Source organism: Falco rusticolus, chromosome 7, assembly GCF_015220075.1.
Source record: "Falco rusticolus isolate bFalRus1 chromosome 7, bFalRus1.pri, whole genome shotgun sequence".
NCBI classification, from domain to species: domain Eukaryota; kingdom Metazoa; phylum Chordata; class Aves; order Falconiformes; family Falconidae; genus Falco; species Falco rusticolus.
The window spans coordinates 58,594,391-58,666,479 of record NC_051193.1 but is presented as its reverse complement, the minus strand read 5'-3'; positions in this window follow the sequence as shown (position 1 = coordinate 58,666,479).

Sequence of the window (72,089 nt, the reverse complement as noted above, 5' to 3'; positions counted from 1 at the left end):
CTGAGTAATGGTAGGTGATTATTTCTGCTTCTGCTGTACTTTTGGACAGTTTGTAGTTTATGCTTGCTTGAGTCACTAATTTTCTGAATTTTTTCAGTATTTAAGATTTATCTCAGATGTTTTTGCTAGCAATGGTGATAAGAAAGTCATCAGCTGTGCTTACGAAGCCTATTCAAGTCTATTTTGGAGTAAGTTTAGTAAGATTTCAGACATACTACTGGAAAAATTCCACTTGTAATGGAAATCTTTCAGTGGGAAATCAATATGAATTTACTTTGCAAAGAACATGACAGATATAGTCTATAATTCTCTCTTGTACATACAGTCAGCATTCTGAGTTCCTTGTTATCAGCTGCTCCCATGTGTCCTCTTTTCCTTTTTAGTATTTCAGTTAAAACCAAAAAAACCCAGAAAACCACCAAACACATAATAATTCTTAGATGTCAGAAGGTGAATTGGTGACATTTAATGTCTTTGGAGTCTCTGTCACTAGTGAGTAAAAATAATAAAAAAAAGATTCTTGATGCAGAGAAGGTACAAAACACACAATACTTCAGGAAAAAGTACGCTTTTTGAAAAGATCTCATGAGCCATCTCTAGCCTTTTTATTGAAAGTTTTGAAACAGTTCTACAGTAAAAAAAATGGAGATACTACAGTAAAAAAATAGAGATAGGATGTTTCTATTCACAGTATGCTTAAGGATTAAAGCTGCTCTGTGATGCTAGTCCTCTGTCTGGTGTTTTTTCATGAAAGCTGGAGACAATTGTTTATGAATTTGTCTCCAAACTCCAAAGTACTTGCTTTCCAGATTCACACTGTAATATGTGCACCTTTTCTCAGACTCCCACTGAGGTCACGGGTCTTGTGATTTAGTTTAAACTATTCAGTTGGCAGCTAGTTGCTGTAAGCAAGTGGTTTATACTGATAACCCTTCCACAAAGTTTTGGAATGTATAATTCCTTGTACTTACAAGGATAAACAGGAAAGTTTATAGTAATTGAAAAGCCACATATTTTTTAAGAGCAATACATTTTTATCTAGCTCGCATTTTTTAGAAGATCATGAGTATTCACTCATTTTGAAGACAATAGACAAGGTGTTGCTTTGTCTTCACTCACCTCGGCCTTATATCTACTCTATGCCATCTTCTACAAAAGGAAGCTCAACCATATCCTTTCATAAACTGTTTTGGTGTCTATTCAAACTTTTCCTGGGGAAACCCTGTTGTAACTTCTTTCAGACTCTCCTCAGACCTCTTTTCAGCCTCTTTCTGACACTGTAATATTGCTGTCAACTTTCCCCTATTTAAATTCCAAACAGCTTTCTAAAAAGAAACTTGCTTAAGCTAGTTTGCCAAGATCTGATTTAACTGTTTATCTCCTTAGTTCTATGTTAGGCTTCCATAGTAGACTATTATCCTTAGATGAACAGATATATATTAAAAATCTGAAAGCCAATTGAATGCAAGAAACACTCTTGATGTCTGACAAATCAACCAGAAACTATAAGCTGTGAAAGGTACCTCAAATCACCATTCTCCAGTTCAACAGGGATTTTCCAGCAGATTGTAATAATCACTTTTTTGACCTGAAGTTTCAGCTGCTTGCATCTATTATATTTACTGGCAAGGTGATGAAAGCTTCCTCCAAGCTTAATTGTAACTCTTATAAAGAAAAAAAAATCTCATTAAATAATGTAGGATTATTTTAGTTTTTCCTTTTTTCTCTCTTTTTTACCTCTTTCTTCAGCAAAAAGACATAAATTAGTTCCTTTGTTAGTTAACTTTATTATCTTAGCAGATGACACTGTTATACTTGTGAATCGGGAGGGCATTCTAAAACCCAGGAACAATGAATAGTGTATCAGAAAAGAAGCTTACTTTGACCCTTAGATGCAACTTTAATCAAATGATAGCCGGAGATCAAATCTAAACCACAAAATATTCGTGCCTGACATGTAGTGTGTAGAAGTGGGGAGCTTTTCTGAGCTGTCTACAAAATAAAGCTCTTGCAGCCGCAACTCTCCACTGGGCATTTTTTACAACTGTAATTGAAGATGCCCAAGGTGATTGCTTAATCGGCCTGTTCTTGAGCACATTAAAATTCACCATGACTTGCACAGCTACCTGACTCACTGGGGGAAATCTGATGTAGGCCTGTCTCACAGAAATACTGCCTGGGTTTAGTACAATCTAGTGTCTCACTTGATCATACCTGTCAAAATACTCCTCATCCTTGGAGAGCATGTTAGCATAGTATAAGAGCAGATATTACTTCTTCTCTTTGCCTCTAGGGCTGTTTCTGTTAAGACAAGTGAGTGTGTGATTCACAGCTTTTAACCTCTGCCCTCCTCAGAGGCTCTGAGACAACATGGAGGCAGTTTCCAGCGTAGCTAATCTGACTTTTCCACCAGCTTCTTTTCCTGCTAAGTGGCTTTAATTGATTTTACCTACTCAGTCTTTGGTCCTGGCTAAGGCAGGATTCTGATAAACATAGATTGTTCCTGGGATATTTATGCTATCATACATCCCTTTGCCTTTAGAAGTGTGATTGCATGATGATGCATGCTATCATAACATTTGAAGCTACCATAGGAAGTAACTCATGCGGGGATCACAGTCTTCTAGAATTTCCCTGAAGATATATATATATATATAATCAGCAGAAAGTGCTAGCAGAAAAAGCCTCTTTCTGTGCAATGTTAGTACTCCGGTGATGTCCCCAAATTAGTGCATTTGTAAAGGAACTGTTGCTGTAACAAAAGTTAATTTCATGTGCAGAAGGACTACATACTGTGATAGCTGGGTTTTCAAAGTTAAATAATAGATGCAAGTCATCTGTTTTACATCCTGCACTACAAATTCTCATTCTCTTTTTCAATACTTCTTTTTGGTAGTATGAAAAACTGCTTTCAAGTCCCTAGTGGCTTCCTAGCTGTTGGTGTCAATTTATTGCACACCTGTCAGTAGCTCTTCATATCCGTCATTCAGTCGTGGTGGCCACACCATATTATTTGATCCTAATTTGTCTTTGATGTTTTGCTTGGGTAACTCCTCTCCTAGCGGCCTTTCCTTAGCTTTGTTTGTCACTATCAGCTGGCATGGGACCTGCACAGGAGGCAGCTCATCTTGCCCATGTGACTCTGGCAGCTTGTTTGCACCACAGACAGGTAGAGTTTCATTTATCTATTTATTTAAGCTACTTTACTAGGCTCAGATTCTTAAAGTATTTCATTTGGAGGAATGGAATAACCTTGAGGTTATAAATGAACTTTCAAGGCTAATACCTTTAAGATAACTGATTTCTGCTTTTACATCTGTAGCTAAGATTACTGTGTTATATCAGGTTATGCAGCATGTTATTCTCCTTCCCATCATGATCATAAGATTTCCCTGTTAAACCATTTGCAGAAGAACACATTTTGTGAAATTCACTCATAGTCTGTCACTAGTCAGAGGTCTGTTCTTGCATGACCAGAGTAGTAATTTACAAATAATATCCTTGGTAAACAAAAACGTGTGAGTTGCCATTCCTGTCACTAATTCAGGTACCAAACTGTGTAGGACAGTAGGTCCGGTATCACTTGCATTTCTTCTGAGACAGTGGAAAGTGTTTTTGCTATCCTGAAACCTTGTCACTTACTGTCGTTTCTATTTATAATAGTCAAATCCTGGACTGCAGCTGTCACCTTTAAGTACAACACAAACTGACAAACTGCTCTTCCTTTCCCTCTTGTAGGACACACACATGCACATATAACCTTTCCAGAGACAAACATGGTATCAAAGTGAGACTATAATTTAAAGACATATTGGTTTTTTGCTAGCATTTACAGTGTAGTTAAAATAAATGACAGTGATTCTTAAAGTATGTTTTGAGGCATTGACAATTTTGGACAAGTTTTACAGATAAACATAAGAAACTAAACCACTAGAATGCAGAAAAAAATATTATTGAACACATATTTTTGAAGGAAACTTTATATTTTGGTGATTAAAAAAATATTGTCAAAGCTGGCAAATTTGATAGTATAATAGCAAAAAATACACTAATTCCATACTGCTTCCATGAGTGTCTCTTTTTCTCTGTTGTTCTATGTTGCATGATGATCAAAGATTTCTACAACAACCAAGATGACCTTTGTGGTGTGCAATAAGTGCCAGGTCCACAGGGAACCTTAAATATTTCTCTGGCTACGAGTTTCTGAAATGCTGTAGTTTTTAATCTCAATAACTGACATATGTGTCACTTGGAGACTTTACTCGTACAGACTTCCTAAGAAAAAAATGAAATCTTTCTAATAGTGCATGAAAACCATCCATCAATCATGGGGATATATTGTTATTTAAATTTTTCAAATATATGTTTATTTATTTTCAAAAAATTAAAATACAAATGAATTACACAAAAAAATTTTCTGTTTTTATTCTGTCTTAAGTGCAAATGAGAGCACTCGATAAAAAATACTGCAACAGATTTGAAGACCTGCAAAGAAATCTATTATCAGCATTATATTCCTTTAAGTTCTTAAAAATGTAAATTCTAATTAGATATACTATTCAGATTAAAATACATATTCACATGATTAATTATCAAACTGTTGATTTTTCTAGTAGTGTCAAGGTTAAAGCTATTCCATGGTATAATGCAAATTCTTCCAAAGTCTGATTCAGTGGATACTCTTGTTGCCTATATAGAATTGTACGCAGTAGACCAATAAAAGCAATCTGATTGATCTATCTCGTTATGGTTTTGATGGCTTCTAAAGCACTAGCTATAAAATAAGCTAACTGGAAAATCAAAGCTTTAGTGACCTCTGAGGACTCTTCATCAAGTAGGTTGATCTAAATCATGTTATTTTAAATTTAAACAGTACATTCACAACACATTTTATGTAACAAACATTGACTATTTGTGAATAACCTCCCTCTTCTGTTGAACATGGAGCCTATTAAGGAAAAGTCTCCAAGTAGCTGGGAGTAAGCCTTTAACAATTTAGATGAGTGGTGAGTGTTGGAGTACTAAAACCTTCAGAGAAGCTACACACCTGCAAACCCTAGTTTGTCAATATTCCAAGTTTTCCACAACTACATGCTTCCCCTAGCCTCTTATTTTGATAATTTCTGTTACTGGTTTGTATAATGACAGTCTGCACCTGCAGAGCTGAAAAGACCACCTCATATAGTCGACTGACTCATCTGTAAGGGTTGCTCTGGGAAGAAAAGAACAATTTTGTTATTTCTGGTCAGAGGAAAGTTAATCCATACTTTGTATTACTTCAAACATCTTTTGTTTATTTAGAAATAACACATGAATCAGAGCCATAAACTTATCAAAATCATTGATATCACTTAAAGTTTTAAGATTCTTGATGAAAGCTAAATGTGTAAAGTTGTTTATTCCATTTCTGAATGTAACTTTAAAATATCTTGACTAGAGGAGCAATTCACAATGTTATTGGCTGCTTTTGAGAAGTCTGGCTTGATTTGTAATTGAGTTTTTATGTTTTCTGCAGAGTTCTACTTACAGAAGTAACAAGATTTCTTTAGAAGTATTACAGCTGATTTAGGATGTCTTAAGTGAAACTGTATCTCACTAGTTTTAATTTGAAGAAACAAATCACATTGATTAGTTAAACTTCAAGTCCATTGATTCATTAAAGTTAATCCCATGGTGTTAGATTTTTACAGTGGTAATAGCACTCTTCATCCTTTCTGATCTATAAATGTACCCCTCTGGTGAAATGAAGTCCATCAAACAACTGTCAGGAAGGAGTGGGTGAGTAATTTCACTTAAATACTGTCAAAGGATATAGTCAAATTGCCCTTTCATAATAGATAACTGAGTGTAGAGGTCACTGGCCTTACACCATTTGAACTTCCTGCATTTTTCTTCTGAAAATGTTATAAACAAACAGTGAATGTCCACATGTTGGGACTTGTCTTAATTTCAAAACCAAGAAAAAGACTGGAGCCTTGATGATCTCTCTGCAATGGCTCAGCTCTGGGTCCTGGCAAGCAGCAAGCCTCTGAGACAGCAGGTTGTAGTGGCACGTGGCTTCTCTGCATCAGCAGGCCTTGGACCACTATCACCCAATCACTCTTTGTTGCCCTGATCTGATCTGTGGATCTGGCGCAGGCAGCCCAAATGCTTCTCCTGTCACAACTAGTTGCTCTACACCTGTCTTTCAGTTGAATATATGTAGGAAAAGAAAGAGCCACCTCCTCCTAGAAGTCACAAGCCTCCAGGCTCCACCATTGCAAGAGTCCCTACACCTGCTTAAACATACATGCTTGTTCCTGTTCCTGTGCCTTATGTGTCTTGGGCTTCTCACTTCAGAGTTGCCATAAAAAGTCTGTTATCTCCTGTTTATCTCCTCCACCTGCTGGCACAGTCTTGCCTCCCTGCAAGCCATGCTTCCCTCTGCCCCGGCCTCAGGAAGAGCATGGGGTGAGGGAGGGCCTGAGGGCTGAATGGCCATGTCCTGCCATCAGGTGTGGGTTGAGGCCTCTGACCTTGGAGTCCCAGGGCAGGAGACCTGTGGTGCCACCTTGGTTGTGCCAGCTCTAGCAGTAAGATGCAGCCCTGAGCAAAGCTTCTGGGACACCAAGTGCCCCCCCCTCTGTGTCAAGTGCAGCCTTAACTGTTTGCTTTCTGCCTGTACAACCTGCTGGTAGTGCTCCCGGTCGCTAGCACTTCCCTGCTGTTAGCTGAATAGGAAACTGGATGCAATTGCTGTTGCCTCAGTGAAACTTCCTAATTGACAGGCAACTTCTTGCTTCTGGCTCCAGTTGCAGTTCACACCTTGTGAACATGCACCCACTCCTGCTTGGTTTGAGCTCCAAACAGGATGCCATACCTGGTCCTAAGAAGTTCAGTTGCTAATAGCCAGTTTTAACATGTGCTATTTTGTTTAAATAAAACTGTTCTGAATAAGTAGCTCTTTTTCTTTTTCACTTGTCTTTAACTTAGGCACACATAGCAAATAATCTACAAAATTAAAACCATGTAATATTAAAGTGTTCCCAGAATATCCAACAAATGTGGTAAAAGATGTGAACTGTCAGATTTACAGCGGTTTGTTTGGTAGGATGTAGGTAGGGCTCAGGGAAAGCCCTATTCCCTGCTGTATGTCTCTCTTGAAACTCTTTATTTGAAAACCTAGTATTTTAAAAAAATTGTAACTGTTTCCTTGCTTAAAGAATTCTCTTTTTAGATAGTCTCTTCCACTTTTTTTAATTTCTTCTTGCCTTGTGGTTTTTTTTTTTTCTTCTAAAGTGACTCCCATCTGAAAGGTTTTGAGTCAAACCATTAGCAAGGAGCCATCTCTTTCAAAATGTAGTCAGCTTTCCCATTTTCTCAAGTATAAAAGGGACAAGATATTAACTTTTTTCGTATTTTCAACAGATGAAGACAATTGAGAGGAAATGACAATGATTACATTAGAGAAAGTTAATCTGCGTTTTAGTCCTATGGAGTGTAATGGAAGGAAAAAATCAGTGTGAAGAAAGGAACATCAAACAGAAGACTGTATATTTCAACCTCACTAAAATAAGGGAATATGGAATTCACATGTAACAGACCATTCGATGTGGAATTGCCTGAGGAAAGAGCTACTCTTCAGACTTATTTAAAAGAAAATTTTTATTGTAACATTGAAAGCACATGTTCTGGTACAAATTTTTTTTTCCAACTGTTTGTTCAATCAAGTCTTTCTCCTACATCCTCTTCAAAAGAAGCTTGACATTTCAACTACATTTAAATAATTAAATCTAAGTTAAGAAAACAGTAACAGCTAGCCTGGACCTCACCAAAGTGTTCATCTTACTCCAGCTTTGCATCTCTATTGAAAAGTTACTATGGAGTTCATGGATATAGGATGAGAGCAGACTTGTCCCTGCAGCTTCTGGCAATCCAGGACTTTTTATGCCAGATATAATATCTGCATAGGTCTTGATAGACCTATTCAGTAGGTGGTCTTTGGTGGATAACTGATGGAAATTTATTCCATGAATTTGTTTACATCCTTTACGAGGACTTTTACTACTTAGGGCAGCTAAAAAGTCCTGTGGCAATGAGTTCCATAATACAGCTGCAGCTTATATAAAAATGTATCTCTTCCTGTTTTAATTCTGCTGCCTTTGAACTAGTCTCCTATCTTTTGTGTTCTAAGAAACTATGAATTCCTGGTCATCTTCTCCTACATTTGATACATTTATTTGAGACAATTATATATCAAAGTGTATATGTATCTATATAATTTTTACCCAGAACAACTTCAATAGTGTTGTCTGGTTCAAAAATAATAAAAAAGCCCTACTGAATTTCTGCAAGGAGGCTAATCTTATCATTACTGTGATGTTATATTAGCTACCAATTTACTTGTAAAGCCTAATCAAATTCAATTTTATCTATGAAAAATAAATGCTGTAATTTGGAAATGGTTGCTGTTTTTCTCACACACATCTGTGTGAGGTTGGATCTATTGAGTCTGTGCTTTAACTACAAAACTGATAGTTAACTGTAAGGGATATGTCCATAATTCTACTTGATTGATAAAAGTCATAAATTTATAATGTCTCTACTTTAGCTAAATAATGTAAAATTCAATATATTTATGAGAAATATGGAATTAAAATTATTCAATCAATGTATCTGCCCTACACCTCACTTTCCCTGTGCATATGTGAGACGGAGATAAAATACAGCTCTACTAGATTCATTAGATTATATTGCTTTTCTCCTCTCCTTGGAAAAGGAGGTTCTACTAGGTGGTGTTCTTTTAAACACTTCCCAGGCTAGCTATAGAAGAAATACTCTGGCACAGGGAGGTATCTTTAGGACATCTCATCTGTGGTCAGTCTGCCACTGCTGAGTACTGCTCCACATTTGGCCCTTCATTTCAGACCAATCTTCTTCCAGCTCCTGTATACTCTGGAAATTGCCTGTGAAAGGAAAGCTGACTTTCCCAGCCAGCTGCAGCTACATCAAGAGGTGATGAATGGAGGCAGCCGAGATGCAGCAGAGGTTTACCTGTTTTTACCTGAAGCAGAGCAGGTCACATGCAAAGAGTGCTTGCAACAATAGCTTTGGGAGGACTAACTTTCCCCTGCTTAGTTCAGTTAGGGTAGTAACTGTAAAGTCTTATGATTATTCAAATGAAAAACTAGCCATTTTTCTGCTAATCAGAGCATTCAAAGAGAAAAGGAATAATGATAGCTGATGATTTGCATTCAGAATATGTACAGAAGAAAGAATTCAATTGCTTGATGGAGATCTGAAAAATTTATTGTGCTGTTTGGTGTCTGAGGTTGTTTGTGAGGTCTTGCAAAGGAACTACTGTGTTTTTGCCTGTAAACCACTGCATAATTTCTGCAGTAAAGAAATGTTCTGTTGGGAGGAATGACATAACTTTCCTGAGGTTAAGTTTTAGTTCCGTAAAACTGAAGTTTGAGAACCATGAGCTACCACTTTCCCTATTTTCCCTCTGGTCTTCTCCTTTACTCCATAATCAAGTAAATGAAGCCTGAGATGTGCTGTATTTTAAAAGTGCATTCTAGTGACAAGTAGTCTGAGCATGACTCATCAAAAGGGACTGTAGATGGGAGACAATGAGGGAGATGAAACTACAGGCTGTATTATTTATTTGAAGGAACTGTATGACAGATGCAGAGTCCATTTAACTCTACAATCCAGAATTCTTGTTTTAGGTGAGATCCCCACCCCCGCTCCAATTAATTAGGTGAGAGTGAGCTATTTAGCAACACTGAACTTGGGAGTTTATTTTTTAAAACGTTTCACTCCCTGCAAGAAATAGTAACTGCCCAAGTCCCTTTGTAAACAAATGGTATTCACCTTAATTTTAACTGAAAATAGAAATTTAAAGATCTATCACAACATTTTAACTCTGTAACATGCACAGATGTAGTTGTTTGCGCTAGGATTTCACCTTGTATAAAGGAGCCTCATGTTTTACATAAAAAGAATATACTACAGCCAGATAAACAGGCTAAAACTACATAGAACAAAACAGAAGAAACCACTGAAAGTCAAAACAGTAAACATACAGCACCAAGAATAATTATTGCTGTATTTTCAAAATTCACATATACAAAATATATCTTACACTTCTTATCTTGATTAAGGTGAATATTAAAATGGCTAAGTTCATACCCAAAGTCCCTAATTTCCATAGTATTTTTGAAATTACATACTTTCTTAGGAAATCAAATGAGTTCAAGAGGTATAATCCACTATGGTGAAATAAGAGGGTTTCTAAATATAATCATCCTGAAAGTAATCGACACTGGGAACTCAATAATGTTTTCTCTTCATGGGTCAATGACAAATTTTCATGAAAAGTAGTAAAAAAACCCCACTAAACTAATTAAAATACAGAATGGAGAAAAATATTTGCTTGATACATCTATAATTACTTTTAGGGTGCATAGGTTTTCTATGCTGGAATAGCATATTCAGAGAACAATAAAAAAGTTCATTTTGAATCTTATAATAAACATGTCATTTTAAATATTAAGCACAAAATCATTTCTGAAACAGGCCTTTGTCCTTTCTTCCTTTCAACAGACTTTTAATGAGAAGGGAATTGCACTTCTTTTCTTATTTGAAATAAGAATTGGTTTCTTTTTTTGGTTTGTGAGAAGAAATTTCTGACCTTTGGTTTTATTGATTTGTAACTGCCAATAAATAAGAGCTGACACAGTTACAGTGCTATTAGATGACATGTATTTATATATTTCTGTGTAAATCCCCAAAGGCAGAGATGAAGGGCTGCGTATATATGTGGCTGTGTGTGTCATTTCCAAATCTCTCCTTAGAGTCTGGTTTAAAATTTGTAAACACAGTAATCTTGTTGTGAGAGTGAAAGTAAAGATTATATGGGGACATATGTTCTCTGCTGGACCATTCCACACTGCTGGAGTTTATCTGTTCAATTAATTTAATTCACCTTTTAAAACACCTCCAATAGAAATAGGTACGTTATTGGAACAGTTACATTACAGAGGATGCTGCTAGTTGAGATTTATTTGTGGAAATTTATAATTTATTTTAAACTGAAGTTTCATTCTCTTTTCCTTAGGCTTTCACTGCAAATACTCTGTGAACTCATATAGGAGATGCCAGATGTTCAGAAATATTAATATTGCAAGGGCATGCAACTCTCCTGCTGTGGCACAAAGGCACACAGAGAAAGACCAATGAACAGTGCAGCTAAAACCTTTAGGTTCGTTTAAGTTTAATAAGCTCAGAATTTGTAGATGTTATAAAAGAAGCAACAGACAGAGGCGCTTTATTGGTTATTTTTTCATGTCTATAGCTATTTTGGACTTCTAAGCTTTAATGAATTGGGTTGGGCTAGTCATATGAGTCTTACTAAAGCCAGTGGAACCGTTTATGATAAGAAAGAAATATTCATGTCAATGGATATAGGTTAACATGTAGGTCTGTATCTATATGCATATTGCAGGAATCAGAAATTCGAGTTCCTAGTGCCATATTGGTAGCCAAAGTGGATAGTCCTTGAGATACCATTCATCAATGCTACAAGATCTTCCATCTTCAGAAGAGAATCAGTGATCAGAAGGACTAAAATATTTTAAATTGAAAGTCTAGACTGTGACATATTCAAAAGAGAATCCTGATGCTGTTACATGCAGAAGTAGTCCATTTTGTATAGAACTATTCTAACTTTCACTAATAGCTCTTGGATTAGCCCCAGATGTAGACAATACTGACTTCCCCCTTGCCAGTTTGTATCTATTGAGAAGTATGGTTACAATAATTTACCCTTTCTGAGATTTTATTTTTGGAAATGAATAATGAAGCAAAAAATCTTTTTCATGCCTATTTTTTTATGTGTGTCAACTTTTCCAGGTTTTCCTGAAGTGAATTTTCTCTTCTAGTCTTCCATTTTCTGAACATGCTGAGGTTGGTAATTTTAGAATTGCTAATGGAGTTGGTCTGAACTTGGCAGTACTGATTTTCAAAAACACTGATAAGTCAAGTTCTGGATTCATTCTACACCAAAACCAAATGACAAAAACATCTCACAAGCAACACAGGCTAAGAAACATTGTTTAGCTATCATTGAAACAAGAATTTTTGCACTGAAATGATGTTTCCTGGGGCTGGGGTTTCCTGAAACTGCTATTTTTGTTTTTCTAAAGAAGCCAGAGCACTTTAAACCTTCCAGGTTACTCTGTTGGAACTGCTGGACATTCTGGTTCAGGATGCAGAGCACAGGGTTTAGGCTCCTGCCTTTATGGCAGGGAGCTTGGAGCACCCAATATCTGTTGTGTAATAGGGCTCTGATGTTGCTAAAACCAGTTATTTAACACAGGAGACAGTTCAATTTTGACTGGTCTGCATTCTAATAGAAAATTTAAATCTTGTAGTTAGCAAGAATTTTACTGTAAGGGTACAACTTTAAACCCCCAAATCCTCTTATAACAAGTATCATGGGTTTAATATACTGTTTTTTGTAGGAAATGATCAGAAGCCACCCACCTTTTCCACAGAGAAACTCTTTACAGGTATTTACTGAAGATGCCACTATTTCTGTCCATTAGTTAATTAGTGTACCCCAGGCTTCTAAAAAACATCATGTTTGGACACACAAAGGAATAATAATATCAATGGTATAAAAAAATTGTCAGTAACAACTGTTCAAAGAAGTGGAATACATGCAATTTCAATCCTCATGCTTTGCTGAAGTTGAAATAGAGTAACAAGGAATCTGAGTAGAGCTAATTACCCTAAAGATGTATTGTCAGGTACTCTTGAAGCAGACGAAACATGAAAAACAGGAAGGAATGATTAATTTCTCTAGCAATAGGGATGGATCTAATAGTGAGAATGTTAATAAAGGATCAATCTATAACTAAATAAGCTTTTTAATGCTTACTTTTAACATTTATTATGTGGATTAAAAGTGGCTAACTGAAATAATCTTTCCAAAGCTGATGTGCATAGTGACAGATGCCATTGCTATACAATAGAAATTACTCAGATCAGTGTCGCGCTGATGTCATTGTACTCAAACATCAAAACCATTAACAGGGAAAAACGTTTCCATATGGATTGTATACTAGACAAATGGCTAAGTGTTTCTTCCACTAATAACAGTTCTTGTTAGAATCAATATCAGGCAAATGAAAAGTCTTTTTTTTCTCCCTCTTAAAATACGTGATCCTTTAAAGAAAAGTATGAAACAATACACAGTCTCTTCATCTTATCAGGCATAATAACTACCTGTCCTTGACAGCCTCCTGGAGTTTTTAAAATAATTTTTGAACTTATATATGCTTTTGATTTCCTTGATATCCTGTAGCTTTAAGTTTCATAGACTAAACACGAACTTTTTTGTTTAATTTTATATGTGTTGCCTAAGCATTTAATGGGGCACCCCTTAGCTCTCATTTCATGCCAAACAATGCACCATTCTGTCTTCCTCACAGGCTTGCTTTTTTTCTTGAGCAGTGGAGAACCTAACAAAATCAGTGACGATAAAACTAGAGTGGTAGAGTGAGACCACTAGCTAAGACCAAGTACTCAGGACAGTGAGCTCTGGAGAAGCTGCTAACTACTTAGGCACCTGAAGAGCTTTGTATCTGTTCTCTTGAAACTGGGATATGCTAAAATGAAAGGCCATGTTAGATAATGTGAGGCTTCATATTTTCCATCAAACAGCAAAACCTTAACACAAGGAGAACACATTTATTGTCAGGTATTGAATTAGCCTCCAAAAGAGCCAAAATTGGTTGAATGCAACCAATTTTCAATAAGGATAAGAGTGTTGAAATTAAACTTGTGTGTTCTTCATTTTTAGCAAGGTCAAAGGCATGCAAAACCTCATTGACATCTCTCTTAAATCTTTAGTTTGTTTTATCAGCAAAACACCTCCAAATACTAAAGAAGTAAAAGTGAAAAATGTCTTTGTGCTTGGTAATAAATAATATTCAGTAATAAAGCACTCAGTTGGACCAGTTGTTTATGTGTACATGTAATCATAATGCAGATATGTGCAAAAATAATTAAAATTCTGACACTTGTGGCCAGCACATATACCCCTCTAAACACCCATGGTACTGATGCTGAAATCTCCAAAGAGCTTGTGCTGTTTCCCCAGAAAAGATGCAGGGAAATCATAAGCTTTTACACATCAGTTATCATTATACTATAGAGTGCTAGGAAACATCCCTCTTCTGTTCTCCTCACATTAGCAAGCTCTTCTAAGGAAATAATTTTCCAATAAAGAACTTTGCAGCAGAAAATATTTTAAAAAAATAAGATATATTTGGTAGACATATTTTCCTTCCAACTTTTGCCCTTTGCTCCAAAATATAGTGCCCCCTTTCTGTATAGATGTTTTTCCCTACAAGGGAGCTTTATATGGTATTCCAGAGAGAAATTGTTGTTCCTCTTTTTCTGCTTTGGAAAATAAGGATATAAAGGTTATTTTAGGATCATGAAAGGACTCCCATTCATTTATGCAGACAAATTACTGTATCCAGATATACTATTAGAATACTAAAATCAAAATATTATTCTTGCTATAAATCATCGTTTAGCATATTATCATGATGACGTGTTCTGATGAACTCCCAACTATATTTTTCCCTTCCAAAAGAAAGCTTAAATAAAAGGAAAAACCAAGAAGCTTTGGAGGTTTTATTTGCTGTTCTTCCTAGACGCCATTTCTAGAAGATCCTACAGCAAATCCTAAATGTGCTAAACGGTTGTGTTTAGAATATGTTGTTTCTTGAAAGCTGGTGCCTTGTAAAATAAAATAATTTGATTTTTTGGAAGGTTTTGTTCCCCTAATGTTTTGCTAGTATTTTTAATTTACCTATAGATTTTACAAGAAGAATATGTCGGTATGCAAAATTTACTATTCAAGGATAGTAGAAAACTGATGGAAAATAAAAAGAAGAAAAGTAAATCAAGTGCTTAGTGTCATTCAAGACAGCAGTTACATAGTTCATATAGTCACCATTTTTCCCAGGTGTGTCTTTTTTTAAGTTATAAACAATGTAAACCTATGGTAACTTAAATATTGAATATTTAAGAAGATAAAGAAAAGAAAAATAGAAATGTTACTTTTGTTTCATGTATTGTTTTGTGAAAAAGGGCATTATTTTTTTCTAAAAGTGTAAGCCATTTTAAGAAGCTAAAACCAGTCTGTACCTTGCAAGGAAAGAACCATGCCCCACATACAATGAAGAAAAATAATGCAGAAAAACATCTCTGTAGAACCACCATAAACTAAATGAGATGGTGTATCCTACTTCATTGATTGTAAACAACTTTACAAGACTGTAGTTGAGCTATTAACAACTTGTTTGAAATGTTACCCTTTTTTCTCTGCAAAAGTACCTGGAAATGTATATAAATTAAGTCTTAGATCAGTTTAAAATGCTGATTTTAGTCATGGGTTCAAAAGTTTTTGTATCCCAGTCATAAACTCAGTTTATGGATTTCAAGTGATGATTTCTCAGGGCAAGGTTTTCCCTATCTTAATTTCCACTTCCAGGTATAAAGTCTCCCATTTATACTGTCTTTTATTTTTTATTTTGCTTTTTGTGCTTGGAGAAAAACTTTAAACCATTTTCAATTTTCCCTAAAACCAAAATAATAGACAAAAAGTGTTTTAGCTAAATAGATATTCAAGAAACAGATCAGCAAAATATCATAATAGCTCACGGTTCTTTACTCCTTTGCACAATCAGGAAAAAAAAGAAGCCCACAGCTCTCTAGCATCAACAGAAATGAAAAGACTTTCGCCAGCCTATGGGAGATCTTGTTTTAAATCCTTCTTAATGTTATGAAGATCCTTGACAGTCGAGTGCTAAAGCTGTGTATCTGTAAACCATGAACACACCGCTAGATGGTGCTCCAGAACACATATAGTCCCTTGGATTTGTAAACCCCGTGGAATAAATGGCATAGAGGATTGCATTCATCACGACGCTACCTGATTTATAACTTCTAGGGGTTTAGTGTCCGTGGTAAAAACCTAGAAATTATTATGAAGCTACTGGAATCCCGGTACGGGATGAGAATTAGGTGTTACAGAACAAAATATCCAAAATATCGAGTGAGTTTCCCAGTGCTAGCCATGCATGTAAGGGTAGACTTGATGACAGTGAGTGCCTTAAAATTCATCCCATTCCGGGGGCAAATGCCTTCTCCAGGAAAGGCTTCTTCTATGTTCTTGGTCAAAAAAGGTCCTTTCCACTCTTCCTCACAAGGACTTGGAGCTGTTAATTGTTCAGGCAGGTATGTATGTTCTTGAAACAATGGGCAAGATACGTGGGATTCTCTAGTATAACGATTATGAGAAGTCTGATTTATGGTCATTGTTTCAAAAACTTTTCAGTCTCTTAATCTGAGCCAACAGCCACTAACCAGTTCCTGTAAAGCAACAGACTCCCTGTCAGGTGGGAGAGATATTTGCCTACCTTTAGGCAACGGAAAATGGGAGGGGATTTAGTTTCATTACAGGGTGTCATCTAATCACTGAGTTGTTATACATGCCAATCATCAAGTTTAGAAAGAAAGCTGTGTGGGAGTCTACTGATTAGGTTTTTTCTGAGGCTAAGCCACACAGGAACATAAAAAGAGGAAACTCCAGACTACCCAGGCTTAGGTAAGGATTTGTGCTGGCTAAAACTGACTCGTGTTTGCTTATGTACTGTTAGGAATACAGAGAGTGGCAAGACCAAATCTGAGGTACCAGTGGAGCATCAGTCAGAATATAAGCTTGTGTTTTTAGGTACCTGCTTCTACTTTAGTCCATCCTAGACACTGAGGTGCTGGTTTTGACATTCACCAGGTAAAGGTTACTGTGAAATGTCTATATTGAACAGTTCTGTCTACATATTTAGTGAGATTTTCTGGCTATATGTGATAAATCATCATAATCAAAATAACTAAGGGAAAACATTTCCATTATTTTTAATTTTCTTTGTGAAGAGTAGCGGAGGTATTACTCTTCTTTTTAGTAGAAAGCAATTATTGACTGCCTTTCACTGAGGAAGCAGAATTCAGTTCAGCTTCCTTGGAGCAAAACCATGTCGATTTCACACAGAAAAAACAAAAGAACTTTAGAGTGGACAATGAACAGCCTATGAAAGAAAGAAATCAAAACAAAAGAGATGGAACCTCTTTTTGTTTTCCTTGTGGAGAATGTCTCTGGCTTAAGAAAAGGGAAAAGAATGAAAAGCTTCTTTGATTGATTTTGCCACCAATAGAATAGCACAAAAGCATGTTAATTGCTTTAAAATGGAGATGGAGAACTTAATTCAAAATTGGCATAAACATATTCAGCTTCCATTGAAGTTCGCAGTAAGTGAAAACTATGACTCTTCAGGCTGTCTTCCAATAAAAGTGTATGCATGGAAAAGCACAAACTATGAGTTGCATGGTACTCACATTTCTGCATTACAAACAAGAGTTACATTGCACTGTATATATCTTTATTACTCTATGCTATAGATTTCTCAGTATGGTGGTACTATACACTGCACTAAACCTAAATTAGATTTTAGTAGATCCAGAGTACTTCATGACTATAAGGCCAGGGAAGATAATTGAGTGAAACGGCTGCTTGAATGAGATTTGGTCTTATCAAGTTTCCATGTGCCTTATGTATTTTCATGCTAAGTTCTTAAAAAATGGTGGTAATGTTTTCCTTACTCAGTAAAGTTTTGTGAAACCTTCCCATAATTTGGAAATGCAAAATGTATCAAAATGATTTTGACATAAAGATGTCAAATTTGCTGTAAAGTTGCAGTGCCATAACCCCAGCAGAAGTGAAGTCTCTTCTTTTGTTGTCACAAATTCTAAGTATTTTCTGAGCGAAAGGCAACCTTTTTCATAATTGTGGTACACAAATCAATATTATTTCCTATACAATATGCCAAAATGAATAGTAGTAACACCAGCTTCCTATCACTTGTGCAATTTCTTCAAGGCTATTTTCAAGCTTCATTGCTTTTCAGTATAGGAAAGTGAATAAGATGTCAATGGGATAGATTTAGTACATTTGGGGTCTGTGTCGTTTGTAATATTTGCCAATTCTTGATTAAGCAGATCGACATGCCCATGCTCTCAAGGTCAGTAAAATTAGATAAGGATGTGAACAAAGGTGAAGAAGCTGTTCTTGAAGATCATGTGTAAGCAGTTCAAAAGTATTTCATCTGATATTTAAAAGTACAAATCTCTGGACTAGTGTAGAAAAGGCTGGACACAACACAGGGCATTTACTGAATCTAAGCAAGATGGATTAGTTCAAACCAAATGGAATGATACGGAAAAAAATTGACTTGGCTATTGAGTAGTAAAGTCAGCAAGCTATAGCTGCAGTGCCATACACTGTAGTCTTCAGCTTTTATAAGCTAGGAAGGCCATGGCTGGGTCAGTACTTCACTCTGAGTTTAGAAATCTGAGTAACAGCTAGTTGCAGCTGGAAGTAGATTTGATATCATGGTAAGTAGCAGCTTCCCCTGAGTCAGTTCAAAATCATACGATAAAAAAGGTATATAATTTGTGGTCTGGTACAGCCTCATCTCTCTCTGTCAGTGGAAGGTGTTAAATTCAGTTCTGGATAAATTTCATCTCTGGCTCATTATTTTGCTCCTTTATGCTGCATTTTGCCTACATAAATTCCTGCTGAGTGCTATAAAATAGTTACTGTATTTTATCCTGAAAGGATAACTTCTTCTGTAGCTGTGACTTGAGAATTCTTCATTTGGATTCTCATTTCCTTCATCAGGGAATACTGGAATGATAATGCTTAAGTTTAAGCTTCCAGAGTTAAAAAATTGCAACCAAACAGCTATTGTGAGGGCAGTCATGGTAACAGATAACACAGCACAGGGTACTGAGTGGTTTTTTCCACATGGTAATGTAGCTTCTATAAATTACAGTCTATGTGGTTCTACCCTTTATCATTGTGATTGGGCATTCTATAATCATTGAAACATACATTAACAGTACAGCATATAAAAAGAAAGATGATTAGCCATGAAATACTGTGTTCATTTCATGTAAAAGGACGTTCACACTGACTAAAATGCCAGTATGCATGAGATCAGTTTATGAATACCAATGGCTGTGGAAAGAGAAATATAACAAATCAGGAAGCAGCAAGAGACATGCTGGCATAAGCTGGAATCATATGGGGCCATAATACATGCTTTACGCTTTATTACAATTTTCCAATTAGCTGACTGCTGGAAAACACCCTGGTTTAGTGTGTTAGCGGCACAGTTTGCTGCTGCTGCTGGGTGTTAGAATGCAAAGACAATCATGCCATATTGAGACTGTTATGGACAAACAGAGCAGAACCACCCATGTAACCTTTTAATAATTAAAATTTTCTGCTTTTCTAAAATGCTTTCCAAGTGTTTCAGCAGGTTCAGGACCCTGTTCGTGTCTTGTGTGCTGAAAAGTGTTAATGGTTTACATGCCATTTGTAGAAAATCTTAATTAAAAAAAATATTGTGAAAATGACATTGGTATCTTCCCTTCTCAGTCCCCATATAAGCCTGTAAGGCATCTCTGTCTGAATGGCTTTAGGATGATAAATATATTGTGTAAATTAAAGGAAAACAAATCCTTTATAGTCACTGATTATATCTCCACAATTTACAAAGACTGAATCAATGCACTGATAGAAGTTCTTAGTGAGTCATCTCAGCCGCCAAATCCTTTTCGCTCTTTCCCTCTTGCACTAAGATTTTTGTTTCTCTGCTGTTTTCTGTTCTTCATTTCTCGCATAATTCTGAGAGATAGCCCAAGGAAGGTAAAAACCTCAGGGTATGTAGATCACCATGTTTCTGCAAAGCCATGTACCGATTTACACCAGATAAACATCTGGATCTAGAATTACTAACAACTGCTGCTGTATTGGAGACAGGAATCAAAACACAGCCAAGGGTTTTGTTTACAAAACAAAATACTATAGGAGAGGAAACATCAATCATACTCTTTCAGATTTCTTCTTTAGGTGATGACAAGAATAGCAGGTTTTGACTCAGCTGAGTTAAATCCACTAGATGTCTAAAGTGCTATGAAAAGGTAGTTTAGGCACTTGGCACACTTCTGTCTGGATATCATCATCCTTGAGTATTACCTAACATATGAAGTCTGTATCTACGTTTTGCTAGAAATATCCATAAGCTTTCAGGGAATGCCTTAGGCACTGAAAAGGGAGAGTGCAGGATTATGTGCCCTCCTCAACCCAAGGAGATTCAAACATACATCTCACTCCTCCCGGGAGCCGTGATGGACAAGCAGATCAACAGACCAAAGGTAATGGCACAGTCCTTCAACTCACTGGATTTCTGCTCTTTTACAGAAATTGATGTAGAACTCAGGGAGAGAGGGAGGGGGAGAGGGGGGGAGGGAGAGAGGGGGAGGGAGAGAGGGGGAGGGAGAGAGAGGGAGGGAGGGAGAGAGAGAGGGAGGGAGAGAGAGAGGGAGGGAGAGAGAGAGGGAGGGAGGGAGGGAGAGAGAGAGGGAGGGAGGGAGCACATAAAGACCCCAGCTCTTCAGTTCCATGTCCTGGTCAATAGGCTCTAGAGTCACATCTCGTTTGCTTCTGGCACTGGGATGTAGCTTCCCATGTCGGCTAAACCAGTTTCCTAGCATGTACTCCTGCAGTTGGGACCAGCCCCCCAACCTCAATGAAATGCCATCTTTTCAGTCTAGAAAGACAATTTTATTCCAGAAAATGGAAATGAAGCAAGTGGAGCTTTACATAGGCTTTATTTGTATAACAAACAAAATGAAAACAATCATAACAAAGTAAAACTAGTATCTTAGAGATAAAAAGGAAAAAACCAAACCCAACAACCCCACCACAAAATAAAGACAATAAGTGAGAAAGAATTAAGCTTGCTGGAAAACCTTTTCCACTACACCACCTTCCTTGAAAATTTAATTCAAAGTTTTTAGCCTGAAAAAAAGCATTTTTTTTCCTGAAAGAAAATTATGGCTTCCAAACAATAACAACAACAATGAACAAAGGAGAAGACAGGAAGTTGTAAGGGCACAAAAGATACTCTGTTAATATTCTCTGGTTCTGTTAATGTAATTTTGTTATCTGGTTATTTAGTATTCTCAGATCCTTCTCCAACTTTTCATAATCAAGTTTCGCTTTTACTAACTTTTGCATATGCATATTTTGAGCTGTAGATGTTTTAGAACTGATTTCTGTGGAACTCATTCATGTCAAAATTAACTGCTTACTTCTGTCTTTGTATTCTTCTTTAAAATCAATTATGAACCCATAAAATCACCTTCCCTCTGAATTTCATTATTTTCATGACAGGTTAGTGTCTATAAGAAGTCCTGTTAAGTCTTTTCATTGTATAAATAAACAACAGGAATCTAGTCATTTTATATACATTCTTGTTTAGCACTTCAGCTAAAATCTTTTTCTACAAAAGTTATGGGATTCATCTTTGCTGCATCAATATCTATCCACATATTTGCTAACTGTAGTCTGTATTACAATTTCTCCTAATTTGACTAGTAATAATATGTGTCATGTTTATTGGTCTGTTGATGCATGGATATCATTAAGAGCTCTGTTTTAAAAAAATTGTTACATTTCTTACCTTGGGCCTGAGAACAATTTAACCAAGAGGTGATATAGCAAATTAAGTGTTTGTAAATGTCACTAATTTCTTAAGCACTCTCAGGTGAATAGCAACTGAACTTAGCTAGAGTTTAAACTTTGTTTTCTTCACCTGGTTGCAAAAGGAGTTCTTATTTCTAACATGCTTCTTTATGCAGTTGTTAAACTGCTCATGTGATTTTTTTTCCTGAGATAATAGACATTGTTGACACAAGTATAAGAGAGATTTGAAATAAATTTTGGGTCCTGCATTTCTACTGATTGTTAATGCTTTTAACAGTTCCTTTTAACTCCCTTTTAACAGACTTCCTAACTTTGTATGCAGTTTGCCTTTTTGAAGTAAAGCTATGGTAGATTTTTTAAGGCTTTCATATATAGAAAGTAATGTTAAAGTTTAAATGTATCCTGGTCATGATTTCAGAATGCACCAAACCTGAAAATGCTAAAACAATCTTTGCAAGGATAAAATTAAAGAATTTTAATTACTTGCGAGGATAAAATTAAAGAATTTTTCCTTCCATTATTGATTCTCTGACCTGTTTTCTTCCTAAGGTTGAGCCAAACACAATCAACAGGTCTTCCTGTCAGATACTGCATCATAATTTATTTTAATGATAATAATACAAAACTTATCTAACTGGCCGCAGCTCAGAATGATCTATTCTGCGCATTTCATTGCCAAGGAAAGGGGGAATCTGCACAACTCAGTGGAGTTTGCCAAAGTCTGATAAATCCTGTTACTTTCTTAATGTACAGGTGGATCCACCTGTGTTTTTACTTTTGGACAATGCTGATGACTTTCCCCTAGTTAAGTTATGCAATTCTTAACAAAGTTAATTTGTTTTTCCATAGAAGCTTCCTATTTTCTTTGATAATTCATCCATTCTGTTGACAGTCCATCCATTAGTGTATTTTTTATTAGATAGCATGTTGTTCTTGTTAGACATACATTTTCAGATAACCATATCATCTGTGGAACATCTATCAGGATATGCTAGCTTTATACACACACACAAAAAAAGGTGCAAATAAAGCAGATTTTAAAACATGTTATCTTGTGTTTTTCCAAGTGTGGGTTAAGATAGAATTAATACATTCTTGATCATGTATGTATTTTTAGAGCGATCAGATTTCTCAAGATCTCTGGAAATTCAGGTTACATAGTGTGGTGGGTTGATTCTTGGCTGAATGCCACAAGCCCACTGAGCTGCTTTTATCAGTCCCCTCCTTAACTGGACAGGGGGAGAGAAAAAACTGTGATTAAAGGCTAATGGGTTGAGATAGGGACAGGGAGGTCACTCGCTAGTTACCTTTGTGGGCAAAACAGACTCAGCTTAGGGAAATTAATTTAATTTATTACTAAGTGAAATCAGAGTAAGATAATGAGAAATAAAACCAAATATTAAACCACCTTCTGCCCCATCCTTCCCTTCTTCCTGGGCTCAACTTCACTCTCAATTTCTCTACCTCCTCCCCCTGAGCAGTGTAAGGGGATGGGGAATGGAGGTTGTGGTTAGTTCATCCCACATCTCTGCTGCTGCTGCTTCCTCATTCTCTTCCTCTGCCCCAGCGTGGGGTCCCTCGCACAGGAGACAGTTCTCCATGAGCTTCTCCAACATGGGTCCTTCCCATGGCTGCAGCTCCTCACACCCTGCCCCAGCGTGGGTCCCCCCGCGGGGCGCAGCCCCTCAGGCCCAGGCTGCTCCCCGGGGGTCCCCGCGGGGTCCCCAGCCCTGCCCGCAGCCCGGCCCCAGCCCGGGCTCCTCTCCCCGCGGGGCCACGGGCCCTGCCAGGAGCTGCCCCAGCGTGGGCTGCCCACGGGTCACAGCCTCCCTCGGGCACCCCCTGCCCCGGCGTGGGGCCCTCCGCGGGCTGCGGGGGGGTGTCTGCTCCCCCGGGGGCTCCGTGGGCTGGGGGCACAGCCTGCCGCACCGGGGGCTGCACCTCGGGCTGCCGGGGGGTCTCTGCTCCGGCGCCTGGAGCCCCCCGGCCTCCTCCTGCCCTGGGTGCTGCCAGGGCTGCTGCTCTCACACAGTCTCACCCCTCTCTCCAGCTGCAATTTATTGCGCAGGTTTTTCCCCCCTTCTGAAATACGTTACCCCCAGGCGCTGCCACCGTCACCATGGGGGAAGCTGCCAGCAGCTCCTCACACAAGCCACCCCTGTAGCCCCCCGCTACCAAAGCTTTGCCAGGTAAACTCAATACGCATAGCAATAGTAAAAGCAAAAAAAGTGTACACACATATATGTGTACATATCCACATGTATAATAAACTTTACATCTATCCAGTTGCAGCAATGTTAGTAGTGGCTATGAAACTTGTTTACCTAAATATATTTGATTTTTTTCTAGCCTACAGCATTTGAGTTAATAATAAAATGTTAGCACTACTTCCTAACTAGTTCTGTGTTGCAGCATTCTCCAAACTATCAAGCTACAACAAGGTCTTTTACCATCTCATACCAGCATACTCTTCATACAGTCCCTCTGCTGCCTTCTCCTCACCTCACCCAGGGCACACTTTCCCTTCTTTTGCTTTTTCCTCTCTCTCTTCCTCAGCTGTTCTCTCTTCACTGACTCTCAACCACTTACTTAACCAGCCACACCTGCACCTTATCTAAATCGGCCAACCCACCGCCCCTGAAGCCAGCCCACAGTTGTATATTAGTAATGATAATTAACCCAGCTTCGTTCCTCTACAGGTCTGGTATGTCATGTGTAGGAATTCTGTGTTGTGTTGATAGTGTTACTTACTTACCCTACAAAATACTGAAGTTTCTACCGTTCCTATATTTTTTGAAAGGTTTTCCACCTCTGTTTTTGTCATGCATGTATTTTTTTGCATGGTGTTTTTAGTTTTCTAGGAATTTTTCTACTTTAACCAAGTTTCTGATTATTTAATATAACCTCAGGTTTTAACAAATCATAGAATCATTTGTGTTAGAAAAGACCCTTAAGATCATTGAGTCTGACCGTAAATGAGAGGTAATACTGTTTTTCAATTAGATTCAAAGAAGTAGTCAGCCTGGGACAGAGTTCATATGAAAGTTGGTCCTTTGCCAGTAGGATTGCTGTAAGTCCTGCTAGATTAATGTTCTATTTGGTGTACAAACTGTGTTTTCTGTTTGGAGCCCAGATTGTGATCAGATCTGTTTCACAATTTTCTGCTTCTTTCACACACTGCCCCCACCCCCTTTTATTAGGAATACGGCAGTTTGTTGAAACCAATGTTTTCTATGTAAATATTATTTTCAATAAGAATAAATTTTTCTACAAAATCTGAGACATCTGTCTCTCTGCCCATTACAAGTAACTCAGTAGCTGAACTAATAGGTACTAAACTGAGATGACCTTAAGCTGTCTCATAGCCCCAGGCCAGAGATTTGAACCTAGCTGATGACCTAAATCTATTAAACCAATCATTATTCTGGTGTACATCTCTCATAAGAACTCCCATTGGAAATATTTAACTTTGCATATTGTAACATTCAGCAGAATAAATTGAACATTGTTTTTACTTTGGAGGACTCCAGCCAATGTATTTATTACTGAAAGGGATTAGGACACTTAAATTGTTTTCCTGAAAAGGGGGGTGAGGAAAGGAAGGAAGGAAAGAAGGCAGGCAGGCAGGCAGGCAAAACATAAATGCATATTGTGTTTTGGAATCTGCAAAACAAGCCACCGCCTGACTGAACTTGTTGTGTGATAGTTAAAATAAGCAATTACCCAAAGGAGGAATTATTTTAGCTTTAATAGGAAAGTTTATAAAGACTCATATGAGGGCTAACATCATGACCTAAGCTACTAGTGAGCATAGACTGTTAATAGAAATGGATATACATTTCTTTGGCTATAATAAATTATGACTCAATTGAATATGGAAATCACAGGTGTTTAAGTACATACATCCTTTCTCATTCCAGTAACACAATCAACATCCCTGTTATTTGTGATAGAATTATGAAGTTAGGTTTCTGGGCTCATCTGTCTCAAACTTTCTTTATGATCATGTGGAGTTTTTTACTACTATTGATCCATCATTATCTTCCTATATGGTATTGATAATAGTACCATTTCTATCAGCAATTAAAGTTCTTTTTTACACTTAATTAATTAATTTATAAGTTTTTCTATACAAACTTTCTCTGTAGAAACCTTTGCTTAAATTTAGACCTTCTATTAATTTTGAAAAATATTTTTTGGGGTAATATATAATGTTAACTTCAATATAGCATTGATAGAAAGAACGGCAACATGAGCAAACCTTTGAATAGACTGTTTTCTGTATAACAGTTTTTTCTTCTACAGAAATGTTGGCTTGAAAAAAAATCTTCTATTGGGGTGAGTCAAACTAACATAAATGTTGCTGTCCACCTGAGGACCTCACTTGTGACTGTCCCAAAGGTTAAAAAAAGCAGATTTCTTCAAAGATGTTTGGTGACAGAAATGACTGTTGGGCTCCACAGTGCACTTTGAGAATAAAAGTCTGTGTGACAGCAGAACATGTATACCCTATTATAAAAGTTTGCCCTGGTTGCTCTGAGTATTTAAATGAATGGTATTCATACCTTTATACTGATAATGCTAATAATGCAGAGTCAAATATGTATTATACATGCAAAGATGCTTGCTCATTAAAATGTATGTATTATTACCATGACACAAGCCATCACAATCTTGGAAGCTATGATTTCATTTTACTAGATAGCATAATTTTATTTTAAATACTACTATGAAAAATTGCATATCTAGTTAGACGAAAATGTCAAAATTGGTAAGAAAGACATAGCCATAAATAGAATAAGCAATTATGATGAATGTTTAGGGTATTTTATATTCCTTCATTATTTTATTCAGTTATGAAAGCCATCATGTGGTCATTTGCAGCATTCCTTTTGAGTGTTTTTAGGATGAGGTTTTATCAAATGTGAATTTAGGAGTAATTGTAAAATTGAAACCACAGTGTAATGTAACATACCAACATCACCACAGTGTGATTCTAACTCAGTAAAAATAATGTAGGAAGTGTTCTTTGCATCTACTTAACTTTGTCCTTATTTGTAAAAACATATACCTGGTAAGCTTCTAAAATTACCTTGCTTGAAACTTCATTCTGTTAAAAAGCCTTGATGTATTAGAAGTATGTAAATCCATCAATGCAAGTATAAGTTTAATGTGCTTGATCTATCTAGAAACACAATCTGTAACTCTACATTTCTATTTTTAAAGTAGATGTACGTGTTAAGAATTCCAGAAATTATTTTAAACAAATCTGAAATAAAATTCATTGCAAAGAAAAAAAAAATTAACCCCAAAGGCAAATATATTCATATATATATATAAAATACATATTTATGTATTCACATCTTCATTAAAATATGCTAGAATTAGCAATCTAGAAATATAATATATATAATATTTTAAAATGCTTTGAAGTCATGTTCAATAAGCACAATTGTAAAGTTGGCCTAACTAATATATACTGGATTGAACACTTCCAGCAGGACAGCAAAAGGAAGTTTTCTTCCCCTACTCTGTTCTGCATTGCTGGTAGATTCCATCAGTCAGGACAGCGTCAGTGGAGAAGAACATGAGGACACCCTTTACTGGCTGTCTTCTTTCTCACAGAGGAATCGCTTATTTCTTCCTAAAGAAGTTTAAAATGTTTTGGGATGTTTTCCCTAGGACAACATGTATGAGCATATCTTCTCCATAACAGGAGCTAGGTTTACATTTCTAGATTTTCAATGATGTGGTAACTTTCTGGACTCTCCAAATCACAATATGGAAACACTACCATTTCAATAAAGGGTTTATTTAGCTATAGCAGAAATACATGGTCTTCTCCCTATAAATACCCAGGAAATTTCAGATTTAATTGAAATTCTGTTTCAATATATCACAGAGCTATAAAACTTTTTTCTTTTTTTTCTTTTTTTCAGAAGTCTTTCTCTTTCCAATTCAGCATGCATAAAGCTTGTAAGTTGTATTCAGTGAAAATGAAAAGCTTTATGTCTCTGAGACTCATTACTATGTAAATGAACTAACAAGCGTGTGCACAGCAAAGCAGAGGCTATAAAAAGTAAAATGGAGTTTAGTTTACCAATATTTTGCAAGTGTTTTAACAGCTTGCACAATTAAGTTTGGAACTATGGTGAATTGGATTTTTGTGTATATTTTTATCTGTTTGATTGACAAAATTTTTCCGTTGTTTAGCTCTAATTACTTTTTCTGGGTTACTTTCAAGTTGGAGATTTGCATTTACTAGGCATCATGTATTGTTGCCATCCTATATCACATGAGGATATATCCATATGTCCAGTCGCTTGGCTGTCAAGAACTGGGGAACAGAGAGGAAGTACATGAGCTTATCAAAATCCAAAATATTGTCCAAGAAATCGAAGTCTGGAGGAAATCATATTTCACAGCTAACACATTTTGAGGGAAAAATCTTAGATATGGAGACATATGCCCTCTATCAGGCTGAGAATGGGATTGAAACAGTTTTGACTGCTTCCGTTGGTGTAATCCTCTAGATTATGAGCTATTATCAAACATAGATATGAGAACATGACCTTGTTTAAATAAACATTTTCATCACCCTGTTTTAAACATACTTAGAATATGGGTATTGCATCAGAGCTCTCAGGGATTTTTAGGCAGTGTAGCAGCTAGAGAGTGATTCCTCATAACTAAATGTAGATGCCTATGTATGACTGAATCAATCCAATCACTATTGAATAGAAAAAAAAGAACATCTCATCCTAGAGCTGACTCCTGAAGTAGCTTAGATAAACTGTTTTCTAAATGTTTCCTATTTTACTCTTGAAGGGAAGATGAATGGCTTGGATAAAACCATCTATACAGCAGACATCTGAAATCCACACTTATTTCTAGATCTCATGGAGGTTTAGCTATAAGAAATGCTCACCTGCTTATACTGACATAGTACTAGGCATGTGCCAAAGTGGAGCTATACAGGGTCAAGAGCTGTAAAATCAAGTAATACTATGCATCTCTCTGTTCACACAGGTTGCCATATAAGCAAGCAGGTACTTTTCATTGCAGTCCTTTTAATTCATGCTATGCTTTGCTGTAGACACCTAAAAGACCTCTTCTAGATATAATTCTAAATCTTTTGGGAAGCTTTTGTTTATGTTTTGCATATCATCTCATAATTCTTATGAAGAAAGAGCATTTTTCTTATGGAAAGTAGCACTATTACAGTATCACCAAAACAAACAGGTTAAATAGATTAAGAATTAGCTGATAGATCTCAAAATGTGTTATCTGGCATCTTTCCAGATGCAACCTAAAGATGTGCTTGTATATACAACTCATAGAGATAACAACTCTGACTGACTTAAGGATTGACACAATGGCAAGTATGGAAATGAAAAAAAAAGTCATATATAATAAAATTAAAAATTTGATGAACTGAAATAACTAGAAAAATGTTTTAAAAAAACAAATCTAAAGTTATATACCTAACCATAAGAAATATAAACCACATCTACTGCATTCTAAAAACAGTGGCTCAGAAAGTGTTCCGATCCATAAATAATTCAGCAATAGCTCCCAAAATGGAGCTGTAATGAATAGTATCATGTTGGAGGTGTAAATAGAGACTAGTAAGTAGGAATAGCAATATTTATCCTTGCAGATGGGTAGGATAATAGTAAAATGTTTTATATAGTACTGATGTTTGCATTTTAAAGTGGACACCAGCAGCAATACAGAGAATTAAAGAAAATGTTTGACAGCAAGAGATATGATGAGATCAGTCTGTGTAGTTTATTGAAAAGAATTTTGGGAGTTAACTTGGTTACACTGTGTAAGTGTGGGGCAGAAAGTTGAATACAAAGGACCCTCTAGTCCAACAGGAGAAGACAACAATTCTTAATAGATCATGCCAGACAAATTAAAACTAAAATTGAAGAGAGTTCATTAACTCCTGGAACAAACTACCAAAATGATTGCCGATTTCAGTGTCTCTTGAGGATTTCAGTTCAAGACTACCATCAGTCTTTGTAGAAGATACGTGTTAGTGAAGTGCAAGTTAAAGTGGAAAAATTTAAAGATCTCTGCTCTGTATATTAAGTCAGATTAGCTGATCAAAAAGGTTCCTTCTGGCTTTAAACTCAGGGAATCTATGAATATAATTAAACCTGATGCAAGGGATAGGAATGCCCATTTTAAAGTAACAATTTCCCATCCTGACAAATATTTGTGTGACCTCCTCAAGTTATCAGAGTTCTGTACTGGTGCAATTTCAGTGATGATTTACCCTTAATTGATAACCTACATTCTCTGGCATTTCCATTAGGTATGTGTAACTGCAGAGAATTTTAGCGATTCCTCCGGTGTTTAGAAAAGCCCAGCAGTGGTTGCATTTTTACATTAATTTGTTGTGAATCTATTTTAAATTCCTCTAGGTACACTTCTACAATCAAACAAAACATTGTTTTATCTAGTTTTGTTCTTATAAGTTGGTTTATTACCATCTCAACCTCACTTTTATTCCAGTATAAAATATTTAGCTGAGTATTAGGGATCACTATCACTATATGTAACACTATGAAGTGTTAGTTACTCCTACTCCTGTCTAAAAAAAAACAAACCAAAAACAAAAACGAAAAAGCAATGTTCTTCTTCTGAGAGTCACACATCTAGATCTATACCCTAGTGACAAGACTCCCTTCACATGCTTTGCCTCACAAATGACCTAACCTGTCACAAAAGCTGAGACAACAAAGAGCTGTTAAGAGTTGTGTAAGGGACTGGAGACCCTTGCAAATGGAGAATTACATCTTTTAAAATTCACAGGCCTTTTAAAGGGAGGTTTGTGGTTTGCAACTGTGGCATTTTGTCATGAGGGGAAAATATCTCTTGCCAAAAAAGCTGCTCCTGATACCAAATTCTACAATCCCATGTTTTGGAGACTAAGCAGGAGAGTGTGTAAGGGAAGATTCCACTATTAAGAATGCCTATCACCCAAAACCTTCCTGGTCAAGTTGTACAACTGCCAGCTAGATCCCTTTTATCTGTTTTCAGGTCATGGTATCAAATGGGAGGGAAACAGTTCAGAGGTAGCTAGTTGTCAGTAGAGCAAATTGAACACACTGTACCCAAAGCAAATAGGAAATCTGGGAGAGCACAGTGAGCAAGGAGACGGTGTTTTGCAGAAGGCTTATACATTTGCAGAGCTTGAAATGTCTCCAGTTTTGAAACAAAATGCTTGACAAGGACACTTGCCATGATGAAATTTGGTAAACATGGTTCAAAAGGTGGCGTGAAACTACTGGGTTTGGTGTGATATATTTGGTGATTTGTGTGACTGTTCCTTTCCAGCCACAGGCTCAAAGTCCAGTACAAGTGCTAGAGGCGCTGCATTGTTTTTGGGAAGGATCTGACTCTTTAGGTATCCGTGTCCCCCTTAGAGTAATAAGGAAACGTCCCTGTTTGTCGACATAGGGCTTAGCTCAGATGACATCACAGGAAGGAACTGAGAATAACATTTTTCTAGATTTATCCACTGTGCTTGCTGTGTGGCTTTTTAATTTGCCCTAAAATAAGGCTGCAGTCCTTGCTATTATATACATATTTCATATTTATATCTATATCTATCTATATCTCTATCCTATATATATATATATATATATATATGATTTGATGACCATTGTGTTTATACATTGCAGATAATATAGTATCTTGAACTGAAAGAGTGATTTCAAGTCCAAGGAAAACGGCTTTGTGGAACTGTTAGAATTGTTTAGTTATTTATGTCCAAATGTGTGTGTGTGTGTGTGTATATATATATATATAAAATAAATGTATATAAATATGCATATAGAATATTGTTGTACATGTTATTTTCATCATTCTTCAATAGAAATTAACTTTATTTTAATTATAGTATATATGAATAATAGTGTATTAAAAATGTGTAAATAACATCTGCTGGGTACAAGAGTACTGTTAGCAGAAAACATCTAAGTCCATTTATATATGACTCTGTTCTTTATTTGAAAAAGTGGTTGGCATATTTTTATTGAAGCTGTCACTAAATGATGTTTAAAAATTTAGCATGCATAAATATTTTACTAGAGCTCCTGAGGTCTCCTTATCTTGGTCCTGAAGAAATGTTAGTTACTAAATTGATGAAAAATGTTCCATAAAAGGATTTATTAAATAAATCCAAAAGTACATATTGTTTCAGGGAAGGCAAATGCCAATACTAATTGCTTTTTACAGTATTTCTCAAACATAGATTCAAGGCAAACAAATTAAACAATTTTCATGTTGATAAGGCTTCAAAGCAATTTACAGTTCATCTTAAAACAGGAAATGCACAGCTTTTTGGATTACTCCTTTGTGCTTCCATTTTAGAATCATACCTGACTTGAAACTGCATCGGGTCCTTACCTGAAATTTAACCTACATATCATCACAGATGTGAATTTTTTTGAAATTTACATTTACTTTAAGAGATGCAAGGAAATACTTTGAAAATATATTTTCTCTCTCAGTTAAACTTCTTAACTCTGGAAAACAGGAAAACTGGATTTCAAGGTATAATACTGAAAAAAAATACTGAAACCCAAAGAACAGCCATAGAAGCACTACTTGATCCCCAGAACAAAGCTAAAAAGTGCATTCAGGGAAAAAATAGATTAATAGATCATATTCTAAAGTAAATATAGTCCTAAAATCTGATAAAATACTTATCTTTAAGATAAGCAGGCTATTTCACATGGTTTTGAAACAGATTTTTTGCTGCACTTTGAAAATAATTTTACAATAGGATTTTGATATCAAACTGCAGTAGCATAGGGATGTGGCAATGCGGAAGATCACGTGTTGTGACGGAAATGTAGGAACTAAGTAGAAAACTGCCCATGAAGGGGCTGGCTCTGCTACTAGTATACAAGTGCCTGTGTCTTTCAATAAATTGCCATTTTCCCTTCCTCTCCATGAGAGTCTGAGAGCTGATGGTCCCTCAGGTGCTGCACTGAGGTTTGGACACGTCATGAGCTACAACAAGTGGTGACCCCGACGTGATCCTGGGAGGCAGCGTGCTGGATGACGCTGGACCTCTGGAGGGGCAATGAAGCCAGAAAAAGATGTTGATGTTGATTTTGTGGTACAGTTATTGAAAAAATGGGTGAAGGAGGTGGGGGGAAAATGCCCGTGGAAAGATATAACAGAAATAATCCTATGGATGAAGGGCAGAGGGTTGATTGTTAACCCACAAGATATTATGTGTTGTGAACTGTGGGAAAAATTTGAACATGAAATTTGGGAATCTGAGAAAGTGGCCACGATGGTGTGGGGTTCAACCTGGGGTAAGATATGTTGTGCTATGAACAAATAACGTGAAGAAGCTCAAATATGGGCTGCGGTGGGAGCATCTATATTGGGTACGGAGCGTCCTTGGCTCCTGGGAATAAATCAAGAAGCGCAGGTGGGCACTTCATTAGCGGGGGACTCTAAACCTCCTAGTCCTTTTCCTAATCCACTGGGTAATTTACCGGACAGCCCACCGTCAGAAAGAAAGGCGGAATGCTATCCGGTAGAAGATAAGAATGCAAAGCGGGATCAAAAGAACTTATACCCGACAGATGACCTGGCAAATTTACTGCGGAGATTAAAAGTTGAGGAACAAGAACCGCAGGAAAGGGATAAGGCAAAAGAAAGTAGTGTGCGGGAGGCTATCAGGCAAGGTAAAGACAGATTGCGCAGAACAGACAAAGCAGGGGACAACACCCAAACATGGCGCTGGCGAGAACAGTCGCTGAGTTATTCAGACGTGGCAATCCCCCCTTCATCTAGTTCAGATGAAGAGGAGGATTCAAAAAACTGTGATAACGCAGCCAGCAATGAACACCTGACGCAGACTGGTTGCCTAAATACATCAGCCCAAGGGCGGGAGGAAATTGCAAAATTGTATGGAACAGAGACACTGGGTTGTTTTGACATTGATGTGCAGTATTGGCCTTGCTTTGACGATGTGCAGCTGAGATCCTGCAGCAAAGAGTTAAATAACTTTGAGGGAGTATGAGAAGAAACTAGGATGAGACAGAAACAAAGGAGGAATGTGATCTCACCTCTAGAAGATAAGGAAACATGAACAGTAGAGAGTAGCCTATAGTGAACAGCGCTAAGGAAAGCATATGGATTTGACTGATCACTCAAACTCTATTCATAAGCAGCTTGCTGAGTTGAGAAAAAATGTACAGGCCATAAAGATTGAGAACGGGTTAACGGACTGGCTACAGAGTTTTGGAATTACTGGATGGTTAGAAGATTTGTTTCTGCACAGGATAACAGTATTAATTGCCACTGTAATCTTTTTAATGATATTGATCTGTGTGTGGAATTGCTTTATGAGAATTATGAACAGAATAATAAAAGGGGTCTGGATCGCTCAAAAGCAAAAAGGGGGATTTGTGGAATGACTGGAAGACAATGGACATATTATGAGCAATCCAGACCAAGTAACTTTGTTGTAATAGCAGGCCAAGCAGGCCAAAGGTGTAACAAGCTGCAGCTCTTATGAAGGACATATGCAAAGGCCAAGGGAGACAAAGGAACTGTGTATTCGCAGAGAGATAAGAGCCTTGGACAGAAAGAAAAGAAAAAACAGGATGCCTGCACAAGGGGGGAGCAGTGTGTGGGCACCACACCGGGACCAATTATAGGGGAGATGGAAGCCTGTGAACGAGTAGTTTTAACCTATCACTGTTTACATAACAAAGCCTGTGTAGCGTGTGTATTTTTAGCTGGGGTTATAAATTGGTGTGAGTCTATTAATAAAGTGGCACTAACTCAAAATAAAAAAAAAAAAAAAAAAAAGGGGAATTAAGGGAATGACCCCAGAGGCACGATTAGAGAAAGCATGTTATGTTTTGAACTTTCTGAAAATCTCTGCCGACCATGCGGTGCCTCCCATTGTGCGACATTTTGTGTCAATTGATGACAAGCAGCAAAAGTATGAAGGTGTCTTAGTATGCATGAGAGACCCTTGTACCGGGCATTGGTCGGGACCGCATGATTTGTTAACTTGGAGGAGAGGTTATGCTTGTGTTTCTACAGATGAAGGTCCGCGATGGATACCTGTTCACTGTGTACGGCCTGAGCTTAGTGTGCCGGATCGTGGGAGCACTGCTGTCACCAGTCAACCCAACAACTAATGTGTGGCCTCCTTACTGAGCCAGTCCTTGTCTGGTGTGCCCTTCCTTGGGACTGACCTGTAGACATTGTTGCAAAAAAGTGAATGTATGTGGGGAATGAAGAATCTTACTGAAGGTCTTGGTATTTGGCATAATTGATTACCTCTGTATAATGTTAACCCAAAAGAAGTTGATATTGTTTGCACTTTGAATGTTGATAGTTGTCTTCATGTAGACACTAATGTAGTGGAAAGCTATGATGGGACCATGACACCCACATAAGTCAATACATGAACATGCTGATAAGCATAACGCATTTAAATGCAATGTAGCTTTGGATGAAGCATGTAATGATGTAGTTGATTTATGGAACTGATGGGAACGTATTGCAGCGCTTCTTCTCTTATCCGGAGTAACAGCAGGGAAAGCATTACAGAATTAAATCACCTTGTTTGTTAGGCAGTTAAGAGTGTGAGTCAAATTTGCCACCATTATATACAAAACAGAGGAACTATTGGTTTTTGTTGTTGGCTCAAGAACATGGCTGTGAGGATTTTGATGGTATGTGCTGCATGGATTTTAGGTGCCCCATTGCGGCAACACGTTACCCAAATCTGAGAAAATGTCAGCCTTTTTGGCATCAATTCACTCAATTGGCAGTATTGTTTGTTTGCTATTGCCTTGGTTGCTGTCATGTTTGCAAGGGCCCTGCAGAACATGACAAACCTGGTACTAGCTGTTCAAAAAACAAAAAGGGGGAATTGTTGGGGTATGTAAACAGGATGTGAAGAGTTGGAACTTAGAACCGCAGCATACGGGCACCTACAGCAACAGCAAATAGCAAGCAAGAAGAAGGATACCTTTACCTCGTTTATTGCGAGCAGTTGCACTTCAGGAAAAAGCAGGTCCATCAGGAACACCAGCCCTGCTGGTGCAAGTCGTAACCGCACAGACGTGTCATCACTGTGGACAACCTGGTCACATTAAACGGAAAAGGAGGGATCCGAAGTTTTTAGCACTGCTACTGGTTTTGGTGTCCTTGATCAATGCTGATCGCCTGTACAATGGGACACTGATACAACTTCAAGAATTGCAAATACTACAATCTATAGTGACTCTGGGTGCTCCCTCCTTCAATGTCAAGGTCTGTCAGCTGATGGGCCCAAATCTACTGCATGGTTGGCGAGCCCCGAATTGTGCTAGTAACAGTAGCAGATGGGACATTGGGGGTAGGAATACATATTGGTGCCCAAGTTCAAATCCCGGTAGGAGTTATTGTAATTCCCCTGGTTATTTTTATTGTGCCTACTGGGGCTGCGAAACTATTGCCATGGTGTGGACCCCGAGTCAACCTGATAGATTTCTTACAGTAACGTGGGGGCCCTTTGGCTGTAAGACCCCTTCTAAAACTGATGGTGGGAAGGTATGGCACCGTGGGACTTGTAAGTACCTCTGGGTAAACGTCACTAACCCATCCGATCCAGCTTGGTTTATTGGCAAAACTTGGGGAGTAATGCTTTGGACATCAGGTACTGATAGGGACACCCTTATTAAAATCGTAAAAGAAACCCCACGGTACATCCCTCAACTTAAACCCCTAGGCCCCAAAGTAGTAATCTCAGGGCTTCTACCTCCACAGACCCCCACCCCTGACACAACTCCCGAAGCAACTAAAGGTACAATTCGTGTCCCTCAAAGACTCATACCGAAAGCCCTGACCCTTATCCCCTTTGGTCCATGATGCAGACGATGTATTTGACCTTGAATGAATCTAATCCAAACACTAACCCCTGTTGGTTATGCTGTGTCATCAAACCCCCGTTTTATGAAGGTGTTGCTTGGAATGGCACCTATAATTTCTCTATGGCGGATAACCCCGGTTCATGTAAGTGGGAGAAGTCTAATATCGGCCTCACAATGTTAGCGATCAGCGATGGGGCGGGGGGGGGGGGGGGGAGGGGGGAGAACCTGTCTGGGCCGGGTGAAAAGGAGCTGGGCCTCGTTGTGTGCTTATAACATCTCAACAGTCCTTTAGTGGAAACGTCAAATGGGTTATTCCTGGAGAAGGAGGGTGGTGGATTTGTTCCAGGAAGGGCCTCGTACCGTGTGCATCACTTGAACCCTTTAATAACATCACTGATTTTTGTATCCAACTCTTAGTTATGCCAAGGATTCTGTATCATCCCTCGGAGGACATATATGCACACTGGGAAAAACAACCACCACCTGTCCGGGTCAAGAGGGAGCTGATAACGGCCATAACGGTCGCAACCCTCATGGCACTTGGAATCACCGAAACAGTGACTGGTGTCACCTCCCTAGTTCAATAACGGAATGGCTGGACCTCCTTGCGTGCAGCAGTTGATGAGGATTTAGAAGGACTTGAACGATCTATCTCGGCCCTAGAGAAATCCCTATCCTTGTTATCGGAGGTGGTCCTACAGAATAGGCAGGGCCTAGACCTTCTTTTCTTACAACAAGGAGGCCTCTGTGCAGCCCTGCAGGAAGAGTGCTGTTTTATGCAGACCACACGGGCATAGTTAGAGATTCACTAGTGAAATTGTGTGAGGGTTTGTTACAGCGTAAACGAGAACGTGAGGCACAGCAAGAATGGTATGAATCCTGTTTTAACCAGTTTAACCAATCACCCTGGCTAACCACTTTATTATCTAGTCTTGCTGGTCCTCTTCTTATTCTGATGTTGCTTTTAACTTTTGGACCTTGCATTTTTAATAGATTAGTAGTATTTATTAAGTCTTGCTTAGACACAGTAGATGGATAGTATGTTTTGTTGGCTCACATGACTGACCATAATCACCAATGCACTTAATGTTGTATCTTTGTTAGCATGGAAGGGGGGGAATTGTAGTAGCATAGGGATGTGGCAATGCGGAAGATCACGTGTTGTGATGGAAATGTAGGAACTAAGTAGAAAACCGCCCACGAAGGGGCTGGCTCTGCTACTAGTATACAAGTGCCTGTGTCTTTCAATAAATTGCCATTTTCCCTTCCTCTCCATGAGAGTCTGAGTGCTGATGGTCCCTCAGGTGCTGCGCTGAGGTTTGGACACGTCATGAGCTACAACACCAAACAGTTCCATGAAGACAGTCCCAGTAAATTTTGCTGTTGCTCGGTAAAATGCATGATGCATCAATGGATTTTAGTCTGAGTCCTAAGAAACATTGTTTAGAAAAGGCATTTAAAATTTGCACAAGTGCTTTAAACTTGACAGTAATATTGTCAGTAGTCATCTGAATAGTTAACAGAACAGCTGTGAAAGTATACCAAAATTTCTATGCCTAAGCTACAGTATCTTTAAATACAGTCAAAGTGTATTTGTGTGTTTACACAAATGCTGAACTTACCAGTGGTCATTCCACTGCTAGTCATATGAAGGACATGTACAGTCTAGTTTGTCAGTTATGATTCTTAAGGCAAAACCTGCCCAATTTAAATATTGATTGCATTATGGTGACATTGTGGTAATTCACCATTAAAACATAATACGCTTCCTTTCCTTTGATACTATTCATCTATTTTTGGCAGTTAATTTTGAGCCAGATCAGCTTCCTAAAGGATCTCACCTCCTAGCCTCAAAAATGTGAATATTGGCAGGGGCAATAGGGAGAAACCAAAGAGGCTGAGAGTAGTGAAGGAGAGTGGTATCACAGTGTGTTGGATATAGAAGACATTAAGCTGAGATGGAATTGCACATTTTATTTCCTGTAATTGATAGAACTCATCTCTGATTCCAGGTCACCACTGAGCATATGAAGGCAGCCTGCCATTTGCAAAGTGTAGATTATACATGACTTTTATATTAGTTATTCTGCTATACAGTTCTTTTTCCTCACATTAGGAAGATAAATATTTACGACAGTAGAAGCAGTTTTCAGCCCAGTACATCTGTTAGCTGAGAAAAAGGAAGGTATTTGTTTATTTTCCTTTACCTCTCATGAGAGTGCACATTTTTGAGTAGCAAAGACTTAGCTTCAGTGAAATGCTGAAAGTCCTGTTGAGCTGAATATTTCACATCTCATAAATTACTTCTCTGATGCAAAATAATTATATAATGATTTCTTCAAAAAGAGTGACTTCAATAGTTTGTTGGTTATGAGGCCAAGTATAGAAGATAATAATTGTAAGATCTTAATATAGCTTGATAAAGAATAATTAACAAAGTTCCTCTGTACTCTTTGCTTCTTCATGATTAAAGAAATGACCTGTGTATTGAGAGAACATAATTGTAATTATTTTCATTTTGGATAGTTAAAGTAGGTAATATAATTTTCAAATTTCTTCTTTCTATCTGAGTGAATGACTAGTACATTATCAGTACAAAATTGATTTTTTTTGTAATTCTAATAATATGAAAAATTAGTTCAGTAGAATAAAGTGTGTAAGCCCTTGTTTTGCTGTTTCATAGTATCATACAGCACCCAAATATAATGTATAATTAGATCAGAGCTTTTCAAGCAGCAAAAAGGGATAGAACTGCCCACTTCAGGATAAATGGATCTTCCCAAGGAGTAACAGTCTTGTCTTATTTTATAATTCAAAATCTAGAACTATATTTTTTGTAAACATCTCAAGAGACACAATAGTACTGGCATAATTTAGCTTTCAGGGAAGGAATGCATAAAAATTCTTTTGTTTATTTTGCTTGACCTTACAACAGATGACCATCTGGATAACTGCTGTGCATGATGCCAAAAAAGCCGTTAACCACTAAAATAAATAAATAAATGTAATTAAAATGAAAAGCTGCCAAGAGTGTGTAATCACAGGTCTCAGAGTCAAATCTACACATACAGGTCAAATATTGATTGTCAAGAAGCTTATCTTGCATAAATGTTTTTTACTAGGAGGGAGGACACCCCCACCACTTGATGCTCCTCACTCACATAAGCACTTTACACCCAGTTTTATGTAAGTTTTGCCTGATTGGGGGGGTGGGATGTGCCAGTTCATTTTCTGTCGATGTTACTATTATAGACAGATGATTTAAACAGTAATTCAACTTCTGTTCTCACTTTGCTCATCAAGACAGTTTAATTCTCATGATTTCAGTTGAAATTACAAATGCCTGCAACGATTGAAAATCAGGCCATAATCCAGGCCATAATCCCTCTGAGCCTTGTCTGCTTATCTGAAGGAACATTGTAAGGTAAAATAAATGGGGTAGGTTCAGGGACAAGCTGTAGCATAAGAAAGCTCCAGGACACGCTGGGTGAAGTGCTGAAAAACTAAAATGTACTGAAGTACATTCTGCTTGCTAGCTTTAGTAATTTTATTTGTAGTATCCAGGTCTTCCTGATCATTCTTTGCTGGGAATGGAAATAACATTTTCTTTCCTCTTTGAACACATTTTTTCTTGCAGTTTTTGGCATTGAGTTATTCTCTGATTTTTAACAGAGAACTCTTTAAAAAATATAGTTCATGTATGAAACAAATTGATCTTTATTTTACTTTCACTGTCTGATAATCACAGAATCATGAAATCATAGAAAACCGAGTTGGAAGAGACCTCAAGGATCATCTAATTCAGCCTTTCTTGGCAAAAGCATGGTTTATATAAGATGACCCAGCAACCTGCCCAGCCAAACCTTGTGTCCAGTGCTGAGGAGTCCACTACTTCTCTGGTGAGACCATTCCAATAGCTGAATGTTCTTATAGTGAAAAATTTTCCTCTTGTGTTTCATTGAAATAACATGTACCCAGAAGTAACATGTACCCATTACCCCTAATCTTTTCTATGGGATTCCTTGGGAAAAATGAGTTTCCATCTTTGTAGCCACCATTTAAATACTGGAGCATGGTGATAAGCTGTTCCCTAAGCCTTCTTTGCTCAGGGCTGAACAAACTCACTTCTCTCAGCCCTTCCTCATATGGCAGGCTTCCCAGTCCTTTGATTATCTTTGTGACCCTTCCCTGGACCCTCTCCAGCCTCCTTATTTGTATAGCAGGTGCCAAAACTGAACACAATATTCCAGGTGAGGCCTGAAAAGCACGGAGTAGAGTGGGATAATGACTTTGGATTATCAAGAGCTGGTAATGCCCTTGTTGATGCAGCTTGGCATCCTGTTGGCTTTCTTTGCCGCAGCAGACCACTGTTCACTCATATTGAGCTTGTTGTACATCAGGACCCCTAGGTCCCTTTCCACAGAGCTGCTCCCCAGCTGGGTAGATTGCAGCCTGTGCTGCACTCCTGGATGATGTTTTCCCAGATGCAAGAGCTTACACTTGTCCCTGTTGAACATTATAAGGTTCTTGTTAGCCCACTCTTCCAGCCTATCCAGGTCTTCCTGCAGGGTGGCTCTCCCTTCCAAAATGTCCACTTCCCCACTCGGTTTGGTATCACTGTCAAACTTCATCAGGGTACACTTGAATCTATCATCATCCAGATCACTTATGAAGATATTAAACAGCCTTGGGCCCAACATCAATCCCTGGGCTGGGCAGCCCCATTTGTGCAGGTTGCCAGTTTGGAAAGGAGCTGTTTTACCACCCCCTCTGGGTGCAGCCTGTCAGCCAGTTCCCCACCCACCACACAGAACACTTGTCTAGACTATAATGCATAAATTTCTCTAGGAGGAGGCTGTGGGAAACCATACTGAAAGCCTTGGAGAAATCCAGGTAGACAATGTCCACCTCTTGCCCCACATAAACCCAGCAGGTTACTTTTTCATAGAAGGCAATCAAGTATATCGAGCACAATTTTCACTTGATGAATCTATGCTGGGTTTTCCCAATCACATGCTTCATTTGATTTCTGATAGCCCCCAGCATGATTCATTCCATAACTTTCTGAGGGACTGAAGTAAGACTGATAGATCTGAAATTTCCTTGATCCTCCTTTAAGCCCTTCTTGTAGATAGGGGTGACATTAGCCGCCTTCTAGTCGTCTGGGATGCCCCCTGATCACCTTGACTTCTCAAAGATTATGGAGACCGGCCTTGCAGCAACATCAGCCAGCTCTTTTAACACCCTTGAGTCGGTATTGTCAGGGCTCATTGATTTGTAGGGGTCAGACTCCTGCAATATGTCACAAACCAGATCTGCCTTGACTAATGGTGGGTCTGTGTTTTTGTGTCTGGATTTTTGTTCCCAAGACCTGGGCCCCAACAGTGCTGGTAAAGACAGAGGTGGAGAAAGCGTTAAGAACCTCTGCTTTTCAGTGTTGGTAACTAATTCACCTCTTCTGTTTAACAATGGGCTAATATTTTCCTTCTGCTTCTGCTTATTGATCATGTACCTGAAGAATTCTTTCTCATAGGTTTTGACACCTCTGGCCAATTTCAATTCGAGCTGAACTTTTGCTTTTCTAACAACATCTCTGCCTGGCAATGCCCTTGTAATTCTCAACTGGTATTTGTCAGATTTTCCACCTCTGGCGTCTCTCTTTTCCATCAGTCTCAGAAGCTTGCAGTTAAGCCAAGGGAGTCTCTTGCTCTGTCTACTTCCCTTACCTGTAAAGTGGGTGAACTATTTTTGTGGTTCCAGTAGTGAAAAACTCCCAGCACTCGCTAGCTCCTTTATCCTCCGTCGAAGCTTCTCACAGAATCCCTCCCAGCTGAGCTCTCAGTGAGCTAAAGTTTGTTCTTCTAAAATCTAAAACCTTTGCCTTGGTACTAACCTTCAGAGTGCTCAGCAGGATCCCAAATTCCACAATATTGTGGTCACTGCAGCCAAGGCTATCAGTGAACTGAGATATTACAAAACAGGTTTTTTTTTTTTTTTTTTTTTTTTTGTTTTTTTTTTTTTTTTTTTTTTTTTGTGAGTAGCAAGTCCAACAATGCCTTGTTCCTGCTTGGCACATCTAACATTTGTATGAGGTAGTTGTTACACATTCCAGAGGCTTGAAGGATGACATGTGTGCTGCTGTACTGTTATTCCAAAAACTGTCTGGGTAGTTAAAGTCACTCATAAGAACCAAGTTCTGTTGACCTGAAGCTTGCTTAAGTGACCCAAATATTGCTTCATTGGAGGTCAGTAGCAGATGCCTAATGCAAGATTGCCCTTGGAAATGACCCCTCTGATCTTGACTCAGAGGCATTCCATAGGGCTTTCACAATCTCTGTAGTTGACCTATACATTCAAGGTTCTCCTTAACACAGAGTGTGACTCCTCCTCTTCTTCACTGCCTGTCTTCAAGAAACAGCCTATAGCCATTCATCACAATCCTCCAGTCATATGAGTTGTCCCACCATGTTTCAGTTAACCCCATGATATCATAACTTTCTGACTGGGCATGGAGCTCCAGTTCCTCCTGTTTGTTCCTCAAGCTGCATGCATGTAGACATACACTTGAGGTGGTTGGTCTTCCGGTTGTCATCTTGGGAGGCAGCTAAGGAACATCTGTTGCTGCTCTGGTTGGCCTGGTTTATTCCCCAGTTGGTTGCAACAGCATGAGCATTGCCACTTTGGACCCCACCCCACCAAGTCCTTCAGTTTAAAGCCCACCTCACCAAGTTGGCCAGCTCGCTGCCAAAGATTCCCTTGCCTTTTCTAGACAGGTGGATCCCATACCTTCCTAACAGGGAGTGATCAAAGAATATCCTGCTGTCATAAAAGCCAAAACCCTCATGACAGAAACAGCTACAAACCCAGAAGCTGATTTGTATTATGCATCTGTTTCTGGCTGTCCTCTAACTGGTAACTTGAGCACTAACACGTTTCATGTGCATCCCCAGGCTTTGCAGTCTTCCTTGATTCTGCCCAGGTTCTGTCTTGTGGTGTCATTTGTCCTCATATGAAAGAGTAGCAATGGACAGTAGTCTGTGATCCTGAGAAATTTTGGCACCTTCGCAGCAATATCTTGGACCTTAGCTCCTGGGAGGCAGCATGCCTCTTATGACTCCCTGCAGCCTGGCAGATGGGTGCCTCAGTGCCCCTTAACAGAGGCTCACCCACTACGAGCACTCATCATTCTTTTTTGCAATGTCCAGTGTGTGACACTGGTACAATTTCTCCTTACAGACCTTGCTTGTGGATGTCTACAGCTGTTAAAGCTTCATATCTGTTTTTGATTGTAGTGCTGGAGGGTAGAGGCTGAAGCAGGGTCCTGCTTTTGTGTGTCACATTTCTCTTTGCCCCTTCTAATCTAATAGAAAAAAAACACAAAATTAAAAAAATATTTCTATGACTGCATTCGATAATGCTCATCTGTTGTTGTAAACATTGCTGTCCCTATTTTTAAAATGGCAGGCAGTCCAGAGATCAAACTTTGCTTTGTGACAATACAGTGAGGTTTTTGAAGAGTATCTGTTTTCACTGAGTAGGACCTCTGAATTTTCTTAAACCCAAGTTCCTTTTTAAAGTCTGAAGTTGTTCCAAATTGATGCCAAGTGAGTTAGTCAGTATATCTAGTCATCTTAAGACTATGGGAATAGCTGAAGATTAGAACATTCAAGCTTTAGCTACACATTTGAGCCTAGTGGTTTTATTGCTTGTATCACTGATAAAAGAATAAAGGCTTTAGACTGCATTAAATTAGCTTTTAATCTCCCTTACTCAGCTGTTACATGTTCACTATTGATTAATGTAATTTTAATTTTGTATTCCAATCTTTCTTCATGTGCAGTCTATTTTGAAAATGAACAGTGAAACCTGACCTATTAGAAAGAAACATGCATTTTCCAGCAAATCCATGAGTAGAGGAGGACTTTGTGAAAATCTTTCTCCCTGAAAAGCAAATTCTTTTGGCTCACATGCTTGCAATTATTGCTGATGTTTCTCCTGACAATACCTCAGATTGTTACTACTGACTCTATACATTTGATTATTTGGATAGCTGTCATGCATAACTGGAGGGTGGTTGTAAAAAAACCCAACCAACAACACAGGATTAATCAAAGTAGGATTATAATTTTCTGCAACACCTGTTCCAACCAGCTGCCTCTGACTGTTGAGTCTGATTCTCTGAGTCCTCCCAAATTACACAATAAAGTCATTTTGAAATCAATGGCCAGTCCATTGTAGTTTTGCCAGAATAGATGCTGAATAACAAAACTGTGAAGTCTTTGAAATATACACTCAGGCTACTGCAAAAAAAATGAGAGGAAAATCTCGATGGTGAAAAATAAAACACCCATTTTAGAGGTCTGAAAATCTTATTTTCTTTGAGATACTACAAATGCTATTCTGACTACCCAGGACTCTGGAGAGAGAAGATTATAACTGAGTACTGCTACTACCTGATTTTTTCCAGTCATATTTAATTCACTCTCCCTGAAAAAAATATAAAATGCTTTTAGTATGTAGAGTTATACTTCATATATGTTCAGCAGAAATTGTGTCTGAAGACTGTTCCTGCAACATCTGTGAATATTCTTCAGGCTGACTGTTTTTCTTCGTAGAGGGATGAGTTCCATTATTTTTGTGTACTTTTCTTTTGGCACTGCAGAATCCCGGTAAATAGAGTCTCTGTATCTGGAGAGTGGCAACAGGGTATCTGGGCAAGAGTAAAGGTGAAAAACAGCAGACAATGGAGAGGACAGGATGTATAATATATAATAGATTCCTCTGAAATCCTTGATTTGTGGGAGAAAATAATCTCATTCTTTTCATGTGTCCCCTGCGTAGTCCCAGATAGAATACTCCGCGATACTTATTTTTTCCTCTCATAAATCCCTGTGTTTCAGTTTTCCTTTGAGAAATAAAATAAAATGCCATAGTAAACATGTAGATTTGCCACAGCATTCCAAAGAAATGGTAAAGTGCTGTAGAAAAATAGCTAGACAGACTTGTTTGCTTTAGATTCTGGAAAGTTCAGGCACTTTAATCGAGTAATTTGAAGTCCCAACAAAAGCTCTGGTGCTGTTTCTTGATGCAGAAAGGATCTAGGAGAACCTTCTTGGTCCCTTTTTGAGAAAAATAAACCAGAGTTGCCTGAATCTCCTCTGTACAAGCCTGAAAGAAACAGGAAATTTTAGAGGCACAGTGTGATCATTTTCTGAATGTCACAACACATGTTTTTTTCATCAGAGAGGTTCTGAACTGCATCCTGGAAAATAATTCGTCTTTAGCAGAGTGCGAATTTGCTAAATATATGATTTGTTTAACATCTAAAGCTCTGTTGTCTTGATCGATGTCTGTTGTTTGCTTACAGCCCAAATTATTTGCAATGACAATCAGCCTTCTTCAAACAAGTCTGATGGAGCCCTGTGATACAAGTTGCATGAGTATTTTACTATAAGTCAAATTTTACTGCTTCAAATTTTGTTTATTCAAACCATAGCAAAATTAATACATAAAGATGTGCAATAAATGATAGAAACTATAGCAAGTCTGTATGTTGTACGTGCTAAATCCAAGCAAGCCATCTTCTTTTCTGAACTTTTGCAACCTTCTCATTCTAATTGCTTGAGATGTACTAATAACACAACCCGGGAAGCTCTTCCATTAGTGTAACAAACAAAGAATGAAACCAGCTCTAAAGGATTCCACTCCACTAACAAAAAGAAAAAATCTTCCTTAGCTCAAATCTTGAAGAATATTTAGAAAAGAGGACTTTAAGCTTTGAAGGTCATGAAAAACTTTTGCAGTGAAAGTACGTATTTCAAACTTTATAATGAGTTATAGATTTATAGTTTCTGCTGTTCTAATTTACTGTGATACTCTTTATTTTGAAACATTTGGAATGAGTGTCTTTAAAAAATATAATAAACATTTGTCAAAGTAATAGCATTCTGGAACCAATGCAAAGTGAAAGAAGACTTTTCGGGTAACCACGATGAAGATTAGTGGTATTTTGGAAATCTCAGGGCACATCTTCTAGCCTCTGGTACCCACTATGCAGAAAGAAAGCTGTGTGAGACTAAAAGCAGAGATTGTGAAAGTGGAGGCTAGACCTAATCTTAGGTAACTCTGATAGAGGTAGCACAGGGCTCTATGTCATACAACTGCAGTAAATTGCTCTCATGGACATCTTTCAACAGATCCTGATGAAAAATGTTGTCATATGCTAATAAATACACCTGAAATTTGCCTGGTAGTACCTTTGCCAAATGTAAAGATATTTGAAATTAGTGAAATATTAATATCATCCTCTGAGACTTGTAATGGAAGAAAGATCTCAGGCACCATATTAAAATTCTGAGCAGTAGCGAGGCACTTCTCGTACAGGAGTCGCTTAGCTGTAAAGAGAAATTGCAGCATGGAGGAATGAAAGCAAGGTAAACAGATAGCTAGTACCTGAAGCTCTGAACAAATACAGTGCATAACCAGGAGCTTGGCTCTCTGCAGTGGTACAGCTGAGGAGGTAGGGAAAGCATCACTGAGCTTTCTGTAGGATGCAGGAGCACAGCGCTTTGTTACTCTTGTCACGATCTACTCAGGTGAAGTGAGCTGAGAGGAGCAGGTGCAGCAGGGTGATGGGCCAAGCAAGGAGGCTGTGCCTTGAATACATCATGAGGCATTGAGCAGCTGCCTTTGAGAAACAGCCCTTTCAACAGAAACTTTGAAAGCATTTCTTTCAGAGGCTGCTCTGCACAGCTGCCCTTACTGCCATTTTCCTCAGCATAATCAAGAACACCTCTTACTCTGTTGACAGTAGAAATGGCTAACCCCCCATAAAATGGTTCCTGTACATGCACGGTCACTTTAAGCCTTTTAAGTGTATGTACTCTAGATTGTATCTACCCTTCTACCATAAAGATTTTTTTTTTTCTCCTCAGTCTTGTACATTTAGCAGAACTATAGAGGTTTATTTGCATGATTAAGTGTCCTAGTTTCTCACAGTTTATGGAAGCTTACCCTACAAAATTAGTAAGCAATAAAGAGCAGATTGTGAATCTCCTTTTGCTAAGGATCAATTTTTATTATGGGTCTCAGTTCAGGGAAATCCCACTGGGTGTACTTAAGCCCCACTGACTTCAAATTCAGCACATACTCAAATGTTTTCTCAAACAGGAGCCAACATTGGCTCTAACATGACATCTAATTGCTTACTAGTATGAATAAATGGTTCACAATCTGTCCTAAGTGTTCAGTGGTGCTTGTTTGACTTTTTGCATTTCTTACAGCAAGGCTTAGAAAGCTGCAAGATCAAGCCCCTATAGCTGTAATATTCTCCTCAGGTCTCTGTTCCTCACAGAGATCAAGGAAGCCTGCTTTAAAGAGGTTTTGAAAGGTAGAGCTTCTATGCTGTATCTCCCGATATGAAGATATGTTTTCCTACTTAATCTCTTATTACTGTAAAAATTGAAAATAGAACACACATTTTGTCCCTAGCCTAAGAAGGTATCATTTTATTGGTTTAACCCCTCATTACTGGAAGTGAAATGTTTCATATGAAGGTAATAATTTAGGTGATTTGATAGTTTTGACTTAATGGTTTATAATGGTTTTTGGTTTATAACTCTATCTTTCATAAATGAAAGAAAAAGATCCTTTTTTATTACAGCTGCAATTTATTCTGTGTACTATACACAGTAAGTTTTGGGAGCAAAATTTTATCTTTATTTTCTTTTCTCATTTTGCAGATTAATATGAGGTTAATAAAGTTGTTCACAAATTCCCATTTCTAATTATTTAGTTACCAGTACCATTAATTTCCTATGAGACTAGTGAGCTAAGAATGCATTGAGGTTTTTTCCATTAAATATTTGTGTCGGTCTGCCTGTAATCTGAGTAAACTCTATTTGGCATCTGTAAAAAACAGCCTTACTCCAAAGTATAAATTTTATAGGGTTTTGTTTTGTTTTTAAGGACCACTTTTTTTTTTTTCTTGTTGCTGTTAACACTTTCTGATTTGTAGGAGAGTAATGAAGTTTAATAGTATGGTTTTAATAGTCTGCCTTAATTTTTCATTTTTATAGTCTGGGAATGTCTATTCAAAGAAGGATTGCGATATATTGTTTTCTTTATCAGTGTTATCTTAAATGTAATTAATTAATGAAAAGTAATGTTTGATAAACCTCTGAAGAGGTAGGATAAATAGATCACATTCCTCTGTTAGATGCCTTCTCAGGATTCTGTTAATGATTCCATAGATAAGAACCATTTTGAAAAGAGCCTTTCTTGTAGTTCTTTAAGGTTTCTGCTTTTGATCAAAACCAAAAGCAGTTAGACACAAAAGAACATTAACAGAAAAGCAACAGAGAGATCCCTTTGAGTCCATTTGGCTGTTTTTGTGGTTTATTAGGTTACACACACAGAGTTAAATATATCATTTATGGCACTGTAAGGAAGTTTGAAACATCAGGGTGATGTGTGTAATAAGCCAGGCAAAAATTCAGTTTGCCTCCAAAGCAGTGTCCACCCCTTGGACTCAGGATTTCTACTTGATAACATGGAAGGCTTCCACTGTTGTTTTTGAAATATATTTCTAGAAAACCTTTAAAATAACTGAGCAACTCTTTGACTGAAAGACTAACAGACCTAGGATTTCTATTTACCCTCTCCATATTAGTAGCAGTCTTTGCACGTAAGTGACTCAGAAACATCAGAAAGTTTTGAATGGCTACTGGCACTTTTCTTTATGTTTTGTCTTATCTGTTGGCAAGACTAGTCAGGGAGGTGTTTCACAGAAGGGCTGGCATGACTGAAAACGTGTCTGTTTCCAACACTAATGGTTTGCCTATCAAAATATTCTTTCTCCCTACACATTTTGCTACTTTTATATACTTAGATTGTCACAGCTACAAAGCCTTTGTGTCTCTACGTATGTGTTAATTCCCTTTGATTTCTGAGAGAAAACCATCAAATTAGAGCATAAACTACTTTTTAAAATTCCTCATTATTTTTTAACCTGACTTCTTGTGGAAACTGCTTAGACAAACTCACATTTTCCATGGATGAATCCTTTCCTTTTGAACTTATTCATGGATTTCCTTTAATTTTTAACAAGGTGATTATGGAGTCAAAGGTAATTATGTTCTTAATAATTTTTGGTAATTTGTGGCCAAGCAGATTAGGCAGACCATGTCAGTTCCCTGTCTGAAGAAAAGTTTCCAGACATCCTGGAAAAAAACAGCACAGATATGTCATGGTTTAACCCCAGCTAGTAATTAAGTACCACACAGCTGCTCACTCATTCCCCCCTCACCCCAAGAGATGGGGAGGAGAGCTGGAAAGGAATCTAAAACTCGAGGGTTGAGATAAGAACAATTTAATAATTGAAACAGAATAAGAATGAAAGACCAATAATAAAAATTATGACAATAACAGTTATAATGTAAAGGGGAAGGAAAAGAATAAAATTCAGAGGGAAAGGAAGAAAGAAAGCACAATGCAACTACTCACCACCCACTGACCATTGCCCAGCCAGTCCCCGAGCAGTGACCCCCCCACTCTGGCCAATCCCCTGGGTAGATACACCAGGCATGACGTCCCATGGTATGGAATCCCTCTTTGGCTAGTTCAGGCCAGCTGCCCTGGCTGTGTCCCCTCCCTGTTCCTTGTGCCCCTCCAGCCTCTTCACTAACAAGGCCTGAGAAACTCAAAAGTCTCACCTCAAAGCCAAACCACAGCACCGTACCAACTCCTAAGAAGACAATTAACTCCATCCCAGCTGAAACCAGGACAAGATACCATGAAAAAAGCTTCAGTCAGACCTAGTTCCTTGAACACCAAGTTCAGTCAAAGTCAAGATACTAACGCATGTGAAATATTGCTTCATTAGTTCTAGAGCTGATGGAACAGTTTTATTTGCTTTTTCAAGAGGATATGTTATACAACGGTGATTTTCTTAAAAAATTTTCTTTCACAACTATAACAGAAGTGATAGAGGCACTCAGGAGCTACTGAAAGAGCAGAAGAACAAATGGTCTTCATAAGCAAACAAATAAGTAAAAATGATGACACTTTTGCAAATATGTCCTTACTACTTATGGATTCATAACATACCCAAACTCTGAGTATTTGTTGATTTTATAAAATTTTACATAGGTTCAAAATGACATTATACTGACTAATTATCTTTAATCAGTACTCCAGCTTTAGTTCTGTCATTTGGCATGTAAATATCATTAATCTTGTCATCAGCTTAACACTTTTTTCTTCAGCTACAGAAGGTCACAACTTCAGTTGAAATTGAATCTAATCTTGATTTGAAAGTCTAATATTTAATGTGTATAGAAAATATGGTAGACAAAAAGATCTCTAGTTTTTATGCTTTTATTTATACCATTTTGACATTGTAAATGTGAAACTAATGTGTCTCCTAAATTTCTTGAAGGAAGCCTTTCTAAGATGTTTATCATGGCAGTTGGTTTGGCTCCATGCAAAGTGCTGCAACAACTATGACTTTTCAATACACAGCAAAGAAGGTAATTCCCCCTACATCTTGTCTGCTCTCAACAGTAATAACTCAGCTATCAGCTGGAAAGTGGCAAATGCAAAGTTCTCTCTTTACTCTGCCTGAGGAAGCTTTATTACCAGTCACCCAAGAAAGCACACTAATTCCTACAAAGTTTGATAAGAAAATGGTGGCAGGAAAAAGATCTGTGGCAGCTTCATTGTGCACAGTACGGTTCAGGAATCATTGTGTCAGTCAGTTAACCTTAGGTATGTCAGTTTCTCATCACATTTGCTTGATTTTACAGCAAAAAATAATTATGGTATTTGAAGGAAGGGAAGACCAAATCAAGTTGTTGCTCCAGCTTTGCTAAAGTAGAAAGTAGATTCAATTGCACTGCCATAATTAATACTAAACTGACATTAGAATTGGTCTTAACTAAAAGGCCAAGTAGAATAAGATGCTTGCAGTGAAATTTCAATGAAAGAAACATTATTTTCATTTTATTAAAATTAATTTTATTCCTTCTGTCTCTATGTAGAAATATGTATGTATGCAACAGTGAGCACAACTGCAGCTAATATTTGTGTGACCTTCAGTATTATGGTAATTTATTTAAATGTTCTTTGTTAATTAAGAATATTTCACATACAAGGCAACTAAATTACTTTTACCAATTAATTATATCTTTGAAATTATTGGAGTGATCAATTATCATAATCAACAAGCATTACAGAAATAAAATAACAAATGAGTCTGAAATGCCAAATGGTCTGTTTTAGGCTTTTATTTCTTATTGAAAGGAATAACTATTTTTTAATGCAAACCCCTTTATGCATTGTTCAGTTCTGCATAAACTAGTAATAGAATCTTCATTAACAAGGAAATTCATATTTTCAAAAGTCTTGCTCATCCAAAATTTCAGAAAGTATGTGGGGTACGTGTCTGAGGATTAGGCACATGTTCACCTTTACAGCTGTGAAAAAACTCCTCTCCAAGATGAATATTAAGTAACTCAAATACAAAGTGTCTTGGATGAAGCTTCTTTATTATTTCCATCAAACAAGAAAAAAAGATGTTGAAAGTGTTGAAAAGAGTAAATAATTGACTATTTAATATTTTCTTTGCAAGCATGCAACTGCTGCAAACTAAGAATGAAGCTACATGATCAAGAGATGAAAAAGATAAGAAAATATTTTGTTCCCTCAAGGGATTTTGTAATTGCAGTAATTAGGCAAACTTGTTGGGTAGTTTCCAACAGAATATTTACTCCAGAAAATCCAAATTCTTCAAAACCAAATTTTGAAGGAATTTAACAGTCTTGCTTAAATTTTTAGTACCAATAGGTTTCAACATCAGATTTTTGAGAAAAGAGTTATATTCAACTAATATATATATATATATAAATCCAGTTACTTTTTTGTATTTTCTGTGATCTCGCAGTCATGGAACACATCCTATTGCAAGCGATGAGGGAACCATTGATCACTAATGTACATCTACTACATATCTGGTTAGAGATATGTAAACGGATGGGTTCAAGATATAGAACTTGTCGTTAGTCTCATGCAAAACCTAACCATGAGGTAACCATGTCTTCTAGATAACATGGGGTAGGAAAGTGGACTATTGTTTCCCAGGAAAAATGACAGTTTTATTCCGATGAAGTTACTGTCACAAACACAGAAAGCTTTATGGTGATAGAAACTTCTTTCATGTCTAGTTCTGAAATGTTTCACTTTATATCATAGAATGAAAGTGGAACCAGTCTACAGAAACTGAGGACTCCTGGAACTGTCTGTAAATCATCTAAAACATCATATACGACTTTAATCAACTAATCAACTTATGGATGGCTGTTCAGCTTTCTTCCTCCCTTTCTTCCTTTCTTCTTGTCTCTCTTTTGTCTTTCCTCTTTCCTTCTTTCTCCTCCTGCAAAATTATAGTTCTTATCTTCACAAAATAAAACTTAAAATTTTACACATAGCAGAGATTCTCTCCCTGTCTTTATTTTTTTATTTTATTTGCCAGTCATCAGTGTTATTTCAGTATTTTCCAGGTGAAACTAACAGTCTAAACATAGTCCTACTAGGGAATTATGGCTTCATAATGGGAATTGTATGGCAGCTCTTGCATTTGTACTTGGGCAGTGTACATGCTGATGAAGAATACAAAGGCAATACTCAGACTAGTAAAGTTACGTAAGATGCCTGAGGTTTTTTTCAAGTACATGTGGACTGACATATTTAAAGAAAAAATGTGTGAAAATGAATATTGTCAGTATTTTAAGTGTATTTTTCCAGACAATTTTATTTTTGAAAAGTTGTAATGTAAAATTTATTATTCAGAATTGAACAACAATCCAGATTCCACACTGTATAAGGCATATGAACTTTTATGTATATAGTTAGGTGATGACAAAAAAAAAGACAGCCTGACATGACCATGGCTGACAAAATTAAATACATTTTTCAGACATTTGCAAAATTTTAAAAACTTTTTAATTGGCAAAAATTGCAGAATCATAAAGATGGTTGTGAAGAGTGGACAGTAAACATATATTATCTTACAGTCTAGAGTTTCTAATTAATAGCCATTCTAGATTAACCTTTTTATTATATAAGAAAGAAGTAAAAATCTGCTTGTCAAATAAGCAATATTATCAATGAGATAGTTGCTTCACCCTCAACTTGATCCTTGATATTAAATGCTGTGTCTCAGAACCCATTTGCTTTAAACACAGATTTCTACGGGCAATCAGTGAGGGCTGAATGCTTTGATCATGCCCTCCTCACGGCACCTACTCTTTGTGTCAGAGATGAGGGGCAGGGAGCTGTTAAATTTTTGCAGCTTTGTGTCACCCCAAGTTTCTCTTATTCAGGGAAATGCCCTGGCTGGACATTTAAGGTGACTTCTAACCTCATTTACATCGACACAAAAAAACCCAACGGTTCTGGCCCCAGAGCCTTTTTCTCCTTCAGAAAGAAAATCAAACAGCATGACTGAACCTGGAAGACTGAACAAGCAGCTCTGTCTGAATAAAGAAGGACAAAAAAGGAAGAGAAAGTAGCTGAAGGAAAAACATGTTTTCTTATGTGTGCTTTGCACTTGAACTCCAGCAGATCACATCCCTCTGAGCCTGTACTCAGAAAAATAGCCTGTGTGTGATGTGCACTACAAAAGGCTCAGCAACGCCTTCCACTGCTCTGAAACAGAAGTCTAGCATTCTAAATTAAGTAACTACTTTCCAACTGAAAGGAGGACCAAGGCATCCAGATACATCTATGGTTCTGGAATATTCTTTGGGGATGGTTATTTTTCATATATTTGTATATTTTTAATATCTTATACTTATTTTAAATTTTGTTTTATGTATAGATATATGATTTTATATGTTCATTGTTACATTATTTAAAATTTTTATATTGTTTATATGCATATTTTTTTTCTCTATTTTTATGTCTTTGCATTTATATTTGCTTTTTGCTTTATATAAAACCAAACAAAAAACCAACCAAACCAACCCTAATCTGATCTCAGGCAGAAGTGACAATGTTCAAATAAGAAAAGGATATTCTTTCATGTGACCTGGTCCTGCAAACAGTAGACCTTCCCTTGTGAAGCTCAGAATTTTGCCAGATCATCCAAAAAAATTTACTGTGTAGAAGCAGAACTGAAAAAAATTGGCATATTACTAGATCTTTTTTTACTTTTTTTTTTTTAATTTATCTTTAGATAAGAATATTTGCATGATAGATTTATTTTTGTTCTTTCTATCTGCTGACTGAAAGTGCCAGCGGAAACTTTCTAAATGTTTAGAATTTTTTTTTTTTCAAATGGAATAAATGGACATTACCACTCTTTACTTTTGGGAGGTTATTACTAGTTTCACAATACCTGGTATATTTGGAGGATGAATGTAAAATATAACCCAGCTGCAGCTATTCATCAGCTGTCTCTATGGTGATTAACATGACAACTGGGTCATGTCATTGCAAAAGAGTTGAGTTCATCAGCTACCTGTCTTCTTCATCTCAATGCACCCATTGCACAACTTTTTAGAAGGGGTAAAGGACATGCTAGCTTTCATATTCGGTACCAGTTTACTCAATTTGACATTCAATACCGACTTATACTAGAAAGATTCAAAGTCTGGACTTTCACCAGGACTGCTGCTGCTGTCATGCCTGATACGCTGCTAGTTCTTTAACTCATGTCACTTCTAAAGCAGCTCCTTTTTCTCTTTTAACAGGTTTCTTCTGTAAAGGAGAGGAAACGGACAAATTGCCCTTGGAACGGTGCAAATAACAGTCTGGCTTCCTTGAAGGCTTTTTCAGGATGCCAAGTCTATGTTTGAGCAATGATGCATCTTAAGAGCTTCTTCATGCTAGGATGAGAACATCCCAATAAGAAATACATGGTTGTCATAGCTCAGCTTTGTTACAGATATTGGGAATTGGTTTGGAAATAAAGAAGCAGTCAAGGTTTTCTGTATTCCTTTAACACAACTTCGAAAAGCAAGTTACGTTTCTGCAAAAGGAAACAAAAACAAATTAAAAAAGGGCAGAGAGGAGAGAAGGGAACACAATTGCTAATACTTCTAATGATGGCTTCTACCTTAGGATTGTTGACCCTATCTTTGGCATTGTCTGTCTCTCTCCGCAGTGTTTCTCATTCTAACTGCACCTGAGATAGGCAGTAGTATTGTTTGACCTCAGAGTTGTAAATACCTTCCTTTATGGGTTGTGGGTTTTTTTTACCCCCTGTCTAATTTTACAGACAGAGGGAGTCTGTGTAATTAAGTCAAGTACCTTAACTAAGCTTTTGCAAACATTTGCACATTGAAGAAGTAATAAGGTCTGCTCAAATGTAGGTTAAATTCTCTTCATCTCCTCAGTTCTTTTGACACTCTTCTCATCAGACACTGACAGTTCTGTGATTTCTCTATTATAATCTATTTTTCAAATTCCACAATCCAGGTTTTACATTTAATGAGAACACTTGTATTTTACTTTAAGTCAATAGGTTCAAATAATCAAGACAAATGGAAAACATCTCTGAAATCGAATGCACTTTTGACCAGTCTGGCTAATCAAAACTACAAAGGAAAAAAGAAAGAAAGAAGAAAAACCCTAAACACAAAGGAATCTTGCAATGTTCTTGTCTTCTCAATCCTCCTAAAACCCCACGCACAGTCACTGAAAATCTGCTGAATTACTATTAGTACTAAGAATTTTCCTACTGCTCTGTAGTTGTAGATGAATTTAAATCCATAGGTACAGTCCTTACAATATCTTTTCCTGTAAAAGTTTGAGATGGTTGAGGTAATTAAATGTTTATTCCTTTAAAACATGAGGTTTTGCTTGTCTTCCTCTCCTCTGATCCTACTGGCCTTGTTAAAGGCCTAAATCCATGGCTTGTTTCTTTTAGTACCACACTCATCACAAAAGGTTGCAAACTTAATTTCACATATATAAATCAGGAATAACTTCCCTGAAGTAATGATATTAAAATTTGTGTGAAAGACACTGGAGTGAATGTGACTCCTTTCTTTATGTTCCAGTTTCTTGGCTTCTCCATAGCAAATTATAGACATTCATGATACAAGTAGTTAATAAGGTATAATTATTTTCTATGAAGAATATGAGGAAAACCTCCATTTAAAGCAACTACCAGGTGAAATTATAAAGATAAAATATAAAGAATACTTTTCTAGTACAATTTTTTTTGTCTCTGCCCAGACAAAGTGTTGTGGGGAGGGAAACAAAAGGGTTAAGCCTGTGTTCTTCTCAAGAGCCTTCATGTGACTATCAGTGGAATAATTAGAAGTGAACAAACAAACAAGAAGTAAGGGCTGTTAAGTAAAACCACAGCAGTTTTTTCAGATCTAATTCTGGTTATACTGAGCTGGAAAATCCACTGACCTAACTAGAATCTGACTGACTGTTTCTATGATACCCAACATTTTCATTGCCTGCCACTGCATTTCACACTGAAAGTTATCTTAGTATGACCTGATATTCACTTTGGAATCAGCTATTACTATGTCTATAAAATATTACTTTATTTATCTGCTAATTTTTCCAATAAATATTTTTTCTATAAATGCCCTAACATAGTGCTGTTGAAACAAAGATATTTCATTAACGGATCCTGAATAATATTTGCCACTGGGATGCAAATGCTGTATAACATCTGAATCCCCATAGAATGTGATGTACCACAAAAGTGCCTCATATATCCTAGGTACAGAGACTTCTGTGGCTAGGTTCTTCCGAAGCATTGCCTAAAATTTAAAATTTGAAATACAGTATAGAGATGAAAAGTAAGGCTTAATATAGCTCTATGAATTCCCATCAAGTACATTCTCTTCAGTTTTTCCCACAATTTCCAGATGCTGTCAGGAAAATACACACGTAGGTTCTTAGGTTTTCTGTATGCTGAGCATTCTCACTCTTGTTTGTCTCCTGACGAGCAGTAAAGAGCTTGGCTAGCATGCTAGGTTGATGTTTTCATGACATACTGATTGCAGTGATACTATACATTTTTCCAAAGTAAGACTTTCTAGTAAGCATCTCAGGTGAACATGATGAGGAAATGAAGAAGTACATGGCTCATTGTGGTTGTTTAGCACCTAGTACTTTATGGATAATGGCTTTAGCCAAAACAAATAACAAATAATAACAGCACTGAACATTCTGTTTATCTTATACTATTCCCTGCATAATGTTAGATAATGGAATGATTCATTCTTTTTATTATGCTGTTTTCTGCACAAGTGGTGAATTAAAAAGATAATTGTAAAGGCTAGTGTTGTCAGCTCGGTAGAAAGCACTTGACCTTACATCTTATGATGGTGTACAATTTAATAATTACTGTGTCTTAGAATTTATAGACAGATAAATCAGCTGAAGGGGAAAGTGGAAAGAAACTGTAGCAGTGGTGAATGGGAAACTTTTAACTGGGAAACTTGTTTGGCAGCCAGCTGTCCTATATCTGATTGATATCAGAAATCCCTTTAGTTACCCACTGGGATAGTGGTAACCTACATAAACAGTTTGTAACTGGAGAAATTGTAATCTACAACAGGACTTATGCTAAGTCAGGAATGCCCTTTCTGATGCCATTGCCACAGTTCATAGAGACAGCTAGCCTACACCTAGGATTACTTTTATCAGCTGTTGCATAATTTTCTATTACAATCGAGTGCTTTCATAAATTTGCAAGAAAACATGTCAAATGAATACATAGGGTTTTTTTTCCTGAGTGAATGCGTGTATGTGTTTGTGTGCAAGTGCAAACACATCTGCATGCACTTATGCAGTCAGCAGCACAGTACTTTTTGGTGAGCTTTGCTTCGCTATAACTAAACCAAGACAGACAAACACCGTCCTCCAATACAGTCTTATAAGTTGTGTTGCTAATGTTTGCATGTATGAGCTCATGTAGGCACACACAGAGAATCGGGTAGAAGAAATTTCTTACATGAACTCAGTAGCTAGTAGGGACATTTTTACAGACTGCACAAATTGTGACAGAGTATTGAATGGCTGTTGAAACACAGTATCGATTACAAATATTTGGGATACTTTCACAAATGGCCATATGGGATCATATTTTATAGCACAATATATGTTTTACTATGCGTCTTTGGTACAACTCTTGATGGGTACATGGCAAAATGCATTCTTCCAGATTGCTTCTCTATGTTTTGTTACAAACTGCCAGACTCAGAATTGCCTTTGAATTAGGTAGCTTGTAAAGAGCGCCTGGACAGTCATGTATGAAAAGCATAATTATATCCTATGAATATTTTGATTCTCTGATATTAGCAAACATCTATTGACTCTGCTTTAAACAAGTCTTCCTTCTGAAGTGCATGACTTTGTTTCCAAAATGCATGGTTACCCTTCTGACCCCCAGACAATTTGAAATGATGTTGACTAGAAAGCTTAGAATCCTGAGAACATAATATCTGATTTAATGGTCTGAAAATACTCCTTAGGATAGAAAATAATCATATTAGAATAGGTTCTATAGCAAACCAGCTCAAAGGAAATGGAAAACAACTGTGTTAATAGTTCCCAAATAGCTTTTGAAAAATATATACCTTATCATTGTAGGATAGGTCTTCCATATGTTCAATTAAAGAGTTTTGGTTTATCCTCAATATTATACATTCTCCAGAAGATGGGGTTACAGACAAGGAACAGTAGAAAGTGCTTTATAATGTTATATAAAAGTGTTACAACACTTACTTTAGTTGTTAATATTATGGAATTACAACCTTCCTGAATAATACCCTCTGGCTAAATTTGACACCATGGTTCTTTCCACCATCTTTTCTTCCTCCTTGTGCTAATGCAGAAACATTTTCTGTCAAATATTTAGTGTTTCTTTTGTTACTGCAATCAATTTCAAATGTAGCATGAACAAGGACATACGCTAGTACAATAGCATCTTTGTTTTTATGACCCATGTCCCTGCATCTCTCCATGTGGAAAAAGCTACTCAGGTACTAGAAGGGTTTGTAGAGGCAGTCAGTCCCCACCTTAGGACTGTAACAGCCATAATATGTGCTCCCAAAGAGATACCAAAGGCCAAGATTAATTAATGTTATTTTTCTTGAAACAGTGGTTTTGGAGGTTATGTGTCTAGTGACTTATTGTTAATTTTTTATGGACAAGGTAAAAGTCTGTCTTTGTGTTTTCAAACTATTTTGATTATGTGTTGACTAAAAAACAATGTAAATTTGACAGATTAAAGTGCCATTAACAAAATACTAAAATAAATCGTTTGTTTGCTGCTTGTTTTTAAAAAAGTATTTATTTATCTCCAGCTTATGAAAAGATTTAAAATAATTGTGAGCACACAATTTTTATCTTCCAGGCATTGATGAAGAGAGTGAATATAGAGAGGATGTTAGAGAAATGCTATGTTGCTTAATGACAGCCTTTATGAGGACAGGCAGATGTGATGGACAGATGGGTGGACTAACAGAACGAAGTGCATTATTAGCTGCTGAGACATTTGTTGAATGTCAGCCAAAACTTCTGAAACATAGCAATTGACTGTTAAACATATCCCATAGGAGAACTACATACATAACAAAAAATTTGTACTATTTTTGGTTAAGATACAGAGACAGAAAAATGATTGTACAAACTCATATAAACCACGCTTTGTGAACAGTTGAAAAAGTTTGTTTGCTTTTAAAGTGGCTATGTAAGTTTAAATTATCAGTAGATCATCTACCTACTTAATATAATACTGTTTTTAAAATATTTATGTCCTGAGTTCCTCCTTCTACACATCAAGAAAAATAATAGCTGGTATTTTTATTGTGCCCCTCAATCAAATAGTTTAGAAGCATTTTAAATAAGCCACTTATCACCTCTAACATTTATTTTTCTCCTCATTGAAATGCAGCCACTGCAAGTGGAATGCTGCAGCTGTCTAACACTATTTAGTATAGAACTGCTCCTTGTAAAGTGTTAAACCATCTTCAGGTTGGCTTTTTATTTTTTCTCTGATTTCTGTGATCACAGCTGATGGATGAATTAAATCAATAACTACATTTACAGAAGAAATAAAAATATAGTTTTGGTCCGGTTTCCCTTAAAATAAAACTGCACCTCACTAATATGCAAAGGCTAATTGGAAATGGACTGCAGCACCTCTGAAGGAGGTCATGGTGTGAGGCACACCATAACAGTGAGTAATACTTGGGGAAAAAAAATGATCTGCTTTCTAACATGACAAGAATGATTTGCAGTTAATAATAGAGGGAGTAAAGGCCAGTCTTTTCAGTTACCCTTGGCTTCACCTAGGACAAAATAAAAAATCACTTCAGTTGCTGTGAGCTACTTGCCTTTTTCCCAGTCATTATTGCTTAGTTATAACTTAGTGATAAAATCTGTCATTACTGACTTTATTGACATTAAAGTTGATTTATTTGCATGCCTGGTGGATAAGAACTGCATTATGTTGGCTTTCAGATTGCTTGCGTACTCAAGATAGTAAGTGCATCACTGACTTAATTGTCTTTTGCTGGTTCACTTGCTCTCTAATCTCAGTTTGAAAACAATATTGGGTCAAACTCATCCTTGGCATAAGTCCACTGACTTCAGTGGTAGGGCGCTAGAGAAGAATTTGTTCTATTACTTTTAAGCAGAGTCAAATGATAATAGGGAACTGTCTATATGATAAAGCCATTTTTTTCCTGCTGTTGTATGATGTGTCAGTCAGAAAGCAAAAAGATAAAATTTAAGGCCAAATTATGTCCTCAGCTATGCACTAATGTGGCTGAAAATTTCAGACAATTTTGATATCTTCATTCAATAACATCTTCCTGGATTTCCTGTTCCTTTCTTGGTATAACATGTGTATCAGACTGATAACATGTATAACAGACTGAAGCCAACTACTTTCTATGCACATCGGGGTCACATCCTGCAAGGTGCTTAGCACCTAAAACACGTTGGCTTTTCCTCCTATTGATTTTACTGAAAGATGAAAACTAGCGCGAAGTATCACTGCAACATTTAGACTCCAGACGTCAGAACAAATCCATGAGGGTGTACCTCAGTCTGGTCATGCAGAACCATCCTTGTCTTTGCAGTGGTCTGAATAAGTCACTTGCTGAATCAGGAATCTAGATTTTTACAGCTAAAACTTTTTGGAATAAACATTGGAAAACCTGGAAAGCGTTCTGATTGCTCTAGTCCCAGCACTTTTTAAGCTTAGAGTTTGAACCTACACCAGATACAACTCATCTATTGGGATCAAGGGGTGAGGGAAGATGGAGCAACTGGGAGCATTAGGTTTGGAAAATACTTGCTTTTCCTTTCCCAGCTCAGGCCTGGATTCCATCCTTGGTGCAGTTCTGTCAGAAACTGTTGTCTACCCTGTTCCCAGGGTAAAGACAGTTAGTTTTGCAAACTGAATTGAAAATAGAATTATCCCACAATAATGGCAGAATTCAGAAATAATGATTAAGAAAAGAATAAACCATTAGGGTACCATTAAGGGAAGCAGTACTATATAAGAGTAGTAGTAATAAGGAATTCTGAAATGCTGAGGGAGTCAGAGATGATATTCAGAATCGGTGCACAAAATAATGGCAATAAGAAAACCACTGCCAGCAAAGAAATCAGCGGAGACTTCAGGTCTTTTTTTCTTCTGCAAATAAATTAATTCATTCAGTTGGTGAAGTATGGACTCATACATCTTTGTTTTAGGTACCCTAGATTAAGAATTTTAGCCTTTGCTCCCAATAGTCCTGTGGTATATGTTTACCATAGGGGTAAAAGGGAAATTGAACACTGACTGAGAAAATATGTTTACTGCAAAACAAATCTATTAAAAACAAGTAAGATTTCACTCTTTTCATAACCAAATATTTCTGTAATGAACTATTCCAGAATGAAAAAAAATATTATTTTGTTTATTCTTTTTTAAACAGAGTTTCCTTACACTTTCTGAAGAGTTCTTTAAAAAGAAGTAATCTATTCGGCTGTTTATTACACCCATATTCATCATATCTGACCGGGACAAAGGCTGGGGAAAATTCTTTTTATTGAAGGATTTAGTGTGGTCTCCCAGTCTTGCACTTTCAGCCAGCCCTTCTGAGATGCAACTATTCATACTCTCCTTCAGTTAGACCTTTAGTGTTAACACAGATAACATTGACTGTAAGTATTTGAAATAAATGAACTCTCCTGAGTAACTGAAAAACCTTGCAGACAACAAAACCTATGAATCATCTCTATCAACAGTACCCAGAAGGCCACCAGGCAAACATGCAAATCAAGAGTCAAGCTGAATCATAGCAGCTTTTTGAAAATTACTTGAAATTTAACGTCTGTAAATACCTACTACAGTGTTCACTGATGAAAATAGTAATATTTTGACCTTAATTAAAATCTGGACTTTCTTGAGTACCTGTAAACACTAAATGTGAAATTTCACATAGAAAAGTGTTTAAAATGGAACAGCATTGATTGCACTTGTGGTGTATTCAAAATTTCGCAGTATTAAAAGGCAAGCTTTGCCCAATGATATGAAATAAAAACACCTCTGCATTGCAGGGACAGATACTGCATTCTCTATGCAGAACATATTCTCATTGAATTTCACTGGAGTCTTTCCTCTTTATAAAACTAATTTCTGTCTCTTTAGTGGGTATAATAAGATGAAGCTTGCTGAGATAGTGAAAAACATCTCACTAAATTCCCTTGTAATAATTCTTCAATAAATATAAGAAGTGACTTCTCTCCTGAAACAGCTTCCCCTGTTTCCCGAATTTTTCTGTTAAATACAGTTATTCCCCTAGCCCCCAGAATTTTAATCCCATTTGCTGAGTTTTAATAAAACAGGTTCTATGAATATTTTAAGAGTGCTGTATGCCTAGGCTCTACTATGGTTGTTGACTCTAAGAGGTTTTTGTTTTCTTGTTTTGTTCTGTTCATGGTACCAGAATAGCAGACCAAATTCATGGGATGATACAGTTGGAGGAAAACTCAGAATGTCATTTCATCTTCTTAGACTTCCAGAAAAGAACAGTGTGTTGTTGTTGACAGATGTTTTGTACAAGCCCCGGTGATGGAGATTCCACAGTCTTCCTCAGCAACATGTTCCATGAGTATTATTATGTTAGAAAGATTTTTTAGTGTTTTGTGAAAATCTTTATAGCTGTAATTGAAATAGTTTCTAATTGTTTTTATGGCTTAATCCTCATAACAAGTGTAGTGTGACAACAGGCCATTTAGATACTGTATAAAGAAACAAAGAATTTCTTGGTATGACTTCTGAATTTGTTATCTTTCAGCTTTATTGGATGAAATTTGTCCTAGTAATATGAATTACTAGGAGACACTCAACTTTTCTATTATTTACAATAATTTTACAGTATAATTTCTGTATCATTTATAGCATAAAAGTAGGGTTCTGATCTGTTAAACTTTACTCCATGTTCTTTCATGTCTTCTCTAGAACTTTTCTAATGGCACACTAACAATCCACAAAAATATATCGTAAGACATTTTCAGTCCTCTGTTGTTCTGCCATAGAAATTAACATATTATTTGCTTTCAAGTTTTATTTTGTTTTCCTAGGTACTTTGGAGAATTACATTAAATAAATTGATCATCATGAAACTGTTCTTTTCCTTACTGATTGATGTTGATTTGGGAGGTATCAATATGGATGATTTAATGTAAAGTGGCCAATATCCAATATCCACTTTGCTTGTGCCTTAGGAATTTCCTTTGGTGTTACATTAACTAAGTACCTGGTTTGTTTATGCATGGAATTCTTTGCTGCCTTTTCATTCTTGACCTACACAATTGCTGTGGTTTAGCCTGGCAGGCAGCTAAACACCGAACAGCCTCTTGTTCACTCCCCACCCCTCCAGCCACAAAGTGGGATGGGGGAGAGAACTGGGAAAAAAAAGTAAAATGCATGTGTTAAGATAAAGAAAGTTTATTATGACAGAAAAGGAAGAGAAAATAATGATGATAATAATGATAATAATAGAATTAAAATATGAAAAACAAATAATTTACAGTTGTTCACCACCCACCAACCAGCTCCTGAGCAGCAGCCCTGGCCAGATTCTCCCCTAGTTTTTATACTGAGCATGATGGCATATGGTATGGAATATCCCTTTGGCCAGTTTGGGTCAGCTGTCCTGGCTGTGTCTCCACCTACCTTCTTGTGCCTCCCAGTCCACTCACTGGTGGGGTTGTATGAGAAGCTGAAAAGTCCTTGAGTCAGTGTAAATACCGCTTAGCAACAGCTAAAACATCAATGTATTTTTAACATTATTCTCATAGTAAATCCAAAACACAGCACTCTACCAGCTATAAGGAAGAAAATTAACTCTATCCCAGCCGAAACCAGGAAAATAATTTTCAGTAAGAGACTTCAGCCCATCTTTCTATTTATCCTTTTCTTCAGGACATTAATAAGTATGTAATAAATGCATCAAGTACCAGTACTGTTAGTAAGAATCCAGGGGCATCTCGTTATTAACCTTCTTACATGTTAAAAATGGGCACTTACTTACCTTTTGTTTCCCTATCTCTAAGCCAATTTCTAATATAAACCAGAACTTTTATCATTCATTCTGTAGCTTCTGTTTCCTTAATAATCTCCTGTGAGGGATTTTATCAAAGACATATTGAAAGTCCAAGTAAATTATTTTTATTTAATGGGTGTTTGCTATTCACCCTGTGCTATGCCATCTTCTGTCAATATAAAGCAGCTGGATGTATTCCAGTGGGGAGCAAGTGAGAAAGTTGGTGCTTTCTCTATTATTTTCAGTCTAAATAGTCTCAGTTTATTCAGGTGAAAAGTTTAGCTCAGTTGCTGGCATCCTTCATTATTTTGAGGAAGATGGTCATTGGAAGCATTTTTATCATGCAACCTACCTGGCCCATTTTCTTAAGCAGCAGGAGACCTTTTGTCTATTGCAGATATGGATATAATGGAAGGTGTATTATCGCCTAAGATACTTTGCTCATTTCTTATGCATCCAAACTTTTGAAATGAAATACAATATTGAAAAATACTGTTGATATCAATCTAAATAAATATAATAATGTTTAATGCGTGTTCCTTTAATTATTAGGCCAAATGTTTCCTTTGTAAATTCTTTGTTTTAGTTTGCTTGTATGGTTTTGTAAAGTACGTGTCAACAGTTCTTACTCTTTCAGGATTATTACAGTACTCAAAGAAATGTTTCCAGAATTTCCCCAAACTGAATGGCCTATCAGAATAATTATTATTCATTATGATTTCAAAAGTATCTATGTGTGAATAAGCAATATTCTGCACTGTTGTACTTTAAAAGTTTTTGGAGTTCCTTAAATGAATGATAAATAAGTCGATAAGTAATCTGATTTCAAGAGACAGTGAGAACAGTCAGGATGCATCAACATTAGATGAAATTACAGCTACTTAGTAAAAGCAGGAATTCATACATCTCACTTCCATGAAACACAATATAAGATATGTCTAAGGCAGCAGTTTTGCAGTCAGAATGTGCCTTTCAAAGCTCCCTTCAGAAAACAGCACAGTTTTCTTCAAGGTACCATTTCCAAATATATTAAATGGAAATGCATTTTACAACTAATACAATCAGTTACTTTAATGCTAATGTGAAAATAGTGTATATTTTAAGAAGGATCTCTGCTCAGGGATCCAAAAGAATATAAAAGGCTGTATAACTTGAAATATTTTGTGTCTGTGCAGATTTATAACCATTTCCATTTGTTCTATAGTATTGTGTGAATATATAATGAAAATATTATAATTTTTCTATCTATAAAAATGTTAAAAAATATAACCTGTATTTTGAAAAATCTTTTTGCAATAACACAAATCTCTTAAAAATATACTTAGGCAAATAATTACATGTATACAATCCTGTTGCCTTTGGAAAAAAATCAGAGGAATATGAGACAAACTTAAAACTTGGCATTAATTGTTTTCAGACTTTTTCTTAAGGTAAAAAGAAATAAAATAAAATAAAAAAAATCTTTCCATGATAGGAAAAAATGTTAAATAAAACTGGAGTGCTCTCAGCATATTTATCTTAAAAAAGCACTGAAAAAAAAAAAAGTTATTGTGCTAATATGGAGCTACCAAATTTGTACTGACACTGACTGGGCACAGATATAAATTTTCCCTAGGGTTATTCTCATGGAAAAACTCAATGGAAAAGAAAGAAATTGCTTCTCAAATGGAAAAGAAGGAACTGCTTCTTGTATGGCAAGGTATGTCAGTGTTTGTCCCTTGACTTACAAATATATTACAGAGACTTCTGTTCATTGGTTTTGGAAGACACCAGAAGAAAAATAAACACAAGGATTCTACTGTAGAGATAGTTGTATTCCTTGTCCTGCTCCAGGGCAAGACACTACACAGAGGTGAGGGACTTTTCACCAGCCTGCTTTGCCAAGTGTATCAGATGATTACACCGCCTTGTTTCTTATTTTGTAGAGCCTTGATTGCTTGTAATCACTTGATAGCCTCTGGTGCTTTATTAATGGGTAAGACTTTGCCTTTTATACTTTTCTGTTACTAGATTTTTTTTCCTGCTATCTTATTTCAATTAAATAACATTCTTTGTCTAAAGTAGGTTGTTCACCAATAAAAAACAGGGGTTTATTTTGCCAGTTTCTATTACATTTCAACTAAGTTCTACACAGTAACAATGTGAGAGGATAATGGAAGTCTTTCTAGCCTCCTGCTGATATTGTAGGATTGTCTAAACAGACTTACAGAATCTATTCTGTTTCACCAAAATTAGAATCCCTAATTTCCTTTTACCTGTTAGTGAAGTATTCTGTTGAATAGAAAAATTTGTGCAGTTATAAGTATTTAATATAAAAAAACTTCAAAATAAAAGGTGTTTCCAATTTTTGTCTTTCCCCCCTGACACCAACACTTCAACTAAATAAACATGAACGTGTAAAATGTTTATATTGTTATTGTCTACAAAATGCAGGGTTGAGAGTTGAGGTTTGTTCAACTTTACCTTTAAACACTGGGCTGATGATAGCTTCACAGATGATACTGAATGCCATAGCAGTAGAACCCAGCCTATATTAGGAGAAAATGCTTCCGAAATTTGGTACATACAAACATTTTATGTTTTTGAGAAAGGAATTTTCTTTCTTTTATTCATTACTGAGCTCTTCAATGAACTTATGAGTACTTTATGAATATTAACAAAAAAAAATTATTACATCAGTTACTAACGCTGCAAGATTTGTTCTATTTTATGATACACAGCTGGAAAGAGACTTATCTTTTGGTCTTAAAAGCTAATTTAAAGAACAGTGTCAATTTTAACTGTTTCTGCAAGAGACAGTGTGAAATCAATTTTGCATCGTAAACAAGGACATTTCTTTCTTACTTTGTCACTAATAGCTATTTCATCTATTCAACTAACAAAAGTCTGAAAATGCAATTTCCTTGTCCTTCTTATGCATGTCTTCTCTTATCTTAGGCAATGGAAATTGAATAAGTCAGTCCCATTTTAGTTAAAGTCAGATTCACTTTTAAACTTGCTGTAGTACGTCTGGGTTATAAGTACTGTAGCGTAATTAAAAGAGAGAACATGCTTTATTTTGACATTGTAATAATCTTTTGGTTTTAAGCTTAATAAAAGAAAAACCAACCCAACCCCCACACACTTCTAGACAGTGAGAATGATTAGTAAAAAAATGTAAAGTAATGGAGAGGGGAGGTAAGATTTCCCTTTTGTCCTTCAGCTTAAAACACATCTGTATCCACACAATTTCCCTATTGAAATAATTATTTAGTATTGTGTTTACTAATCAACTTATTGGAAGGAGGCAAAATATTTATTTATGCCAATTCATGTAATTACATTATGTACAGCAGAAAAAGGCAGTAAATAGAATGTCTGTCATTTTAATTAACAAACTACAGAAGAGCTCCTTATATGATGAACGTTCTAAGATGTTTTTTCTATGACCAAATTAATCAACATCTGTAGAGGACATTACAAAATAGGAACTTGGCTACTTTTCTAATAAAAATATTGGCCAACATTTTCTTAACAAACTAGAAAAATAACTAGTTGCTTATCAAAACAGAAAAATTAAACCATAACTCAAATTCCTTTATCCCATCACAGTTCATAACCATGGCAATTCATAATGATTAATTAAGACTTTTTAGTGTACTTATTATTTTTATATAAATAATGCATGCTTTCATTTATAATTCTATACAGTAAACTGGCAGTTTCATAACTCATTCATCCACCAGAGGTTGCAATTCTGCTTTCATGGCTGAAAGGTACCGTACAAATATGAGTTATTTATATGAACACAATGGCTTGAGGCATACTGCTCTTTCACATGGACATATGGTAAAAACTACCAGGTACTGAATGAAATTTGATATAGAAAGTGCTTCAGACAGATTCTAATTTAAAATTCTGTAGGAAAGATACTAGCAAATTTAATTAATTTTTTTCCTCTATTCTTTTCTTCCCTTGAAGACATTACTATATTCAGGCAGGATTTCATGTAATTCCTTCTGGAACAGAAGATAGCTTGGCCACTAAGATTGTTGTTAAACATGGACTGCAACAGTCTTCTGAAAGTTAAAAACATGCTGGTGGAATGGGAAACAAATACATTAACAGCTGCTAAGTCACCATTTCTCTCTGATCAGGCTCCTCTCCAACTCATTTGCAAGAGAAAATAGCTACAATGTTATTTCTTTTCTCCCATGAAGCAGTCTATCATCCAGCTCCTCTTGAAAATTCTGTGCCTCCACTTTCAGGAATCCTCACAACTGTGTTAATGCTGTTAGTCTCTCACAACAGGAATCAGTCTCATAAATGAAACAGAAGTTGGATATTGCAATGTTCCTCGGCTCCTGGTGCTTAACTTGGAGTTTAGGCTAAAAAAAGACCAACAGGAAGCTTCAGATACACAACTGAAGTGTGAGATTCTTGCTCTTCTAGTAAATACCGATGAAAGACAGGAATGAGATCTGTAAAGTATATCTACACTAGTCCAGTAGTGCACAAGTCAGAGTTAAAAATATTAAATGGCCATGTAGCACAAATATCTCTAATTATGCAGACAAACTAAAAGATCCATTGCTTGGAAACTGAAGCTAGGTAGTTTTAAACTAGAAGTAAGTTTTGATTTTCAGGTTGTAAATCTCTGGAAGAAAATGCAGTTTAGAATGTCATGAATTTTCTGCTGTTTGAAGTCTGTAAGTAAAAGTTTTACTTAAATTATAAACCATAGATGTGATCTTGAATAATTAGATGAAATTCTGTGATTTGTGTTCTTCAAGAGTTTGGTTAAATCATAATTATCCCTTCCCGCTATGTATTTTCTTAGAGCTTTTAGGTTATTGAATATTTAACAAACTAAAAACAGATTAAAAAAATCTTGGGGTTAGAATAAAAATCCTCAATGACTTTCATTAAATAGAGACACTTGAGTATCTCAGGTACAAACCCATCTCATTTTAGCAGTTTCTCTTTCCTTATTGTTGTGGTTTAACCGCAGCCAGTAACTAAGAACCACGCAGCTGCTTGCTTGCTCACTCCCTCCACCCCAGAGGCATGGGGAGGAGAATTGCAAAGGAATGTAAAACTCGAGGGCTGAGATAAGAACAATTTAATAATTGAAATAAAGTAAAATAAACCCAACAATAATAATAATAACATCAGTTATATTGAAAAGGAGGGAGAAGGGGAGAGGAGTGAAATCCAAAGGAAAGAGAGAAAAGAAAACCGCAGATGCACAATACACTTGCTTGCCTCCTGCTGGCTGATGCCCAGCCACTCCCTGAGCAGTGATCTTCAGCCTCAGCCAGCCGCCCAGTTTATATACCGAGCATGACGTCCCATGATATGGAATATCCCTTTGGTTAGTTCAGGTCAACTGTCCTGGCCATGTCCCCTCCCAGTCTCTTGTACCCCTCCAACCCTCTCACTGGCAGGGCCTGAGAAACTGAAAAGTCCTTGACTTTAGTATAAACATCACCCAGCAACAACTAAAGACATCAGTGTGTTACCAACATTGTTCCCACACCAAATCAAAACAACAACACTGCATCAGCTACTAAGAAGAAAATAACTCTACCTCAACCAAAACCAGGACACTTACATTAACTGAGATTTAGTTAGATTATTGAATCACTTAACAGTGTTCTTTGTATTTCTTTTGATTTTGGCTTGAGATTTTTTGTTCAACTGCTTTTGTGATTTTGTTCATAATGTTTCACTACCTATTGTTGGTTTTGAAGGACTGCATGCAGTTATGTGTAGTAGTAATGTAGTGTTAAGTTCTCTGTGAGTGGTAATCTATACCACATCATAAAACAGGAGTTAAAGTTGCATGGAGTTTTAGCTACAGCTGGCTTTAACCAATGCACCTCAGCCATAGAGTTGTTTCAGTAGTCTTTATATACTTACTGCAAGAACTGGCAACAGAATCAAATATAAGTAAAAGCTACACATTTTACCAAGAATACTCAAGAGAATGAAAAAATAACACATATGCTATGCAATTAAATTGTCCCTTTAAAATTTGCTTAATTTGGATGACTTTCCAAGCCATTAAAACTCCCTCCCTTTGCTCTGGGTTAGAAGTCATTTGTGAAGTTCAGGCTTGACAAGACTAAAATATGGACTGAAAAATGGACTGAAAGCTCCATTGCATCCTCCCTCAGAATAATCTGCTTTATAGTAATGTTGGTAGAATCTGAAGCTGTAACAGACAGCAGAGAGAAAATTGGGTGTACAGCTTCAGTAGCTTTGTTGCTGTAGGAACAGTTTGCTGTGAGTTTGAGTTTAAATTTACTAAAACCTGCACCACTGCACTAAAGTAGAAAGAGATATTTTGAGTCAAGAAATAGTCGATCAGAATGGGATGCATCTTCTTTAATGACCACCAGTAGTATTAGCTAGAAAATTCAGTACTACTAACTTTAACCTGTATAACTTTTGCCTTTCTAAAGATAAGCTTTAACCAGTGATAAGTCATCTTATTTGATCATCAAGTCATACTGGCAGTAGTCATACAGTCATGCATAATGGAAATAATATAGAGTTGTGTTTTATCTGCATTTTACCAATATTTATGTCTTTCAGGTTTTTACCTCAACAGTTCTTTTAAAAGTTTTAGAGAAATGTCAAGTAAGAGAAAGAACTAATTCCCATGGAACTCAGTAAAATTAATCTGGAGCCGGAGGTTTCTGGGCATAATTTTTGGGTACATTCCTTGGGAAGGCCCTAAATCATATTAAGTAATTCCCTTGATTCCTAGCATTTCTGTCAGGTGGAAAAAAAAGCCATTTTAGTGTTGAGAGAGTTAATGTTGCAGAAAGGATATGGAAGATAAGAATGGATGTCTGCCCATCATAATTTATCAAGCCTACTAAAGCTGTTTCCTGCCCTTGTTCAAGCGTAAGAATAGAGGCTTCCAAGTTTAAAATATCTGTG